Source organism: Morus notabilis, unplaced genomic scaffold, assembly GCF_000414095.1.
Source record: "Morus notabilis unplaced genomic scaffold, ASM41409v2 Scaffold625, whole genome shotgun sequence".
NCBI lineage: Eukaryota > Viridiplantae > Streptophyta > Magnoliopsida > Rosales > Moraceae > Morus > Morus notabilis.
The window spans coordinates 10,083-69,276 of NW_010357688.1; the positions used below are offsets into that span (position 1 = coordinate 10,083).

Genomic DNA, 59,194 nt, shown 5'->3' on the forward strand with positions numbered 1-59,194 from the left:
CTATCTTTTTAAGTTTTTTTTTTTTTTTTGAAAAAATAAATTTGCGCATGCTATAACATGTATTATTTTATAAGTATTGCAAGTGGACTATATGTACTTTTTAATTCATAAATTATCAAATTGGCAGTATATTTCTATTAGAGTTAAAATTTTAGATTAAACAAATTATGGCCTTTAACACACGTATCCCTCAAGGCTTAAAGCTTTTCGTAGTTTGGTACATATGTCCTTAAAATTATAGTTTTGACAATTTAATCCCTTAATTAGTCTCAGCATCTCTTCAAATATAACTCACATTGTTAGTTATAGTTAATTTCTTTTGGAAATCAATCCATGAGCTCTGAAATAATCATCCATGCAAGATAATGATCATTTCTCATTACAGTCGTCTCTCATACACAGTGGTAGATTTAAATACAGCTCAGTAAGGGCTACCATCTCTACTCAAAAAAATTTTTTTTAAAAATAATATTTTTAAAAAATTTTAAAATTTTACACTTAAACCCCTACGCTCCCACTTAAATATATTTTTGTATATTTTTTTATACGCTTTCCACTTAAATAAAAAGCTAGTTCACTGTTTCTACACATATGTAATGAGTAAATACTATTAGTAAGACATCAACACACGTGTGTCAATCAAAAATTATTGTGACAAAAAGTTAAACGACTAGGTCCTACTATATATATATATATTAATGGTAACAGGTTTAGGTCTAATTACAAACGTCACATGTATATTTTGATCTTTCTCTTAATCCAAGTACCCGATTAGAATATGCTTTAAATGCTATTTTAGTCCTCAACGATACCTAATTAGACGTGGGTCATCATTAACCACAAGTTGTTTTTCCATTTCTGTGGGTTATCTCTTACCACAATTACAAACAAATTATTTAAAAATATAAAATAGGTTGGACCAATTATATGGTCCCAAATCCCCCCCATACAGTACGACCTTCCTCGGATGGGCCAGGGACAGGTGTCACCTCCTTTTCCCCTGCTCTTTGTCCACTAGTATTGGAGTATAGTCTAATCACAGTAATAAAATAATAAAATACTAGTGTTTTTTTAACCAAATTTGGACCCTATTCGTATCAAATCAAAGTGACCATTGGTTCTTTTTATTTTTCTTTTTAATCACATTGTGGGTGAGCTTCAGATATAACACGTGGCGGGCCATAGTTTGTCATGGGAGTTCAACTTCCACGATAATAGTGTGTGCCAGAGTAGCACTGTATAATTATCTTTTTTCTTTTTTCTTTTTTTAACATAAAACACAAAGAAAAAAAAAAGACAAAACCAACGGACCAGATTGACTACAAGAGTAGCATTCTGTAGTTACTCAGGGGTTGTTCTTTTACATTTTTGAGTTAGAATAATTTGAGTGATGATCTTAAGTTGAGTTTGAGTTATAACTTGAGTTGAAGTTGTAATTTGAGTTTGTGTTTGGATGTACACATTTGAGTTATGATTTCAATTGAGAATCTTTAATTTGAGTTTGTGTTTTGGTGGATCAAAACTTAAATTTGTATTTAGATAATATTTTAATAAAAATTCAATGGTGATGAAAAATTTTAATAGGGTATATAGGTAGGGTTTTATTCGTCTTTTCATTATGAATGCATAGAAAAAAAATCATCTCAATCAGAATTAAAACGAAAAAGTTATGAAATTTTTAAGAATAGAAAAAATACTGTTCATTAACTTGAGTTCAAGTTTATGAACTCGAGTTGAAGGGAATACTTGAACTCGAGTTTAGCCTTAAACTCAAGTTCAAACTCAAATTTTACAAAAGAACGTGAATTTAAATAAAATTGTAACTCAAATTTAAACTTTTTCTGAGTTTCGTCACAAAAGAACAAGCCATCATTTATTCATCTGTGTCTCATGTGAAATGAACGTTCTCTTTTTAGAATTTTGAAAGCCTTTTGTTGGTTTGAATTATATTAATTTGAAATTTTTTATTTAAACGGTAAAATTTATAATGTGTGATTTAAAGTATAGTCTGAATTGACTTTTAAATTAACAATTAAAATGTGAATATGAATAGAAAATAAAATTTAAGTTTGTGTTTAGAAAAGTGTGCAGCGAAAAGAGTAAACGTATTTTTAGTGTTCAAAAATAGTTTAAAAAGTTAAAATAAAAGGGAAGTTAAATTTTAAGTTGAACAGTTTAAATTTAATTTAAACAGATAATAAAATTTAAACTAACACTAAATAAGGATTTAAATATGGTTCGCCACTCGCATTGAAAATTCAGTCTGTATTAGTGAACCAAACAAGGGAAAAGTACATAAAAACTAGTTAACCAAAATAATACAATACAAATTGTTAAATCAACTTGGAATTGTGTTATAGATTAAATAAAAAGTACCCTTCAAAAAACATACACATATATATATATATATGTGCACGTATGATGAAAATGAATAGAAATATAATATATCAGAAGTATCTTCTATTGATCAAATGTTTTTTTTTTTTTTTTTCATTTTTGGGTTGCCACTACAGAGAGTGATAAGCTGTTTAGGAGAAACCAACGATCACCGATGCGATTCCCCAGCAACCAAGAAAATAAAATTAAAAAAAAAAAACAGAGAGAGAGAGAGACTGGTGAAATTTGGATTAGACACGTGTTTGTTCGAACCTTATGTAGTCCCCACGTGGTTGCACGAGCCGAGGGAACTGGTCCCCACCTGAAAAAAGAGCAAATACTGTACACACGAGGTGTGGGGTCCACTTTTGCTCTTTCCATTATTTTCGGGTCCCACTTCCTCATGCTCATGAGAGACGCTCTTGCCTCCGGACACGCGTCCCGGTAAAGCCCACAAAGTAGATCTCGGGTTGGGCTGGGCCCCATGATTTGATCCACTTCACGGTAATCCCACTCGCCAGCTTCGGAGACCTGACCCAATAAGAAAGGAGTGTGAGGCTATGGCCCCACCTTGCCCGCGTGACAAGGCACCCGTTGGAGTATCAATGGTGATTTTGTTTGACTTTGGACAGCAAATATTAATAAAATCATATATTAGTAGTAATTAGTGAAAGAAGCTACATTATATATACTTAAGAAAACAGAAAATGAGAAAAAAAAAAAACTGTAGTATAGAGGTGTATTCAACTATGTTGTGATTATTAAGAAAATAATTTGCATGGTTGAAATTTTTTCAGTTGATCATAATATGTTTAGTCAACGATATTTTTTCTAATGATCTAAGAATTGAGATCTGTGTTGCATATATAATACATCTATGAATTTTTCAGAATTTATATAAATTTTTCACGATTAATAGTTTGACTACCATTTTTAAAATTCCACAATGCACTTTGTTAGATATGGTGACTACATCAATTTAGAAGTAAAGGAAAGAAATGTTGATTTCGTTTATTTCCACAATGCACTTGGTTGGATATGGTGACTACATTCATTTAGAAGTAAAGGAAAGAAATGTTGATTACGTTTTTTGGTACCTTAGGGTAATTTTTTAAATACGAAAAGATAAAATTACTCTTATTATTAAATATAAAAAAAGCTTTTTAAAAAATCTTAGACCTGTAATTAAAGACCTAAACTTTATTTTGCCCTAAACATAAAGCAAAAATCTTGATTTCAAGTTTAAGATTTTTTTTAAAAAAAAAAAACTTTTTTATATATTTAATAATAAGGGTAATTTTATATTTTCGTGTCCTAAAAAACTGTCATGAGATACTAAAAAAATATTTTCTAACAAATTAAGGTACCGGCATGAAATTATTAAAAACAGAAGATACTAAACTCATATTTTGATATAACACAGGGTATCAAAATAAAATTTTTCCTAAAAATTTTAATTCTATATCTAACCATTTCATTAACTTATCTTCTTAATAAACATAAATTTGTAAATGTTTATTTACAAATTACAAATTATTTAGGCATCGTTCACTTTGTGAATTCGAATTTTCTATTTAAGTTGAGATGTGTAATTTTTTAAAAGTTTTTAACTGTAACAGAAAAAATTATATTAATATTTTCTGAGAATTTTTAAGTGTAAAAATTTATAACTGAAAATTCTAATATGATTTTCTGAGAGTTAGATATAAAAAAGAACTTTAGTTGCATTTTTATTATTGGTGGTAATGCGCAACACCTTCAAGCATTTTTCTTTCACGTGTTCTGTGCGCTTTGGCGCGTGGAGGGAATCCCGATGAGTGGACAAGAAAGGCAGGGAGGAAACAAATGCGCCATCTCAGATAGGGCATGGCTACAGAGAGGATGGCATGGCCCACCATATTTATAAGCGAAAAACAGAAAAACCTTTTTTGTATGGATTTGGATATGGATTTGGATTTGGATTTGGATTGAGCAAGTTTTTGAGTGTCCTGAAGGCAATCCAAGGGTCGTGCTCACGTGGATTTGAGATCGGCTTGGCAGCTCAGTTGTTGGGTTTATTATTTGTTGTTATTGACTGCTGGCTTTGGACTTTCACCGCCCCAAAATCATGGCTTTCTTCGCCAATGGCTTCGCTGCAGGCGGGCGGGCTTTGACTGTTGGGACCAGGCTGAGCTGACCATTTCTTTTTCTTTTGGTATAACGTGGCAGTGTGGCACTATTGCGGCTTTGGAAGAGAGAATAATGTTCATTATCGTTTTCTTTGACTCCACCTGAATTAACTTGAAGCTGGATCAAAAGACAAAGGATAAAAATTAGTAAATAAAGGATAAAAATACACGTGCACACCAAATTCCCATTTTTGGCCTTTTGTAGGTGAAATTCACATTATTGTTTTAAATGAATATAGCAAAAGCTAAATTTCACATTATTATATATGAGTCTTCAGTAGGGAACATGTAATGATGTGTGTCTCGCCAAATTATGAGTTGTTTTTTTTTAAGAAGTTATTATATCTGAATAAAGAGATTATAAAAATACGTATATCGTAAAAATTTAAGGTTTTACTTTTTGTTACGGTAAAATCTAAGATATTACAAAACGATTACCATATATTACTTAAAAATTATTGTAAAAAGCTTTACTTAAATTATACCCCTTTATATATAACTAATTACATTAACCTAACGAATAAAATTAAATTTTTGCCTTAAAAATAATCAACTTTAAAATTTCTTGTTTTCACACCATAAATATGTGTGTGTATTTTATTGAATAGTGTACTCATATATGTATACAATATAGGACTAATTAAATTTAATTGGCCTCAACCACAATTAACTTTTATATATATACACATATATATATATATGAAAAATCTGCCTTAAAACAAGTTTAATTAGAAGTTGGTAGGATGAGATGAAACAAATATGAACTAAAATGTGAATTCTAAATATGTCGGCCAAATTTGGTTCAGGTATTTAAATCAATAATTTTTATATATATTCAAATTTTTTGTGAGAGAAAAAAAAATTTTAATTTAAATTTTTTAAGAAAAAAATACTAAAATAAAATTAGAATTATAAGTTTAAATACGTGTATCAAACGGGCCTTGTTCTCACTACTATTTTAGATTTTCACAACATAAAAGTGAAAAAAAAATTGTGCGGTCAATATATCAAAACATATTATTAATTCTTTTCTGTTTACATAAAACCAAAAAAATAAAATACCCTAGAAAAAGAAAAAGAAATAAAGCAAATAATAATATTAATAAGGAGAAATACAAAAGAAGAAGATAAATCTCGTGAAGCAACTAACGAATTAAAAACCACCTCCAAACAACGAGAAAGGATAAGGCGGTTGAACCGGAGGACGATTTGACTCCGCAAAATAACCTATTTGCCCACTACCACCATTCGCATTTCCATATCCGGAGATAATACTCGCCGCCGAATTCGCCACCGCTGCGCCGTTCCCGATTCCGGAGACCTGTACTGCCGAAAGCGGGCTAGGAACGGCCGTGAATCCTCCCTGGCCCCACCACCCAGCCACCGGCGGCCCCTCCGGCGATGGCGAAGACTGGTAAAAGCTCTCCATCTCGAAACCCGTCTCCGGCGAGGAGGACGAAACCACCCCCGTCGTTCCGACGTCGTCCTCCAGCTCCTCCGTCTTTACCGACGGCGACGAGAAGTTGGACGACGTCGTCGTTGAGGAAATCGCGAGGTGGCGCTTCTTCTCGTTGAGCTGATTGGTCCGTTCTTTGTTCTGGAGCATCATGCGGGGGAGGATATCGGGATCCTCAACGACCTTGTAGAGAAAGGCCATCATCTGCTGCGGACGGCGTTCCGTGGTCTCGAGTCGCTTCGTCATCCCTTGAAGCTCCTCCTCCAGCGCCTCCTGCTCTTCTCTTAGCTTCGCTATCTCCATTACAATCTCTTCATCCTCACGACTATAATCCTCCTGGTTCACCAAATTCATAAGACAAATACTGCTATTGGAATAATAATTATTCTTGCTATTGTTGCTGCTGCCGCCGCCACTGTTGTGTTTTCGCCTCAAAATATTCTTCAACAAATGCTTCTGACCGCGGAGAAACCACTCGTTCGCGAACTCCCACCGGTCGGGATCGACCTTTCGGAATTTCTGCTTGTTGTTACAAAGTACTTAGTTAAATATTAGAAAAAAAACTTATTTTTTAAGTGATTCGATTAAAGATTAAGATTAAGATTATAAACTTACATAAGTGTTGAGCTGGCGGACGAAGCTGGAGAAGTTGTTGTGCTTGAAATAAGCGGGCAAGATTCGCTGCGAGAAGTCAAGAGGGTCGACGACGATGAAGCTGTTGTTGGCTCTTCCCCAGGAGATCAGATTGTCCGTCGTTGGATCGTTGACCATCTGATAAGTCTTCATAACGAACGGTGCTATGATGTTGTTCGTTGCCTCCATCCCATATACTGTGATTTTTCTTTCTGTTTTTTTTTCTTCTTTTCTTTTTCCTCTCTCTTTCTGCTCACTGATTCTGAGACGGAGTGGAGAGGCAAAAGGAAGGCTAAAGTGTGGACAAAGTACAGGTTCAGTTATTTACAAAGGTTGAGGTACCATCGTAACATATAAAGGGTCGCGCGTACAGAAGCAGGAGCTAACGTGGCGGAAATCTGTAGCGTTCTAATATTTCGCTGGCTTCACGGGGTGGGACCCGCTTTTGGCTCCTCTTTTTTCATCTTTTAGCACACGTCATCGCCCGAAGAGTTAGAATGTTAGATATTTTCGTTTGACGAGAGCGTAGCCCACGCGCAGGTTAGGTGCGTGGGGTGTTTTTGCTGCTATTACAATTTGGTGACGTGGTCCCCTTGCTTCGGACAAAGGGCTTAGCTACGCGACAGAATGATCTATCCTATTCTTATTGCTTGCTATTGGCTGGTGAGTTCCATTATGGATAACGATTAAACGGAAATAGCATAAATTTGATACATTCTCGTATCCAATACGTAGAACTCAAACCTCTTGTCAAATTTTATAACTTATTTAGTTAGTGGATTCGTACCCTGATTTAAATTATGGTTCGTGATTTATTATAATTTTTTTTTTTATAAAAAATACATATAAATTAAGAATGATTCTGAATCATAATTCTGAATCCATGAGCTAAACGTCCACTTAGTGTCTCATTTATATTTAGTATAAAAGTTAAAATTATGATGATTTTAATTTTAAAACTAAAATTATGATTTATAGTTTAAATTTTGAGTTCAACCCATAGTTTTAGAATTAGAATTAAAATTAGAGGTTTAAACCGTTTCTCGTTTGGTTGGAGGATTCGTTCTCTGATTCGAATCATGATTCATGATTTACTACAGTATTTTCTCTCACAAAAAATACACGTAAATCAAAAATAGTTCTAATCCATGAACCAAACGGGCTAGTGGATGTGGTTTTTATTTTTTAGGGTGGTTCTCGTTTAAAATATCACATCAAGATTCAAACTTTGAACAAAAACTATATAAACCAAATACTAATTTTCAAGAATCATTTTTTACTTTTTACAAACAAACAAAGGTTTGAAACTAGAATCATGATTCCGGTTCTATAACTCTCATACCAAACGCAACCTTAATATCTAACCAACTATATTACGCCATGTCGTATAAATTTTTCAACTAAATTCTTTTGTAATTATTATGAGATGATGTAGTGTGATTTGATTGGTTATACACAAATTAAGACACTAAAAATTAGACAAAGAATCTAGATTTTGTAGATATATAATTTTAAACCGTTAGATCATGGTAGAATTAATCAAATTAATAAATGATATGACAATTTAAATTAAAATTCATCGGTTTAGAATTATGCTATTTACAATTTTAAAGTAATGAACATTATTGATCCTCAAATTTTTAAGTATATTGGTTTTCTTTTTTTTTTTTTTGTAATTAAAGGTGTGTGTGTGTGTGTTTTTTTTTTTTTTTTTGGTTATTTTTCAAAGGGGAAAAAAGAAAAGCTAAACCCTAAAACAAAGAAAATAGAAGTCTATTGCAAAATCTTTAAACACGAGAGAAGATGGTCGTCGGTCGCAAGCCCTGCCACCTGTAGCCTAACAACCCCGTTGCTATCAAGAGTCGTTGCTCAAACGCCAAGTTTCCCTCCATCATCATGAGTCGTAAGCCATGCTTTCTCCCAATTCGGAAGTTAATTGAAATCCTTCCATTAAAAACAGATCAAGTCGTCATCTCATAAATAATTAGGATGCCATTATTAAAGATTCTCTTTTTATGTTACGTACCTTATGAGAGAATTTTACAAAAACCTTGATCTCAATCTTCTTATAGGGTTAAATTAAAACATTGTTTTTACACCTTGACCAGTAAGATAACCTACTAATACTTTATTCAATATGTTCAAGGCTTAATCAATCCATACGTGATGTGTTTAGTTGGTGAATTTGTACCATGATTCGTAGTTCGTTACAGTATTTTCTCTCATAAAAAACACACATAAATTGAGAATGATTCAGAATCAGGATTCTGAATGTATAAATCAAACGTTACCACTTTTCTCAAACTGACCCTGGCTTTAGGACTAAAAACAGCAACATGGCAGGAAAAAATAATGAGAAAAATTTGATTTCTCACCATTGTAATGATTATTATCACAGTTAATATGGACAATTCAATCTTTGGATTAAAGAAGTCGTTGCAATTCCCTTCTAATGATAAACACCGGTTAAAATCTGGATGAAATTATTGTTGTAATTAATTACTAATGCACGTGGCTTTTTACTATAGCGCAAATATGAAACTAAAGCTTAATTACTATTGCAAAAAATTTCAAACATTTAACTGAAACATTTTTTTTTTTTTTTGCTAATCTACTGAAACACCTTTTAAAGGTGTCATGCCATGAAAAAATCCAGAGGGAAAACACGCAAAAAAAAAAAATGAATATATAATTACGTGTATATCGTCTTTAGTACGTACAATAAGGCCCCGTTCACTTCGTTTATTTGAGTTTAGAATTTAAATTTTTTTACAGTAAAAAGCTCTCACAAACAATCACATAACTTTTTTACTACAGTAAAAAGTTCTCATATAAAGTCACATCTTAACTTGAATTCTAAACTCGAATCAGTGAAGTGAACGGGCCTAAATTTGTTGTGGGTTTTTTACAAGGGAAAAAAAAAAAACACTCAAAGAGAAGCTGAAACGACTTGTCGTTTAAGTTGAAAAGCACGCGCTTAGAAAGGAGATTGAGAGAGAGAAAAAGATTTTAATGAAAAAAAAAAAAAAAAGAGGGGGGCCAAACAGTGGCTTAGATTCGGTCGCTCGGAATTCGATCTGCTTTTGGCTTTTAGGCTGCGCACAAAGGCATGGAGCCACATGTGTCGCCCATCCGTGTTGCCACGTGTAAGGACCACTTTTCTTTTAATCTATTTCAGGCTCTGTTTGGACGTAGTGTTTGGGCCCTGGGGAGCATATTTATCCGTCCAAAATCTTTGCCTGTCTCCATCTCAGACTCTCCCATCCCACCTTTGTCGTTTTACTCTTTTAGCCCTTCCTTAATTTTTTTTTTACAGTTCTTTTTATTATTTTATCATTTTTTTTAGTTTAGCATATAACTTAAGGGTTCAAAATTATACGATACCTAAGGTTTGGAAATCTTGAATTGTGTATTTGTGGACTCATATTAACCATGTTATGTTAATTGTAGTATTTATGGGCGCGTTTGGAACACGTTTTAAAATAATTTTATTTTTTATATGAAAATGAAAACGTTTTCAATCTTAGATAGAAATTATTTTTAAAAATGTGTTTGGTAGTTTTATCAAGAGATTATTTTCACTGTAAAAAATTTCTTAATGTCTCTATTTCTCTATATCTACTCGAGAGAGGAGAAAATGAAAAACGACTAAAAGTCGTTTTTCATTTCTCTCTCATTTTACACTAAATCAAAAAAATCGTTTTTATTTCTATTTTTTGTCTTTATTGCGCCAAACGCCGTTTTGAAAACATTTTTATTTTTTCTTTCTCAAAAAATATAAAAAATAAAAACGTGATCAATTCTAAACAAGACCTATATTTCTACATAATATGAAAGATAAAAAAAAAAGTTTGGGTAGAAAAAGGAGTATTTGACGTTATTAGGGTTTGGTAGAAGTATTTTGTGGTCACTTCACATGATAGTAGACAACGATAATTGCTTGGTTGTTTTCTTTATGATCATTCTTCAGACAAGCAAGTTCAATGTTTTAAAATTAAATAAAATGAAATGAAATAAGAAAGTAGGATATTATATACTTCTTTTTCTTGTTCTTTGTTTATTTATTATTTATTTAAATAATTGGTCCTTTGATTATTTTAGTACAAAGAAGAAAATGCTGAATGAGGATATATAAGTGGATATAACGAATGTGAATTCCATAAGTTTCTTGTTTTTTTTTTTTTTTTAAAAGTACACACGGATTTGCTATTTTTGTATTTATATACAAAGGACTTCTAATTAAATGAGGATAGGTGCTCCTAGCTACCCAACCAATGTGAATTCCATAACTTCCCCTCCAAAAAAATAATACACAGACCAACAATTCTTGTGTCTTTTTCCCCATTTAGAAAGAAATTACTTGCCCAAATGAGAAATGGGGTCACAAATTTTGATTAAATGTTCACATGAAGTTTAAATATATACTTACGACTTGACCCACATGATACCAAAACATTTCTAAATGAGCAAAGCCATAGTGGCTCATAATTCTAAACATTTTCACAAGGCACTACATGCGTCAAAATTGTTTAATCGGCCTTTTTTATGGGCTAATGCACTAAATTAAGAATACTTTCCCATCATACATTTGATTCCCTTTTAATATAACATAAAATTAAATCTGAAACATAGAGAGAAGGTTCTTTTATTCATATATAGAAGGCCATTCCAATAATGTTTGAGACATATATATAATAATTTATTCGACTAATGACTACTAATTTGCAGATTTTTTTTTTGTTTTTTTGCCCCCTTTCATTTCCGTTTCTTTTGTTTGCAGTAATACCACTCTCTAATTTCTGACGTAATATTTATTTCCCAACCTACTTTGGTATATGGCTGTGGCTGAGGGGGGTTTTATTTATCTTTTATGCACAAATCATTTGTCCCTATTTCAAGAAGTCTTTTTCATGCACCCTAGACCCGGGACAATATATCTAACGTTATTTAATGAAAGCTCAAAACTCAAAACAATCTAATAAAGGAAATGCAATATATAATTATTTCTCTCATATATAAAATGATGGAGGTTAATCTTTTCTTAGCATATCATAATCATATTTAAGCTGACATAAGCTTTGAGACCATCCTTGGTTGGTTGGAGTAATTAGAAAAAGCAAAAGAGGTATTTTCTTAAGGTCTAAATTTGATAAACAACTTCAAAACCACACATCCCAAAATACATAAATTAATAAACTAGTTCTACTACACCAACAATCTTCACTAAAATCAACTTAATTTCCCCATCCCACGTGCGTGATTAGTCGTGAAAACGATATCGGAGAGTAATCCTGTTGCTAGTTATATTTGATCTATAAGGCTATAACCGTCTTGTAAATTAATTACATGCTTAAATATTGGATTAGTCTAATAAGGAGACGTTTGGTTCATGCATTAGAATTATCTGATTAGAACTATTTTCGATTTACGTGCATTTTTTGTGAAAGAAAACACTATAACGAACCATGAACCATGATTCAAATCATGGTTTGAATCCTCCAACTAAACATCTCTAAGTGTCACGTTTCAAAATTTCCTGCTTTACGGGTAATATTTATGGCATACTTAGTGGGTGGATCAACACAATTTTGTTATGTATATATAGTGTACATTTATAGTGTATACTGTACAAGTACCAACCAAATCTTGAAAGCAGATTACGGAAAGTTCAAAGATGGTGCCGGAATGGAATGAATATTTTGAAAAAGAGATAATTCAGACTTAAAATAAGACCATATCTATTACTGTTTTAGAAAACAAAAGCTATAAACGGGTGTCTTATTAGGTTAAAGTATTTAGTGAATTATAAGACACTAGTGTTAGCCTAAACCGCCATATGGGGAAATTAAAAACTTCTAGGTATTTTCCGCCTCGTGTAGTTGCAATGATTTCCCTTACAGCAGCATATGAAATATACATATATACGCATATACATACACATACATACACATATATATATATATATATATATATGACACGTTTTATAAATTCTCCCTAAATTTTTAACATTTGTGACAACATGTCCTAAACTTTAATTTGTATATATATGATCTTTTTTTTCCTCATCCTTCCAAATTGAAACTTCGAAATTGAAACATTATTTTTCCTTTTATATATTAGGTTTCTATGACATTAGGTTCGTGTATGCATCATATGACATAATTAGATGTTACAACAATTTTAGATTTAGGGGGGAAAATTAATTGCTATTCCATTGACTTGCCGACAGGATCAACGCCAGGTAAGTTAAAAGGAATTCCTTCAAGAGTGGATGCCCAAAGATTATTTATATGTAATTCTTTTTACATGATTTGAAATAAAGTTTTGTATGCATAAATTTATATTAAAGATTAAAAGATCACGGTGTTTATAATTCAAGGGTAGTACATTCACGCGCTCTACTTCGATCGATCTACATGATGGTGGAGTCCGTATTAGTGTTTTTTTCTCTTTTTTTAATCGTTGGTGGAATAAAGGCAGTCATTCTGCTAGTGTTGGTGTTTGTTTCCTCCCACAAACAGTTAGATCTGTTAGCTTTGGTTGTTTTTATTGATTTTAGTTGTGTTTCCACACCAAGCTTTAACCTCCTGTGGGTTTTGTGTTATTTTTTTATCTTTTATATGCCTTTCGTCAGATCTCCCGCTTCGACGAGCTTGATCTGGAAGAATATTGGCTTCGAGAGATTGGTTTTTTACAGAGAGTTTGCTATAACTTATTCAGGAGAACCAACCGTGGAGGGAGAATTAAAGGAGCTGAGAGAATTGTTTCAAATTGTGTCCATCATCGGACTTTGAATCCATGTATTAAGACGCTAACGGATCTATTGATTTTGATTTATTGTATCGAGTTTTTTGTATTAAGTTTTTTGTTGGTTAATGAAATAGTGTTTTGCATTCAAAAAAAAAAAAAATAGGGGTAATATAACGCCAATTACCCCTTGCTCACTTGGGTTTCAAAAAACAAAAGGCGTCCACTTTCTATAAATGCTTCCTTCAAATTCGTTTTGACATTTGGCAATTAGTCTTTGCGTCAATGCACTTGATAATGAACTTAAAAAGGTTCCGACTAGGCTGTCATTCTTCTTTTGTGGGAACGAGGCTATCATTTCTTGCTCCTCAACAATATAATCATTCTAATTATAAAAATGAAAATAAAAATAAAAATTATAATTATAATTTGACATTTGCAAAGAGATGGTGTATTTGTTGATGAAATTATTTTTTTTTCCATACAGTGCTGATGTGTCCAAGTTATTGCTTTGTATTGTCCTCAAGTCATTGTATTTGTTGTTCACTTCTGGGATGCCATAATCTGAGTGATAGAGTTCGGACCAAGTGTCAAGGTCATTAGCCACTCACAAATAAAGACACACAAAACAAGTTTTCTTGTTACATTTTTTTTTTTAATTAAGACAACGACTTAAATATTTAGGTGGTAACCCTTTTTTTTTTTTTTTGCTATATATACAAGGTGGTAACCGATACTTGATAATATTTATTACATCATATTTACGTTTTTCTTCACCATTGAAAAAAATATATATTCATATTGCAATTTTATGTGAAAACGATGTTGGGGGAGTTCAAATATGAATGTCCAAAAGTCAAAGTGCATACTCATCATGCGCAGACAACAAAAATTGGTTATCCAGAGCGAAAAAACAAAAAAAACAAAAAAACAAAAACAAAAATTAATCCAAATGCCATTCTTACAAACCCACTTATTTTTTCTTTCGTTCATTTCTCATTGACTTTTTGATTTGGTGGTGTCATGTATTATTCTACCAACCAATGAGCTCAAAAAGCACAAAAGAGACCAGCTCATGTTCCTCATCTGATCAATTAACAATGAAATAACTCCAAGTGGACGATGGTTCTCAGTTTGTATTATCTTTTTGTACGACAGTTTGCGTCAAGAACTTGTCAATTTAGACACATACTGTATTAGCTTTTGATTTAGCTAGGTAGCTATATTTTTGTGGCTTGACTTTTGCAAATAATGGATCGCTTATTAGACATCTTCTCTAGTACGTTAATATATCAGTAGATTAAGGTCTCGTTTATTTCACCGATTCGAGTTTTTAATTCTAAGTTTTTACAGTAAAAAACTCTCTAAAAAATATCACATTTAACCTTTTCTGCTATAGTGAAAAGCTCTCAGAAAATATCATATCTCAACTCGAATCTGCGAAGTGAACGAGACCTGTATTTTTTCTGTTAAATTTATATAAAATCATATAAATTTAACTTATCAGTACGTTAAACGTACCATAAAATCTCCCCTCTTATTAAGGCTTTGTTTTAGTAGAAATTGAATCTAAAACTTAAATAACAAAGACAATAAAATTTTACCACCGACTTATCTTTTATTATTATTTTTTCAAATTAAGGCAGAAAGATTCAAACTCTAAACATCAATGTTATATATCTTTATGTTTATGTTGTGCTTGCAATTATGTCCCTTATTCTTGTTTTAGTCGTAGAACGAGAGATAAATTTTTTTAATGAAATTTCAATATTATTGGAGGTTTTTTTTTTTTTTTTTTTCTTTTCTTTTTCAGATTTAAGCGTGAAAAGACGTGAACTTATGCCCTAAAAAATTGAAGGTAGATATAGAGCTAACGCTAGTCGGATCTTATCTCTATCAGTTTCTCTTTCTTAGACCGAAAATAAATCTCACAAACTCTAAGATGCTAATGAATTTAAACCACTTGATTAGATAGTTTTAGTGTTCTTATGAATTATTAATAGGGACAAAAAGTTTAATCGACTGTGTTTGACTTTTGAGACACAAAATTTATCATTTCATCTGAATTAACACTTCACTGAAGACATGTGAGTTATGTTAGATAGAGTCATTTTTTTAATCATTTTTTATATTTACTGCTTAACACGTAAATTTTATTATATTTAATCTTTTATTTAAATAATAATATATTATATTAATAAAATTTACGTGTTAAATAATTAATAAAAAAGATAATAAAAAAAATAAGGCTAAAATTTATCGTGTTAGGTAACATATACATGCGGTTCATCCACGAAGCAAAAAGAGGTCGAAATGATGGAAGTTATGAAAAACGCTAATGTCGACAAATGTTAGGCTGCAGAGTTTGTGCCATCTGTTCCCTAAGGCCAAGCCAATGTCTCCATCAAGTGAAAATTCAACAGAAATGGAAGTAAAAGCACTAGTTTAATTGGGGTTTTAAGATTGCCTTTGGGTAATGGCTGAACAATCAAGAGCCGCCAAAATGCTTGGTATCATGATTAGCCACAGTGAAGGAAGGTTCACACTTGTCAACAAACTTGATGATAATAGGTCAATTTTAGATTTTTCTGTTGTGACACTATAATTTGATCATAATTCTTCATTATAATTAGGAGAATCCTATGACAAGAAATTGTATCTTTTATCCAATTTTATTAATTTTTTATTATTATTTTGAGCAGATTATTACTTTTAAAAAAAAAAGATTGAGCAGAATATAGTATAATAAGATTGAATTATGCACATATTTAAAAAAAAGAAATTATTATACCTATCATATTATGCTAATTAAAATTTATATTAAATTATGTATAAGGATCATTTCATCTCAATCAAAATTAAAATATCAAGTAGTTATTGAGAACCGAGAATCAGCACCCATGATCAGGGAATGCCTTTCTGGCAGCATCTGGTAGATTACTGATGGTAATCTTGTAAGTTATCTTTTTGACTGGTGGGGATAATTTTGGTAATACAGATGTTCTTGTCTTTTGATCTATCCACTTGAGGGGGAACAATAAAAGGGTCATTGTTTGGGGAACACAGATGAAAGGGTGGCTGTCTGTTTCAAAGGGTTAATAAATTGTACAAGTGTTACATATTAAGTTCAAAACATGGTAGCAGAAAAAAAAAATTTTGAATTTTTGTAAAAAATACTGTGGCAAAAAATTTAAGTTGTGATTCAAAATGGACGAAGCTTAGAGTCCATTTAGTTCGTTGATTCGAGTTTTTAATTTGAGAATGTAATTATTTCTGAGAGCTTTTTACTGTAATAAAATTTGAATTCTAAACTTGGTGAAATGAACGAGAAAAAATTGCACTATAAAAGGGCTTTACAAACAATGCCAATTTGAAATTGTATAAGTTGATACTTTTCATGGTCCCTACAATAGATAGAGATCATAACTCCAAACGACATGATCTAGCAACAACCCGAAGCGCAAAAACAAGGTCCAATCACCAACTCAAACAAGATGATTGAGAAATATTGTTTGGTTTCAGATATTGATGAAAAAATTATCTTAGCAACTCAAGCATGGCTTTGCTTTTTTCTTCTTTTTTTTTCTTTTTTTTCTTTTTCCTTTTTCTTTCTTATGCAGATTTTACAAAAGAGTCTTCATAAGTTACAAAGAAAGAAACAAAACCAGCAAAAACTAACCCCATTACAAAGTGGAACATGTAACCGGTTGAAGTTACCCATAAATCAAACAAAACCCCAACCAATAGAAAATATCAATGATCATATCAACTTAAAACTCGCATTGTGTCGATCATCACCCTAGAGATTATATCAATCACCAGAAGACACCAAAACATTGTGCTCATTCAGATGCTTCTGAAATTGAGCCAACTGGTTCTGCAGTTGAAGAATTTCTGTGGCCTTCTGTGAAAGTATGGCGTTTAGTTTTGTGATGTAATTATATAGCTGATTTCCTGGCTGATCAGCTTCAACCAGCAGATTCATTTCCTGCACAAGTGCAGCCATAATTGGTTTAATACGTGCAAGAAAAACAAAATGGAAAAGAAAAAAGAAAATATTACCGACCTCCCTAACAATGTCTATCGTCTTCTCTACTTGTCTTCTGTGAGCAGTCACAAGATCTTCCTCTTCCTGGCATCAATCACAAAAGACTTACAACCTTTTATAAATTGATAATTGATACGAAAACCAATAATCGATGTCAAGAACGTGATTACCTTTAAGAGGGCAACAAGATCATCATCAGAATTAGAGTTGTTGGCCTCAAAGTCTTGCTGATTCCTGTGCTTCATCTGAGTACCAATCTTCCTCTTGTCTTCCAGAAGTGATTTTTGGTATGTATCTACCTTCTTGCTATTCATTTGTGATGGTTTTTCTTCTTCATAGTACTGCTCAGTATAATCAAAATCATCTTCACATAAACCATTTGGACCACCTCTCTGACCTTTATAATAATCTGAATAGACAGATGCAGCCAAACTTCCTTCTATCCTCCTGCTAGGAACACGATCCACAATAAATGGTGGGGAGAGATCTTTTTCAATCTGCTTGGACCGACTGAACTTGTTCTTTTCATTAGTAACACATGTCATGTTATCCTCAAAGGTTGATTCAATTGGTAAAACAGAAGGCAAAGGAAGTGCAGTAGATTCTCTAAGGTTTGAAGACGAAGACAACTGATCCCTTCTAGAGTTGTTCCCTTTAGATAAACTCTTTACCCTGGCACGGCAATGAGTAAGATTGAGAAATTACAAAAAATATTTCCATTCCACGAATTGTACAGTTCTACTATGTACAGACCACATACCTGTCAGCGTATCTTAGCGTGTTGAGGGTGTGTTCACATGATCCTGAGCTGGGCGCAATGCATGAAATCATAACGGTACGTGAGTCACCGACAAATGAGTCTCTAAGCACTTCAGTCAACTTGCTTCCTCTAAAAGGAATGTGACCCTGGTAATTATCAAGGGCTCTAATGCATTCTTTTAGAGCTAGTAAGCTTTTGTTGATCTCAGCACCTTCCATTCTGCATGAAAATGTTCATATTATCATTGTTTTAATAACACAGTAGTACTAGACAACATCAAAATAAATAAATACAGGATGAGAAAAAGCTAGTGACGCCTTGGTCCAATTCCCGCGCAGAAGATCTCCAAGAACTCCCTGGCTCCTTTATTCTGTCAATGCAAATGACTTGCTTTGCTCTATGTGGCAGATATAAGGTTTCTTAAATTTCCTCAAAAGAAATCTCTACCTTGTTTGTTTATCATTATCAGTAGTATCTGCACCACGCTCACTTCCAGCAAGATCTATGAAAGATAGCTTGCCTACAAGTCGGGCAGGCTTTGATTCACTTCCGTCGGCTGATCTCTTGACACATAGCTGAAGTATAGCATGTGATCTAGAAGATTCCTCATTTGCACCAGTTGTACCGGTGCTTCTTGTAGTATTCCCTTTTTCAATAAGCTCCTTTATTGTCTCCACATTAAAGACCCTGTATTCTTGCAAGCCCACAATGCACACCTGCTGTTTACCATCCTCCCTCATGCAAAGCTTTCTGCAAAAGGATAATTTATTTTTTAAAAATAAAAATAAAGCCTGCATATCCAACTCCCCCCCCCCCCCCCCAAAGGTTGAGACAACGTACCTTCGATCATTTAGGAGATCAAACAGTTTCCCCCCATATATCTCGAAGAAACTGACAAATAATTGAAAGCCTTGATTCCGGTATGTTTGGTGCATTGACCTTAAAATATCTTGAGATGCTTTGAGGGGCAGTGGTTGCATAGTATAAGTCTTACCACTGCCTGAAAAAGCAAAGAAGATCAGCCCAAAGCTTATGCATGAAAATTTACAATGAAAGAAGAAGATTCAGCAAAGAGAAACAAATTGAATATGCAACGATTAAAAATTCCAGAGTGTGCTATCTATCTATATACCTTTGTGTGCTATTAGTCGGTTTAATATGAGAATCAGCAGAAGTAGAGCAAGTATTTGGTCATTTGGTGGCGGCGTACAGGGGAAGGGAAAAAAAAAAGAGAGACGGCTATGGGCTGTAAAATAATTCAAGGATACAAAAGAGAAGTGTGTTATGATAAAAGCAATGAGGCCTCTTAGGAAATAGGCAATAACTTGTATGACTATGCATCATTCTCGGACATTAAAATTTCTTGTGGTCTATTACCATGGGGTGAGATGTGGGCGGGTGGGCGTTCTAAAGTGATTGACACAAGATACCATGATATGTCATACAGACTATTCACCATTAGTCCCTGAACTTTGAACAGACTGTATAGCTGAAAGATGCGTGATTCCAGAAAAAATGATATAGGCATAATAGCATATTTTTGAGATATATGAGTTTAAGCACTTGCCTGTTTGGCCATATGCAAAGCATGTTGCTTTCGTTTTCTGAAAAATCAGAGGAACTACGGGCTCCACACTCTCAGAGTACACCTACCAAAGAAAACAAAAAATTTAAGCAAAATAAAAAAAATCACGAAACCATAAAACCAGCATGTTGGTCCTTGTGAGGTGGGTTTAAGTCTTTCCATATACTCACTTCATCATTTGAAACATCTTCATCCAGCACGGCATCAAAAACAAATTCATGTTTCTCAACATATTCTGTTAAGTCGACCTGCAGAAGATAGTGAATTAGAATTTTTTTTTTCTTCCCATTTTTCTTAATCTTTAAAAAAAATACAAAGAAATTAAATTCTATGAACTACAGTAGTCATTTATGACATGTTAAACTTGGAACTTCCTCGCTTTTCAGTTCCAGTAGTTTTCTTAAGACAACTTTAACTCAGCTGAATAAGTTTGGTTCATTCAGGCAAACATTTTCACTTTGTAGGAAAATAATAAAAGATGAAAGCATGAATTGTCTTGACAATAATTCCAGATTTTGAAACGAAAAATTCCCATCTAGACGTAGTTTCAATAATGATCATAGTTGCAGAAGATGACCCACCAACTGCTTACCTTGAGTTTTGTTTCATGAACAGTGAGATAATTGGAATTTGGTTCTATTGTTATTATGTCTTGCTCCTTTTTTGCAATTTCCCTTCTATTTAGTGGTCTCTTGCGCACCTGTAATCAAAGTTATCACTAAATATTTGTGCCAAAAGAAAGTGTAGCAACTGGAAGCTTCAATATCTACTGCTTACAAAACAGTCATTCTTAATTGCTTTATTTGGCAATGGAATTTGTACAAGGAGTCAAAATCCAATGCTTACACACAAGGCAGAGTAAGAGAAACTTCTTTAACACTGTATCACAGAGACATACCACAACTTTGATTTTTGCGACATTGTTGGCTCTTTCTTTGTCAACTGAGAAACTTTTAAGAGGATTATTCTCCTGAAAACCTCGCGCTTTGCTTGTAAGCTTGTTGATGGACAGAAATGGTCCGGCATCATCAAGACTTTTACCAAGAACTGGTTGGTGACGTTTGTTCCCATTATATAGGCTGGCTATGGGCATCTGGCAGTAGCGTTCAAAGCACACATATCAATAGTTAGTGTCATGTTTTCTTAAGAAAAATATGTTTTATTGAGTAAGACTGATAAACCCGAAGAATAGATCTTGTAAATCAAATCAAATAACACCTTTTTTTTCCTTTCATACTAACTGCTTTAATCAAACATTCCAAATGAAAAATACACATAAATAAAGAAAAAACAAAAGTTAATTTCTCCCTTTGGTTCATGTTCAGAAAACGATAAAAGCTCCAATAGTCAAATAATTAAAAATCACTGGCGAGAAAGTAATATCACTTTCATTTTGGTTTACAATTATAAAGGCTATAATTTTACAAAGTTCAACCTATGTAAAAGGATACTCTAGACGCTAGGTTCAAAAAACGTTCCAAAAAACACATATATAAAAGATGTACCAAAACCATATTCAAAAATAATCTTTTGCCCCATGCTCTAAACAGATTATTGCAAAACCGAGAAAATTGATTAAATTTTTGTCGATCAATTTTTAATCAAAACCAAAAAAAGAAAAAAAAACGAAAGGCCTAAGGCTAACCTCAGGCAATAGCTCAGTGTCAAAGGAATGCAGATCGAGCAAGCCGGGGCTAAGCTCACTCGGCGACAGTTGATCCTCTCCGTACATCCTCATGCTCGAAGATCTCGAGCAAAGCGACGGCGTCAGCGACTCCGACGGCGACCGCTCTCTGCCGCTCCTCGGCGGCGCGTTCCTGCCCGTTCTTGCCCCATAGAGCGTGAAATCCTGCTCGCGAAACACAAATCACTTTCACGAGCTTCCAAAAACAAGTTGAAATCGCAAGTGGAATTAGGGATTGAGAATTCTCATACCTGCGAGAGATTACTGGCGGATTGGAACCACTTGGAGGAGGCGTCTAAGAAGTTGTCAGAGTACTGGCGCTGGTGATTAGATCTCGGCACCTGTCTCCCCACCGCATTCATCTTCCTCGATTTCCCTCTCCGATTGGCCTGTCTCCGTCTTCCGATACCAGCCTCTGTAACCTCTGTAACTCTAGCAACTCCGACCGTCGAAAAAAGAGCTCCGATACAAGTATATAAATATATACACAAATATATATATATAGATATAGAGAGATAGAAAGTTCGAATTTGAGAGAGAAGAAGCTGTCAATGGAGGTAGTGTTAATCGAAGTGATGGTGATAGAGGTAGTTAGCCGATTCTTCTTTAAAGATTTTCCATTGCGAGCTTTTTTTTTAAATTATTTTCTCGGCGGTTTTCTCATTAAACAAACAGAGTGAGGATTATATGAGGGAAAGGAAAGGAGAGAGAGAGATATTTTTTTGTTGCGTCTGAAAGTTTTGAAAAGAAAAAGGTGTCGAATTGTGAGAAGAGTAGCTTTGCCTTGAGCATGCGAACGCGGGAGGAGAAATACGAACGGAACGGGTACGAAAAAAGGGAGAAAAAGGTGACAGAGAGGAGTGGGCGCGTGTACGCACCGCCTTTTTAAGGAGTACGACGAGGAGTGGCTTGGGTCCCACTTGCCTCCTCATGAAATGAACGAAGATGTGAAACAATGAACGTGGAATCGATGATGTTGGCGTGGCCTCCGTGATTGGATTTTTTATTTTCTTTTTATTTTTTTTTTCCAATTCAAGTTGGAGAAAAATTATTAGTTTTTGGATTAAATTAATGATAAGTAAGGTACGTAGCCCGTTCATGATTCGAGTTTGTAATTCGAGTTGATATGTGATTTTGTATGAGAGCTTTTTATTGTAGCAAAAAAGTTAGATGTGACTGTTTCTAAGAGCTTTTTACTGTAACAAAACTCGAATCGACGAAATGAACGGGGTGTCTGTTATGATTTTTTTTTTTTTTGCTGAATATGTCATGTTATGATTTAAAAATACAAATTATGATTTAAAAATACAAATTGCCTTCCTCAAAAAAGAAAAAAAAAGAAAAGTGAGTACTTTTTTTGTATATTTGTTTATTTGAATAGTTAATTAAAATTAGCGTGTAGTATATGCATAAGTTGCTTTCAACGTATTTAGGTTTTAGATTCAAGTTTCAACGAACAGTAATTTTATTTATTTATTCGAATAATAACCATGTTTTCATTTAAATATCGAGTATGATATTATTTGTATTTTTATTCAAGTTTTGCATCACAATTTATATTATAAAAATACAAAATAAAATATAAAATTATTGGATTTTAGAGCCTGAATCATTTAAGAAATTAAACTTTATATGCAAGGAAAGTAGGCTGCAATGGACCAAAATTTTCAATTATGCAATATTTTTTTTTAATTTTTTTTCCCAAATCCTCTATCTAATTTCTTCATTTCTTCCAATCCTCATCTCCCTAGTCTCTTCTTCCATTTACTACTTAAAAAATTTCAACCATTGATCTATTAACTTATACTCTTATAACAGCAATTATTAATAGAGTTAATAGCGATGTAGGTCCATCGACTTTTAGGTGAGTGACCTTTTGAGATTAGACGCAGAGCCTAATTGTATATATACACATTTTTTCTTTTTATATTTTATTATTATAAAATTCTCGCACTTAAGATCCCAATTAAATTGTAATCTGAGCCCGTTTAGTTCATAGATTAGAACTATGAGATTGGAATTATTTTTGATTTACGTGTATTTTTTATGAGAGAAAATACTGTAGCGAACCATGAATCATGATTTGAATCAGAGAACGAATCTTCCAACCAAACAATAAAGTGACTAGGTTTATTGAAAAAATAAATATATTTCTACAGTAGAAAACTGTTATTATTCAGTATGAATCGGTATTGTTATACTAAACTGTAAAGTTTTATTTAACAGCCGCATTTATAAGTGCGCCGCATTAAAATTTTACAATATTTGACACATATAATTGTCCCTAATTGTATATCATACCATCGGAAAATGACCGAACAGAAGGAAACTTATAATAATTATAATAAATAATTAAAAAAAAAGAATAGACAAATTATACGGTAGAAATTTTGAACACAGAATATTTAGCAGTAATTTCAGTGCCATGTAAAGTTAAACTCTTCTTTTTGACTCGATGATGCAGTTTGAAAGCTGAAATACTGCCCCACGGTCGGGGTTTCAGCGAGTGTAGTCACGCGCGCATGACTTATGCCTTGTCATGCAAGATTCTGAAGCTTTTTTTGCTCTTCTTTGGTTTGATGAGCCGTTTCACGTCGTTTATGGCCTTCACGTCGTTTGTAAAGTGGTCCACTCCAGTGGATCGGCGGTCTACGTATCAATGTGGTCGCCTTCACGTTGTTTGTAAAGTGGTCCACTCCAGTGGATCGCCGGTCTACGGTATCAATGTGGTCTTGGACCACATTGGTTGGGTGAAGACTAAGCCTCGTAATGTCGTTTACAAAAGTCAGCCCAATGGTTGGTCCGTATTATAACATCATAAAACGCTGGATTCTTTTGGACAATATTCCATCTTGGAAAGTTTCCAAGATTTTGATGCAGTGGATAAGTATTCATTTATAAGAGGGAGAGTTGAGATTTGAATTGGGATTTTGTGGGCTGCGCGCTTGGTTTTAATAATACTAATAGACATTCTGTTTGAAATTTTAGACCATAAATTTGTTTAACATTTTTATTTAAGTGGTTGTTCGTTTGTCTATTTGTTTGATTAATTCCTATGATTTTCCGTGTCTAATTATATGGATGTTATATATGTGTGGTTTGTTAGGGCGTCACCTCAGTATCCCTATTTGATTAATTTGATCCATGACTTAGGGTATGTTTGGTAGGAGGGAGAGATGGAAAGGGAGGGTGAATCCTTTGTTTGATAGAAAGAATAAGAGGAATGAGATGATATATAGAGCGAGAGAGTCTCCTTTCGGGTCTATCATTTTGGATCTTTCTATTAATTGAAGAATCAAATTAATCTACTCAAATTTAAATAAAAATACTTTTCTACCCTTCAAAATAAATTATTAAAAAATAGTAAAATAGACAGTAAATAATTAAACAAATAATTATCATAAATCCTTTCAACTCTCCCTCCATCCAACTAAACAACATAAAAGATTACTATAATCCTCTCCATCATTCTTACTCCTCATCCTTCCAACTCTCTCCATTATTTATACTCTACATCCCTTTAACCAAACATAACCTTAGTAATGGAGTACGATGAGACACAATCTATCATTTGAATTGTGTAAAAAAAATTATAATAAAAATTACCATTCCTCAAATTTTACAAGTCAAGTCAACTCTTCACATCATCAAGACGGAAGCTAAGAGCTCAAATCTACTATTTTTTATGTCATTAATAGATTTTAATAATTATTGATAAATTCAGCACTCTCAAAGGCCCTCATACCTTAAATGATGAATACATATTAGAGTTCAAAATTTTAGTTAATAATTTACAGAGGAAGGTAAAAAAAAAAAAAAAAAAGGGTTTACAGAGGAAGGTTAAACTATGGTTTAATGAGCCATGTCTCTTCTCTCATGTGAGTAAGATCATAACTGTCTTCGATACACTTGTAAAGAAATCCATATCATTATTTCCATCATCTAATGGTACATCACAAAATTTTAAAACGTATTGTAATTCTACTACAAATTTTCCCTTTAACTTTTGCCCTCAATACAAATTGGCGCACGCTGTAAAAGCCCAAATTTGATTAGTTTATTCCCCTATAAAAACTTGATCAATACCTAGCCCTTTCCATATTTCACTAATATAATTAGCTAGAGCAAAGAATGATGCTTACCGATATGTAAATTTTATGCGAATAGATTCCTAAATAAGCAATTGAACAGTTTTTAGTGTAAAATAACACAGCACTTAATAGAGATAACTTCCTTCAAGTTGTAACATTAAGTGAATTATTTCTTATCTAATTGTCACACGCGGTTGCATATAAAAGCCGCATTGCATTAAATAATGTTGTTATATAGTTTGACACTAATCATTATTGTTTCTGAGTAAATAGCTTGATGCTACTTAATCAATTACATAACACCAAGATGACCTTAATCACAGAAAAAAACTAATGCAACAAGCAAACACACCTTGTTTCAGTATGATCTCATTGTGACACTACCTAAGAATGTCCTAGTAATACAATTAAAAATTAACATTGTCTATATGGTAAACGATTCATCATTACGATTTTATTCTCTTTTAAAAGTGAGTAAATTAATTCTGATATTTCACAATAGTCGTACCTTAAATAAAGGCAATCATATATTGAACTTGGAATGACGGCATAAATGTTACTATTAGCAAATATGCATTTGGTCAATTAAAGTGTTATGCTAACTAATTCAGATATTGCTTTACTCGTATCATTAAAATCAACACGCCGATATATTCTTTTCTTTCTAGCTATAATCATTTTTTTTGTTCTCCATTAAACATGGTTATAACTATGCTTTGCAAGAAAATATGTCATCTAATCCAACTTGTAAATTCTCTTAACATCAAATCTAAAATCCCGGATAACTAAGAGGTTGTTTGGTTGGGAGATTCGTTTCCTGATTCGAATCATAGTTTGTGGTTCGCTACAGTATTTTCTCTCACAAAAAATACACGTAAATCGAAAATGATTCTAATCACATGGTTCTAATCTATAAACCAAACGTCTCCTAAGACCCACTCTGGTAGGGTATGTTTATAAGAATATAATTAAAAAAAAAAGATTATCAACTACGTTTTGTTTCACTAATAAAAGAAATATATCTAACTAATCTTTAAAGGTGGTAGTAGCCTTGTAAGCATAATCAAACGGTAAGTTTACATCTAATTTCACCTTTAAAGTGTAAAGTTCATATTCTCCATCCACTACATTGGTCATCAAACATCTGCCCTTCATTCAAATTTGGACTTTATGAAGGAAACTAGTCCTTAATATTTAAGTATTTGTGTTTTTTCAAAAAGCTCAGGGAAAGTTGAGATGGCCGAGTTGGTCTAAGGCGCCAGATTAAGGTTCTGGTCCGAAAGGGCGTGGGTTCAAATCCCACTCTCAACAATCTAGATTTGTTTTGTTTCCCTTTTTATTTTATTTTTTAAATTCTCTTTCGTTGAAAAATAATAATAATAATTCGCGCTTTTTCTCTCTCTCTCTCTCTCTCCATTTTCCCAGTTCTAGAAGATCAAAAACCGCAAATCAAAAATCGAAGCAGAGAAGAAGGAAGCAAAAACCTCCATTGAAATCAATGGCACAAGCCGCGAGGCTCAATCTCCGAATGCAGAAGGAGCTCAAGCTTCTCCTCGCCGATCCCCCTCACGGCGCCTCCTTCCCCAGCCTTTCCCCCGACTCCGCCGAGCTCTCCTTGTCCTCCATCGACGCCCGTAAGTAAACTCCCTGTTTGGTTCCCGAGAAAGTCAGTTGCGGCCACCAGATACTTTCGAATGTTTTGTATGTTTTTGTTTTTTTTTTTTGGTCAAAAAAGTTTTGTTTTTGTGCAGAGATTAAAGGTCCCGAAGGAACTGTGTACGCCGAAGGGGTTTTCAACGTCAAGATCCAGATTCCTGAGAGGTATCCGTTTCAGCCTCCGATTGTGACTTTCGCGACGCCGATTTACCATCCGAATATCGACAATGGTGGCCGGATTTGCCTCGACATTCTCAATCTTCCCCCGAAGGTGTGCTAGTAATTGCTTATTGAAAATTGTAGATTCTCGATTTAAAAGTTGGGCTCATTTCTCAATTTGGTACTGGAAAATTATTTGGTTTGTGATGATATATTGCCTTTTTGGCTTGAATTTGGGGCAATTTGTGTTTCTGAATGCTGCATTCGAAGATTTTGTTTCGAGAATGATTAGAAACAATTTTGATTTCATTTTGGTTACAAGACCTAGTGCTAGAAAGTAGAAACAATTTGGGGGAATTGTATTTTGTTTCAAGAATGATTAGAAAAAAATTTGGGCTCTTGATTTTCGTTTTGCATGTTATATTTCCTTTTGTATTGATGATTTTATACTTGTGGCCTATTATATATTTTGGTAACTACTTGAAAAGCTGAAATCTGATCAAATTGATGCCCATTAGCTGATTTTTAACTCCCATTGTGTGTTGTCATTCTAATCCGAGCAGGGGGCATGGCAACCATCATTAAACATTTCAACTGTGCTTACCAGCATCGGGTTGTTACTGAGTGAACCCAATCCGGATGATGGCCTAATGTGTGAAGCCGTAAGTGGTGATATGCTCACAAATGATCTGAGAATTTGTTCTCGTTGATTATTGCTTTTCATTGATTTGGGTACTCATAAATGTGCAGAGTAGGGAATATAAGTATAATAGACAAGCTTTTGACCAGAAGGCTCGATCTATGACTGAGAAATATGCCCATCCTGGAGCGAGTGGGAATGTTGGCGCAAGTAGGTGTATTCAGACCGACTCAAATCCAAGCATGGTAACAGAATAAGTTGAGGAGATTTAACTTCAAATTTTGAGCTTTTTGAAATTTTAACTGTCTTTGCTTTTTTCTACTGCAGGTGGAAGTTAAAACAGTTGAAAATGAGTCAAAACCTGAAGCTAACGAGTACGTCCTAAATTGTAAGAAGATATGCGGGACTGGGAGCAAGTTGACACTGCAGTCTTCAGGCCCGTCTGAGAAAAGGGTTGAAAGTGAGGAAGGGAATGAAGCTTCTAACAACAACCTTTCAGTCAAAGACTCGAAGAAGCAGATGAAAGTTGAAGAAACAAAAAAGGAGCTAAAACATACAATCCAGGAGTCCAACTGGGTTCAGGAGAAGTTGAATGGGAACAGGAGAAAGTTATCATTGGTGTCTTTTGCTCAATCCCAGAAGAGAAACGACAATGAAAATGAGAAGTTGGTCCCAAAAAATATTTCATCATGTACGAAACTTTCTGTGGCTTCTTCGGGACACTGTCACAGGGAAGAGGTTAATCAATGCCAAGATAGCATATCAAAAGATGAAAACACAAATGTTGAATTAAAGAAGCTGCATGGGCTTTCCCAGAAACAACTAGGATCTTCAGAAATAGTGGATTTTAGTGGGGGGAAAATGCATGTGATCCCTCAACTATTGCCCTCAGATATCCATGTTATCAAATCAGATGAGGCTGCTTCAGTAACGCCAACTGTAAACTACTCCAAACCACAACCCCAAAAGGATTGCGTGGAAAGAATTGAAGAAGACTCTTCTGCGACGAGTCATGAAAAGTTCTCTTTGGTTGAGAAGAAACTTTCACTGGGTTCTAAAGGACCATCAGGGACACATAACAAAGAGAGTGTAGAGCCACCTGTTTACAAGAGACCAAGGTCTTCCAGTTTTTCTGCGCTGGGAACAGTATTGCGTGGGAACGACAAGGACAATGAAAGTGGACTTGGGAACCTTGAGATGCATGGGAGAAATCAGAAGCAGTCACCGAGTCCTCTTACGCAGTTGCAAGAGAGAACCAAAAATCAGATTCAGCAACCTGCACACTCTGAGAGCCTATTTAGTTTGTCCAAGTCCATCCCTAAGCAACAGGACAGAGGGTTAAGTAAGAAGCAGTGTTTTGATCAAGTTAAAAAGGACAAGACTTTTGGACTGGCTAAGCAAAAGGAAGCAGAAGAATTGCTAACATCTTATGCTGTAGTCGTCTTGGATAGTGAAGATAGTGACGAGGAAAAGAGAGCACCTTCAAGGTCTAAACCGCTGCTAGCACGAAAGCGTCTAGGCAAGTGGAAAGTTTGAGCGTGAAGATGGTTCTAATATTCAAGTGAGATGTCATTTTTCCTTCTACATGTGAATGTTATGCACCAGATTAGGATGAGAAAAGCTGTAATATTTCTTTTTGTCTTCAAAATATTGCATCTGAAAAGGTGGAACTTGCATTTGGTTCTCACTCATGTAATTGTAGCTTGAGAATCAAATGCAACCTCTTATTATTGGAATGTATCTGAGAATCAAATGCAACCTCTTATTATTGGAATGTATCTGCAAGTTTTGGTGTTCTTGGTTTCCAGTGGACTAGAATCTCTCCTGTTATTTATGGACTTCCGCTGAAAAAATATATATGTATATATATATATATATATATATATAGTTTTTTCCTTTAGATATGCATGCATCTCTGATATACAGAGATGAGATTCACAGGGTTAGTGTTTTACGGAAACCTTTTATAAAATTGGGCAACCAAACAAAAGTTTTGCTCAAGACATAGGTTTATAAGTTTGAATTAACTCAAAATAAGATTTGAAGAAGAATATATAAGATATATATAGTTGGAAATATATGTAGTACATAGTTTCATTTAGGATTCCTAGTACGATTTGAATTCGGTTTCATTTAGGATTCCTAGTACGATTTGAATTCGGTAGTCTATTATATTTATAAGGCAAAAGGTCTGTAGTTTCAGAGTTTCATTTATAACAATATTCTCGCTTAGAAACTGATAAAAGGAGAGCCAAGAAAATAGTTTCACGGATCGATTTACGCACAGAAGGAGAAAAAAGGGCTCAAGTTGGTTTGTTTCTTAATTTTCTCAGGAAGACTTTTTCTTCACTGTAAGTGATCTTTTCTTTCTTTCTTTCTTTTCGTTTTCTGTTTTTGTTTGCTATGTCACAGTAAATACTAGATGAACTAGCAGTTATTCGATTCCATAAAAAGAAAAGAGGTATTACATAGAAAAAGAAAAAAGACCATCTAGAAGTAGTAAGAACAGTAGAAGTTTGAGTAGCAAAAAAAAAAAAAAAAAAAAGTAGAAGTTTGGATAGAAATAAAAAAAAGAAAAACAAAATATTCAAAGTTTTTTTTTTTTTTTTCATTGACAACTATACTTTATGGCATTAGGAATTTCCTAACGTCGTACTCTTGTTTTAAAATGGGAATTTGTACAGGAATTATAAAAAAAAATATTAAACACAAATTCTTTGCACGTTCTCTATTTGTAAAATATTAACTAGCATTTTCCTTATTTCCTCCATATTAAGAAAATGTTTAAAAAGTACTCTGAGATATTTTTTTAAACTTAAAACTCTTAAGATATTTAGTTTTATGAAGTTTTTAATATCAACAGTTAAATCATAGTTTTTTTTCTTCTTTTTTTAAAATTTTTTTAAGCTACGGAACTAAACACCAAAGAGTCTTACGGTTTAGATTAATCAGTCATAAGCTACGCAAAGCCTTTTTCACTGTATATATTCAAATAAATTTAAAAGGCTTGTAATTGAATGTAAAAGGAAAAGAAGCCATTTTGAAACAAAACCAAATAGTTAACTAATGGATATGGCTTCTCTGCTTTTCTTTTTCTCATATAAGAGTAACACTATAATTCATGCAACAAAATTATGGAACTCTAGACATTGTGAAACTCCACTATTCAATTAGGAGCTTAGAAGAAAAAAAAACTAAAGAATTGAAAGGAAAAATCTGTGTCCTAGTTTAATATGTAGTAAAACAAATCATTTACTCTAATTAACTTAACTCTCTCTTTTTTTTTTTTTTTTTCTCAGAAAGGCGAAGGTACTCACTTTTCTCCACCGGCTATGGAGATTCACCATCCAGTTTTCGACGATTGCTTGAAACATATAAAGGTAAGCAAGTCCGCCTTATCTAATGCAGGGTTCGTTTTATCATTCTATGAAACAAAATATATTTTTAACTTATGTTTCTATCATAGGACATCTGAAACTTATTTATTGACACCCTTTTCACTCGTTAATTATCCCCTCGTGTTTTGATTGTAATCCCCTTGTATTTTGTTCGTATTATAAGAGCCTCGTAAATGACAATTAAGCTCAGTAAAACAAGAAATCCTACAACTAACTATAACATAACCAATCGGCAAGAAACTACTTATATGACATACATCTAATCTTTTTTTTTTTTTTTTCGTGATATCATATGGCATATGATATGATATAACTCTTAAAAGTTAAAAGTACTGTGTTTGTATAATTCATTCAGATTATTCAAGCAAAAAAAAAAAAAAGAAGAAGAGTAGGATTTGAACTCTAAGGGCTCGTTCATTTCATCGATTCGAGTTTTCAGTTTTAGGTTTCTACAGTAAAAATCTATCAGAAAATATCACATCTAACTTTTTCTGCTACAGTGAAAAGCTCTCTAAAAATGTCACATCTCAGCTCGAATTGAAAACTTAAATCCGCAAAGTGAATGAGGCCTAAGACTTCTAAATGAAGTTAAATGTGAAATTACTGCAAAACTATACATCCAACCACATTTAGTAAACTATTTTTCCTTCTCGACCTAACTCTTTTATTTTCAGGTGGGACCCCGAAGAGCTTCAATTTTCCATGCTGTGCCCGTAATTTGGCATCGTCCACCGCCCGGATGTATAAAAATCAACACTGACGGTGCTGCTCGTGGTAGGACCGGCAAAGCGAGTTGTGGTGGGGTGTTTCGTGACTGCACCGGCTCCATCCTTGGAGCTTTCAGCGAATCCTGTGGTCATCTAACAGCAATTGAGGCTGAGCTACAAGGTGTCATTCGAGCAGTCGACATCGCTTGGAGAGGAGGACTGCGAAGAATTTGGCTAGAATGCGACTCAACGCAAGTCGTCAATCTCGTCAACAAACTTTCATTGGACGTGCCTTCTTCCGTAAGAGACATGTGGATCATTACATTGGGGTTCCTGAAACAAATGGAGTTTTGCACAGTCACGCACATATATAGGGAGGGCAACGCGGTGGCCGATAGACTTGCAAACCACGCATTCGAGTCTGCTTACGCTTTTCAGTTCTGGGGTTGGAATGAACCTCCAGAGTTTGTACTCCAAGAGGCGAAGATAGATGCTTCTGGCCTTACCCGCTATAGGGTTAGATAGTGTATTTTTGTTTGGTTGGTTTAGTAGGAGAATTTCATATGTATGTAACTAGGTTTTCGATTTAGTCCAACCTAGTTACTTTTTATTTTTCGATGGTTCGTTTAACCGAACAATTTGTAATTTGTTTTTTTATGTCATTAATAATATGTTGAGGGAGGGTAAATGATGAGGGTGCTACGGAGGTGCCAACTTAGTTGGGATGTCCTGGTGCACCTCCTGATCCCTCTCTCAATAATCTTTGTTTTGGATTTTAGATTCTGATGATCATGGTTGTCTTTGTGCTCTAGAAGTTTGAATATTACCGAAATCCCACGCATTATGTAGACAAGGAACCATTTAAAAACTACTCATTCACACACACACACACACACACACACATAAAAGCAAAACGTAAAACGGGCCCGTTCTTTTCGCTGATTTGAGTTTAGAATTCAAGTTTTTCTATAGTAAAAAGCTCTCAGAAACAGTCACATCTAACTTTTTTACTACAGTAAAAAGCTCTCACACAATATCACATCTCAACTCGAATTAAAAACTCGAATTAGCGAGCCGAACGGGGTGCGTTTGGTTGGTAGATTCGTGCCATTGTTCAGATGATGGTTCGTTACAGTATTTTTTCTTATAAAAAAACACACGTAAATCGATAATGATTTTAAATTATGATTCTGAATCTATAAACTAAATGTCTTTAAAGTAGTTCTAATAATTTGTTGGATCAATTAAGAAATGCACATTAAAAATGTGAAGACATTTGAGAGGAGAGCTCTTAATACGCTGTTGAAACAAAGCAGAAGAATCCTAATTTTATAACACGCGATTATATATATGATGAAGTGGCTTAAAAGGATTACATGTCCCAAAATGATATATAAATTCAGTGATTTTGTTTGTTTGTTTTTTTTTTTTTCTCAAATGAACCGACATCTTGAAATTGTCTTACAGTAGATCCAGCTTCTTGCATGCCATTTTTTGTAACTTGGGAGTCGTAATGGCTAATGGTTACTTTTTTTTTGTTTCTCTTTGTTGAAATACAATTTTTTTATATTCCAAAGTATATTTAATGTCTTTTATGTATAGCATGTTGCTACATACTTCATTACCTTGTGGGACAATGCTATTGAACAAGTTTGTTGTTACTTTCTATTTGTTGATTTTTTGAAATAACAGAAAATTCTTTCATTTATTTGCATTGAATTATTTATCAATGTGCAAAATCCTTTCAGTAATGGATATTAAGTCTCAATTCTGTTGCAGACAGTGTAATTCAATTTGGATCAAATTGGGTTTCTGGTAATCAGTGCTAATTATTATATATATATATATATATTTTGCTTTTGATAAATCAAAGCTAACATTTTTCTCATAAATAAGGTTAGTAATTTGTTATTGGATGTGTTTGCAATGTTAAACCTCTTGATATTATTTATATCTTTGTCTTTTCCATGCAAGTTGTTTTAAACTTTTTTTTTTTTTTTTTTTTTTTTTGGTTTTAAAGCGTTTTTGGAAAATTTTTATTTTTTTTTTTTTTTTTTTTTTTTTTGGATTTAAAGCGATTTTGGACAATGGCGTCACACACATTCAGCAATTTGGGAGGAAACAAAAATCAAAGGGTTTTGCATTATGAAATTTGTGTTAGCTTAGTTTAACATGTTGACCAACTGATATTAGTGTATAAATGTTGATTTTCTTAAATTTCCAAAACATTAAAATTAGAGTCCTCTGCTCCATTTGGCATCCTCATCAGATCATTGTTATTTGCCCCATATACCTTCAATAAAACAGCATTTTTCGCTTCAGTTTGAATAAATCGATAATTTGAATTCACAAGCAGAACTAAATAATGATTAGCTTTCAACAAATAAATAAATGAAAAGATTCCTTTTAAAACAAAGAGCTTTTTTTGGTGTTTTTTTTTTTTTGAAACACTGGTGTTTCATGTTTATCAACTGTCAGATCTGTATTAAATTTAACCTAAAGTTAAATCAGATTGAAAAAATATACAGATTCGACGGTTGATAAACAGAGAACACCGATTTTTTTTTAAAAAGAGAACATAAGATAAATTCTCTTAAAACAAAAGCAAAAAGGATAATCATTTTAAGCATACCACATAACGGTAACGCTAAAGGAAAAAGATGTCGTTCCCCAAAATCAAAATTATTTTTCTTGTTACTTTACTGTCTCTGTCTCTCCCTTTAATTATCATTGAAAAGGAATTGGCACTTTACTTCAGCAGGGAAAAGGCTTTATTAAAGTCCATTGCTTGCATTACCTTGCACAAATAGGTCTTCGAAAGAGGAGAAATGATGTAGCAGAATTTAGTTATAATAATCATGTTATACTTGCATTATCGTTTGTCTTAATTTATCATTTTAGTTTAGTTTTTATTATTTGTTTAATCTGTTGTATATCTTATGAGACGTTTGGTTCATAGATTAGAATTATGTGATTAGAATCATTTTTGATTTACGTGTATTTTTTATGAGAGAAAACACTGTAGCGAACTATGAATCATGATTCAAATCATGGTTTGAATCCTCCAACCAAACATTCCCTTAGTGAATATTTAGTTAATGTTTTGTGGGTATGTTATAAATAGCCACATCAACTATTGCAATAGATAGACTTTTAAATATTGAGATTATTGAAATCAAAATAATATGTTCTCATTAATTTTAAGAGTTTTTCCTTATACATAAATTTAGATCGATCTTTCCCATTTTGCCACACTATGAAAAGGTTTAAATAATAGTTTAAAAAAAAATGTATTTTTCGTTTTTATAATAAGGTCAGATTAGTCATCGAAGAATATTTATACACCTTGGTCGTATTATATATAGTTATGTTGTGGTGGAAAGCCATTGGTTCAGCACTTAATTAACAAATAACGAGAGATTCCTTCTAATTTTTCCTTTCTTAATCAAACTAGCATGGGCTTCCCAGATTATGTCCCCACAAAAAGACATATAAAAGAACATAGAATTAAAATTTTATTTTTGTCAATTATTTTATGTATGTAGATATTTGTTCTTTATACAAAATTCCCTTTCAGTGAGGCTTCTTTTTTCCGCCATTCGTCGGCAAAATGATTAATTAAATGCTCCCTAATTATAAATGTTGCAATCAACTTTAGTGTTTGTTTTCTCATCTAAGAAAATCTTTTATTACTTCTTTTGACAGAGGATAAGCTACTCATGATTTGTGGATAAATATGAAAGGACTTTTGTCCATTCATAAGCTGACTTGGAAGTGATTGAAGAACTCTTCCTTTCTGAGTATGCGCATTAATTTTATAGAGTCTTTACATTAGATTAATTTTTCAACTTAAAAAATATATAATAAGAATAATTTTATATGGCGCCTTATATATTTTTAATATGGACATGTATATATTTAAACGTTAAAATAATAATTTAATGTGTTAAATTTAATTGTACGTTTAGTGTTTTAGATGGTGTTGTAACACCGTCTGGGACACGATTTAATTAATTAAGATCCAGATTAATTATGTTCAGTTTTTAGAGCAGAATAAAGTGTAGAAATAAAAAGAACACGAAATATGGTATCACAGTTTGGTGTGCAAACATATATTTACGTGACCACGCCCAGACAGTAAACAGTTCACTGTGTTCTAGAAATTACAGACACTGATGGACTTATTCACACAGGGCTCTTTTCAGACAATAATGTCGCTGTGACGAATCTTTATAGTGATGTTGTTTAGCGTGCATAACATGTCTTTTATTCACCAGATGAACTCCCTTTAATTGGCAGAGCTTCCTCTCGAAAGCAACAAGCCTCTCTCCCAAAAGGCGTAATGATTAACACTCAAAGGCTCTCAAAAGTACATACATCTCTTTGAATATTTCTCTGTACAAACTCTCAAACTCACATACTTATTCTCTGAATATTTTCTTTATTAAATCTGTACCAAGTGAGTTAAACGCAAGTCCTTAAAATAAGGTTTCCAAAGTTACTCAAGAATCTCTCCCCCAAAGATCTTTTTTTTTTCTCCATGATTCTCTCTTAGATTATTTCTGCAAAATCTTCTCTTCAAAATATTTGTGCAATCTCACCAGTAAAATCTCATTGATTCTCTCAAAAGAATATCACACATAATCTCCTTTCAAAGTAACTATACAAGAAAATATCTCTAGAAAATCTTTCACGATTTTTTTCTCAAAATAAAATCTTCACAATTTTATCTGCTTCATTGTCTCACAGATGTTTGGTTCATGTATTCAGAATCATTCTCGTTTTAAGTGTATTTTTTGTGAGAGAAAAACACTGTAGAGAATCATGAATCATGATTTAAAATCATAAACGAATACATGAAACAAACGTACACGCTCCTGATAAGATAAGCCTCCCTTTAATTCAAAACACCAAATCTCATTCAAACTTTTAAACCAAATCCAATGCTTTAGTCTAATTACCCACACCTTCACGTTTGTAGTATTTTAATGTTCAAATCCCAAAACTCATCTCACGCAAATCACTAACTAAGTGCAGCCAAATCATCTCCAATAAATTCAAATCTGCAACTCTTGAACTTAAATTTAAATCTTCTTCACATTATATTTGGATTACTTCACAAAAATAATCAAATCCGAATTAATCTTGACTTGCAAGCTATATCTCCATTTAAATTTGAAACTAAATCCATATCACTTTATCTGCATATAAGTAATTTTCCGTTCAAATTCAAATCACCCTTTTTAATCCTTATCTCCACATATCACAACTCAACAAAATCTATAACTGAAACTTTAAATCTGATTCTGAATCTTTTTCTGCAATCCAAAATCATCTTGAACCTGTTTTTTAAATTTTTATAAGATTGTCAATAAATTACCTATTAATAAAAATACCTAACATAACGATTAAAAATAATTATTCTTATCAGTGGAGTAAAATAACAACCTCTAGTGTAAAGATTTCCAATTTTATATACTAAAGGGAAAGGTCCTTCTCTATTTGGCGTCAAATTTAGTTAAAATTACACTAAAATAAAAAGTTTAGTATAAGTTGAGAGGAAACATTTATCATACAAATCTAATGTCGAAAAATAAAATCTTAAGAATAATGTATTTTTTGAATCCTAATAAAATGTTTTGTTTTTCATTTTTTTTTATTTTGAATGTATATGTTCCCATCTTGGATCGGAGTTGAAGCTCCCTTGTGGAAAAAGAAAAGTAAAAAAAAGAGGATGTCTCAGAAAAGAGAATTGAGATTGACATATTCCAACAACCATTCCTGATTTCCTTCAATAATAGTTTGTATGATAAATAAAAATGTAAGCAAACTCTTGATTGGATTTTTCATTGGCCTTTCAAAATGATAAATCACCAACCTCTTGTATTTATCTTTATAAACAAATTTAAAAAAGGAAGAAAAATCTTGTTATAATCAGAAGCTAAAATCAAAAGTTTATATTAATAATATTTTAACTTCCCATCCAAGTGTCCAACTACTCAAATCAACAAAAAAATAATAATAAATAAATATAAACGAAAGAAGAAACAAAAGGTTCAAAACTGCAAAATAATATATATATATATATATATATCACACAAATAAAATCCACCGCCTCTTTGATTACCATAGAAAAACTAGAGAATTAAACCATAAAAGAGATATCATTTTCACTTGGACAAATTTCTGGTAAATCCAGTTAAAATGGTAGTTATATTTTCTATTCCAACTGACTAAAACAGTTCTGTTTTGTCCTCCTTATCTTCTTTTGTCTTAGCTAGAAGCAAAAACCCCATTTAATTTGACTTAAATGATATTTCAAGCGCAATAAAAGCCAAAAAAGGAAATAAATAAAGCAAAAAAAAAAAAGAAAAAGAAAAAAATAGCCGTGGCCAAAGCAAATTGATGGTTATGGGCATCTGCGGTCCAGCTCAGCAGATTCCATCTAACTTCACCCACCTTGACTTAAAGACCCACTACCATCACCATCCCACTCAAAAAAGTAGTTCCGTCGTGCGGCCCAGATCTCGCCAAGCTCAACAATCCATCGTGGACTCATCAGAGAGGATTAACAAAAATTGTTTTCCGAAAATGCCCTCCCCAACGTTTAAATCCGGGGTCCGCTTTCCAGACTCTTGAGTCAACCTCGTCTCCGAAAGGGGAGAAAGGACTAGGACATTATCGTCAGAAAATAATATATTATTTGGCTCCTTCAGCTTCAGTTCTGTGTCTAGTGGTTGAGTTTGGAAAGTATCTTCTTCTTCTTCGACTTCTTCGTCTTTGAAGCTCTTCTGCGTCTCTGGCACTGAGAGCTTCGTTAATGGCGGCGGTTGGATTTTGAGTCGTTTGAGTTTTACAGTTGGTGAGTTTGGGAAAAAGGAGCGATCGGAGATGTTGGATGGACTCTTGGGCCGAGGCTTTGCCTCTAAATGGTTTGCGCTTTGATCTCTCTTCTCTCTCTCTATCTATGTATATATCGACATATATAGCGACCAGAGATGTTTATATTTGTGTGTATTTGTGCATTTTTGTTGATTTCTGGTGCGTTTTGGTTTTGGCAGCAAGTCATTGATTAAATTGACGAAGACTCGGATCGATGTGATAAGGAGGAAGAGGAACGCGACGCAGAAATTTCTGAGAAAAGATGTCGCTGATCTACTTGCCAATGGCCTTGATATCAACGCCTATGGAAGGGTATATTTACTCGTTTTTGTTTTGTTTTGCTTTCGATTCACTCATCTTACCGATCCTTTGAGCTGAATGCCTTTTGGTGAAAATTTGATTTTCTATCTTATGCTTGGTTACCGAGAAAATTTGAGGAAAAAAAATTATAAGAATGATAAAAATGCACGACTTATGTGGAATTAAAAGCTTTTCATTTCTTTGGAATGAAAAAAAAAAGGAAAAAAAAAGAGAGAGAAAATATGTTCGTAAGTTCATGAATTGATTATATAGCTTTCATGGCTAAAACCAGAGTACTTCTTGTGGTCAAACAGGCGGAGGGACTTTTAGTCGAGATGATCTATTCTTCTTGTTATGATTTCGTTGAGGGATGCTGTGATGTGGTATTAAAGCATCTTTCGATCATGCAAAAACAGAGGTATGAAACTATATTTAATGCTCTCTGATTTTGTTCATTGCATTTGACATTAAGAATAAGATATATTATATATAAAGCGTTTGAAATCTCCATTATAACATATTCCCCAAGGCAGTTTTTCTATAGTATTTGCCATTGTCTGTTTGAGGTCATCTATGAAACTCTAGTTAGGCTATTTATGTTTGTATGATTTTGTGGTAGCTTGTGTAAGAAATGATTAGGAATTAGGATAGCAGAGTCTTTTTGGACAAGGGTTTGATCTATTTCGCATCGTAGTAGTTTTTGGGATTCTTCTAATGGGTACCAGTCAAGAAGATATGCTTCTTGAACTGTACAGTTCAAGTAAAAAGATCTACAATTTGAGTACCACTATCTCGTGCTTTTGGTAGTCTTGTTTGTCTAAATTGCACCTCAAGAAGAACGCATGTCTATATGCTATGATGGAATGGTTATGGCCATGAGGAGTACCAGAGATGTACATATGATTTTGCCTTGAATGGTAATACTGGCGTTACAAATCAGTATCATGTGTTATATTTAAGGGGATTGAACTAATTTTGATGTTTCCTTTGTTATGTTGTTTTTTGTTTCTAGTGAATGCCCTGAGGAGTGCAAGGCAGCTGTGGCAACCCTGATGTTTGCTGCAGCAAGATATTCCGATTTACCAGAATTGCGTGACCTTAGGCAAATGTTTTATGAGAGATATAGAGACGCTCCTCAAGTTTTTGAGAGTAAAGAGGTAATCTCGTAATGATCCACCCTTGATAACACTTTATTGATCCATCTATCGTAAAACTTACTGACCAAATTTCTTGTCAACAGTTTAAGGAAAACTTAGCATCAAAGCCTTCCACATTGGAGAACAAGGTTCGCTTAATGAAAGATATAGCATTAGAATTCTCAATAGAGTGGGATTCCAATGCCTTTGAACAAAGGATGAATATACCGCCACTATCTCCACAGGTATGCTCCAATATATTCTTGCTTTATTATTTGCAGTTTATTGACAACTACGATAACATCTTAAATATTTAAAACAGTTCTCTGCCATTAAAATCACAACTATTTTTTTTTTTTGAGATTTGCAGGACCCTCCCAAAGCTCATGGATCTTACCATCTCAGTGCTGATAAAACCAATTCATATAATGGAAAAGACAAGGTTCCCAGAGGAGATAATCATGGTATTTTGTTTAAGGAAAGGGTTGACCTTAATGATGGCTGTGGCAGACTGGGACTTGAAAAGAACGGTTCTGTCTCAAAAATGGATGCAGTTGACTTCCTGACAAGGCATGCTCTCTCTCAAAATGGAAGCAATTCACTTTATGGTCGGGAAGAAACTGCCTTGAAAAAGGATAGAAAGGATGGTTCAGTCTCAAAAATGGATGCAGTTGACTTTCAGACCAGGCACGTATTCTCTCCAAATGGAAATAATTCACTCTATGGTCAGGAAGAAGCTACATTGCGAAAGGATAGAAAGGATAGCCATGACAATATGCTTCAAGGTAGGCGAGAATTTGCTCCTGATAGACATGTCGCATTGAATGTGAAGGAGGATGCTACCCCAAGAAAAGTTGGATTAGGCAGTTCATCCCAGAGAAATATATTAGAATCTGCAGATGTTAGATCCAAGTTGCATTATGGTAGGGCTAATAACATTCCTGTAATAGATAGCCAAGATGCTATACTTCATGCAAAGCCAGATATGGCAGCCTCCCATGGAAAGAGCAGCGGTAAAGAAAAATTTGCTGATAATAATTTTGGTGGTCAACACATTACCGCAAATTCTTCAAGCAAAGATGAAGTTTTACCCAAGTCAAAGCCCTATTCTGCTAATGCAATCCCTCCTCCTTATGTAAAACGTAATTCCAAAGAAAAAGTCAGGAAGCAGGTGACCCATTTGGGATCTTCAGATGATGGTTTTGACGGTAATGGTGTCATTAAGGATTTCGAATTAACTCTTGACAAAGCTAATACTGGTCACATCTCCAAGGGACTGCACCAATCTGATCATTCTCGTCATGAAAAGCATCTTGCTGGATTTGATCATTCTCGTCATGACAATCATCTCGCTAGATCTGATCATTCTCGTCATGAAAAAAATCTTTCTGAACCTGAAAGACTGGAGAATCATTATCATGAGAAAGATCATATTCATCAGGATGATGTTATTAGCAATCCCATACCGAAACCAAGATCAATGAGGAGGAAACACTCAAAATCACGTTCATTCCAGAATGATGCTGGCGACTTCGAAGAAGCAGGGGTTTTACCAAGAAAATCAAGAAGCAAGAGAAGGGATGATTCAAGGCAAGGCCTGCAAATCTTGTTTGATGAGGAACACCATCGGAAAGATGCAGAGGAGAGGATAATTGACAAACTGCTGATCCATTACAGTAAAAAGCCATCTGTTTATGAACCAGGAAAACCAAGGAGAAAGTCCAAAAGTCGACACGCACATCATGAAATTAATGATGAATCCCCTCGGAATGGAAGCAGGGATGGATCTGACAAGGAGTCGCAAATGACCCCTCCCCCTACACGCTCCGTTTCCCTCCCTCACGAACACACAGGTCCATCGGCAGCAACCAAAGTTTTTACTCGTGCAGCTTCCTTTCAGCCGGAGCAATCAGAGGGGGCTCGGCACGTGCATCCCAAGTTGCCAGATTACGATGATTTTGTTGCTCGGCTTGCAGCTCTAAGAGGAAGGTAAATAAGTGGTTGAGCAACCAGAATCTACACTCAACATTGGCATGATTGGAACCATTGCCATCTTCTTGCATTTGTTTCCTCGAGTTGGTTTTTTGATGTCTTCGACAACAATTAGCAAGAAATGCACTTAAATTCCTCCCTGGACAATGGCATCTATAGCATTTACGCTACTACATTTTTAATACAATTTTAGATCTATTCATTGTAAAAGTTATAACGGTGTGTGTAGCTTCAGTTCATAAAGTTACTGCAAGTGTGGACTCAAGTTTGACGTTGAGATTGCTTATATACTTGTACCATAAATCTTTAACCTAAAAAATGGTGTTGCGAGTCCCACATTGTTCCATGATGACTTGTTTTAATTGCTTTAAGGGTATGTTCGTATTGTATTGTTTAATAATAATATAAAGTTTGGTGATATTTACATATTGTATAATTTAATGTGAGATTTAAAATTAATACAATACAAGGTGTGATATCTAAAACGGAAGAAAACTTATGTACTATATTCTATTATACAATTTAACTTAATTTACCATATTAAAAACATATAAAATGTTTCACAAATATCAAGGCTTAGGGTTGGGTTTTGAGACCGACGTTGGGGTCGAGTTTTAAGACTAGAGTGATGTTGTGTTTATATTTTTTAAAATTATATTTTGACTCCTAAATTTTAAAAATTATATTTTGACTCCTAAATTTTAAAAAAATTATGTTTTGACCCTTCAATTTTTTAAAAATTATATTTTGACCACTCAATTTTTCAAAATTATATGTTTACCCCTTAAATTTTGAAAATTACAATTTGACCCCATTTTTATTTTTTTGTGTGCAAAAGACCTCTACGTAGCAACTTTACTTTCTCCCTTACTTCTTCTAAATGTTAGGTTCATGTTGAGATTAAAGTAGAATTAGGTTATGGTTAGATCTAAATTTTATCTTATTATAAACTAATACGTAAATAGATTACAATAATAAAAATAATATAATATTTAATAATACCACCGATTAAATATCGTATTATATAAAAATTATATAATACAATATGATACACCAAACAAAATGTTTTTTAACTTTTTACAATGGCGTATTTTTCCGCTAGCATACCGTGTCTTACAGTTATGGTGGATTTTAGTATTATTGCCAATTTTAGAATTTAAAAAAAGCAGTATACTGAAGCTACCAAATGACCAAAATGCCCTCAACTGTCAGAAACCCCCCCTCTGCCAGCTCACAACACAAAAAAGCCTTCACATTCCCCAGGCCTTTTTTCCTCTTTCAAGATGTGCTCACTGCTTCCCCATCTCCTTTCCTTGTCATAGGTGCAGCCTGCAGGTACCGTTTCCCGCCAAAAAAACCTTCTTTCCCACACATATATTACCGGACTCCTTCACCACCTCACACTCTACTAACTAGAGAGAGAGAGAGAGAGACAGAGAGAGAGACAGAGAGATGAAGGGCACGTCCAAGGTGATAATGGGAGCAACACTAGTAATGGTGGTGGGCCTTGCCATGGTATTAGGCCTAATCTTGGTGCTGCTAGCTGAGCTCTACTGTTCTCTCTTACTCCGCCGCCGTCAGCTCAAAATCAGCACCACCAACGCCGCCACCGCCTCCGCCGCTGCTGACAGCACCGCGGAGGCAGAGACCGCGGCCTCATCCTCATCACGCCTCCAAGACCAGTCACCAGAACCAACTCCGTCTCCTCTAAGTAGTTTCCATGCACAGGGTGTTCTTCAAGCTCCGAGAAGCCTCCTCTTCCCTGCAATTTCCTTCAAAGAAGACTGCCTCCAAACAAAGAAGAAACTTTCTCAACTCCGTGATCATCATCAAGTTATTGACATCCCAAAACAAGAACATAACCACGTGGGGATGGTTTCCAATTCCACTCCTTCCCCATCGATCTCGTTCGTGCCGTCGCCGCAACGGGCAGAAGAGGAGAAAACGGAAGGTGGGAATGTGACTAGTACTAGTTGCAATGAGAAAACTTGTGGTGACGGTGGTAAAGAGCATTTTGTGTACATTTCAAATCCCATTTATGAAAACATAGAAAGCGGACTCAGTGGATCAAACACCCCATTTGAAACTCCCGACACTTCTCCTTCAAGGTTAGAAATGGGGGGTTCTGATTCTTCTTCTTCTTCTTCAGGAGAAGATGAGATTGCCAAGCCAAGTTCATTAACACCGCCATTAACGCCAATGAAGAAGCTCCCGGCGGAGGGTTGCTCAGTTTCTCTTAGAGACGCCAGATCTCTAGGCACTTCAGGCAGTGACTCCAATAGTAACAATGGCCACTCGTCATCTTCCTCAGGTTCTCCTTGTACTTCTCCTTCTTGGTGACTTAGGGGTTTTTCTTTTTCTTTTTCTTTTTTTTTTTTGGTTGGTTTTCTGATTTTATTGTTGATTTTGGGATGTGGGTATTTTGTGAATATAGTAATGGAGAGTGGTTAAGAATCTGAGAAAAGATGGTAACTTTTTCACTGCATGCGTTGGTCATGGCTCGTCCATCCAAGCCACGCCTAAGACAACCTAAGTTACTCAGCCCGTCCTCTGTCTTGGCTACTCCTTTTTTCCTCTCAATTCTGCCATTCTTCTTTTGTTTTCATTTGCTTGTGTAGTTCTTGATGGAATGATATAGCAGAGTTAGCAGTAGAATAAAAAAACTCTCTTTTTTTTTTAGGTTAAATCTATATTAAATTTGATTAAAAGTTAAATTAAATTAGTAAAAAATTAAACTAAATTAAAAAAGTACCAGTCTTCTTAAAAAAAGTACCAGTCTTCTTAAAAAAAGAAAAACTAGATAAAGTTCATTTTTTTTATTTATTTATTTTGGATTGTGAGAATGCATGTGAGCTGTGAACGGTGGAAGAAGTAAAGGACTAAGAAAGAACCAAAAAGGTGATAAGAAGAAGGAAAAAAAAAAACAGAGAGAAATAGAAAAATCACTCTGTTTTTTAGGAACCTCGAATGCTAATTTCAATGTGTTGAAGCCAAAAAAAAAAAAAAAGGGTGAAATTAATACTGTCAGTTGCGAGGTGTTTGTCCACTTTGATAAGGACGAGTCTCCTTGTCGTTGGTTTTCATGAACTCCATTAGGCAGGAAGCTTCAGTTTCTGCACTGACTGAATTTATTAGTTTATGGGTTTTAACCAGTATTACGAAATTGTCATACTTCTCCCCAATTATTTATACATACATATATATATATATATATGTATATATATGTGGCCACCACCCAAAGTTAAAAAAAAAAAAAAAAGGAAAACTCATTTATTTTGTCTCATGAAAATGTGACCACATAAGTCACCCGAGGAAGAGCATCCTATGTTAATAGTGAGTGCCCAGTGCCATAAAGCTGGATAAAAAGGAATTTTTTTTTTTTTTTTTCCTAACTGATGTACCATTTGAAACTTTTGTTTGTCATTTCGGGATTCTCAAGATTGGCCCTTGACTTTATAGATAGTGATTTTCGCTTGGTACTATACTATGAATATGATCTCTAGACATGATTAGATAGAAAGGGCAGTGTGAAATAATTCTTATGACCGAGGAAAGATCTAAAAGGAAAAAAAAAAAAAAAAAAAAAAAAAAAACCCTTAAAAATGGAATTTCATGGCCAACAATTAGAAACAAACACTGAACCTGTTTGATCCAAGTTTACAAGCCATTTGTCATCCTTTTATTGGTGAGAAAAATTGATAGAAAACTTAATTTTCAGCTAACCATACTTGTATTCTGCTTAATAAGATTAACTTTGTAATTGTCCAAAGAAAAGATTTAACTTTGATAGAAGGCCCTTTTCTTTCTACGTAAGCTGAAAAAATGTATATTTTGCGCATAGACAAATAAACACGAAAGTAGCATGTCATGAGATTTTGCTGATGGAAACGACAGAAGATTCCGCAATCGTCCTGATAGAATACATTTATGATTCGGAGAGTCCAAGATGTGTATGGCAACTTGCCACCAACGAGACAAAAACCCCAGTACCACAAAAAAAAAAAAAAAAAAACACCATTACTTTGTCGGACAAAGTGAGTTTTTTTGTATAATTTTTATGTTTTGATTTGGACTATAATGTCTCAGCTTCCTTAATTGGCGGCTGATTATTTAGACCTAAATAGTGCACGTAAAGGAAACAAGATTTGCTATATGTTTTTAAATGACACTAATTATTTTGAGTTTTATAATAATTTCTTGAGTGTTAGAGAGTTATTACTATGTCCATGAAAAAAAAAAAAAAAAATCAACTAAATGGGCAGGTTTTGGAAGCTAGCCAAAATGCTAATAGAAACTCCTTATATTTGATGAGCCATGGTATTCCATCACATTTACGTTAGTGTTAGTCCTTGAAATGATTGGGAAAAACCCGTGGGCACAAGCAAAGGACAAGAAAGAAGAAAGTAAGTGAAAATCATTTGTATCATAATACGGGGAGTTTCTTCGGTAGGATTAAGAAAATAAAATTATTATTAGTTTTTTAATTTTTAATCGTTAGATCTGTATTAAAAATTATCTATTATGTATATTTTTTTAGTTTAATTTAATTTTTATTAAATTTAACGATTAGAAAATGAATTCTACTAATACGACGGTTTACTAAGAAAACTCCCTCATAATAAAGGGCTTCTTTGGTAATATTTTTCCTTTTTATAAAGTAACAGAAAAAATAATTAAAAAAAAAATGAAATTTTATACTAGACAAGGCCAAAGTTTTCTTGGTTTTACGAAATGGCCATATGCCATGTAAAGGTACTAACTTTCATCATTTTTTGTGAGTAAATTTAACGGGAAGACTTTTAAGTGTGAGTATTGGCCATAACCTCATGTCCTTGACTTATGGTTTTTTGCTAATCAGTCCTTGACTTATGGTTGAAATATGTAACTCTCTGAATCTTGAGCAGAGTTATTTTATTTTATTTATTATTATTATTATTTTGTTCTGAGATTCTTTAGTAGAGTTATTTATTGCTCATGCTTCATAGCATCACATGGTTTTGGTCAAATTCTTTACTGATACTGACAACGGATAGTATGTATTTGGACCAAATATACTCTTGTCTTTGATCAAGATTTTTATTTATTTTTTTATTTTTTTTGTGTTAAAACGGATGATGAAAATGATATCTAGAAAAAATAAATAGATAAATAAATAAATACAATCCAATAGCAAGAGAGCAACCTCACACAGTGCAACAAAACAGTCTTCTCCCGCTTTCTCGTGACCCTCTGTCCAATTTCATCCCAGTTGGACGTGAAGGAATAGACTTAGCCAATCTCTTTGCTATATAACGAAAAAAAGAAAAAAAAAAAAAAAAAAGGAAAAGAAAAAGAATTTTTCAATTGCATTGCATTACACAAATGGATGGAGAACTCAAAAATACGGGACAACCTATTACTTTTTATTATTTTTTCTGAAACAAAGGGACAACCTATTATATTAACTGCGGGTTGATTTTCACCATATTTGAATCCCAACTACAAAAACTTTACAGAACATCCTTAATAATATTAATTGTATATTTACCATTAAAAAATATAATATGATATATTTTTTTATTTTTACTCTAATGCATAATGTCAATTGAAATACTAAATCTATTTTTTCTCATAATTATTAAACTTTAAAAGTTATAAAAGTAAACTTTTATATTTAAAATAATTAAAGAATGTAAAAGTTACATTGATTACATGAAAAAATAAATATTTCAACTAATAATAATTAAATATCAAATTTCTCATATGCTATATTTGATGAGAAATTTACAACAAAATATAGCAGATGAGAAATTTAACATGGCAAATAGTATTGTATTAGAGAGTATTTTTACACTCAAATATTAAATTTATAATTGACACATCAATTATAACATTATATTAAAAATGATATACAATCTATTAGTCCACTCAGCCAAAAAGAAAAAAAAAACAAAAAAACAAAAACTATTAGTCCGATTTCCGGCAACTGAGTGGCGGTTAGATACATTTAGACCGCGGTTAAAAATCGACAAATTTTTTTTTAATGTATGTCCCGACAACAAAAACTTTTGATGGTGTAGATTGATTTAACTATCATCGTATGGCCGGAAAACGAACGAACTGCATAATACATCCCAAATTAACGGTTTGTGTTGTAGTTGTGTCTCAAACATTATGAGCCCTTAACCCAATTGGGCACTCTTATTTTCCATCCTTAAAAATAAGAGAAAAATCTCAAATGTAAATTCGCGCAAGAGAATCTTTTTGTCTAAGATTGATTAATGATTGCTGGGTTTGGTTCTATATGCAGGTATCAAAAGGCTTCTTACTGGTTTGGCATATCAGACACTGATTGACAGGAAAGTTTTTGCTATAATCACACGAGAATGATTGCCCTTTTCATGCAAAGTCGGTTCAGAAAATAGGGCAATAAAACTTACCTATTTCATAAAAAAGTTCGTTCACATTCTGAGCAGTTTTTGCAGACGTTTCTAGGAAGAACAATCCATTTTCTTTAGCATATTGCTCACCTTCCTAAAGAAAAAAAAAGGGAAAAATAGTAAATGGGGATAGTATCTTGCTTTATTGACAGTATCAAATAGAGAATTCAATGCAAAAAAAAAAAAAAAAAAAAAAAAAAAAAGAAGGAAATATTTGATTGTTAATACCTCAGCGCCTACTTTTCTCTTTTCTTCCAAGTCGGCCTTGTTAGCTGCCAAGAACATGACTAAATTTGGATTTCCTGACATTGCACGACATGAAATCAAATAATTGGACGTGGAATACATTCTGAAATTCTTAGAAGTTGAAAGAGGAAAACGTTTGACGATGTCCAACTTAAATAATAGCTACTCTGGTTAACAAATATTGTCATGACTCGAGAATTTTAATAAAATTTTAGCATTGAAAAATCTTGTCAAACTAAACAACTTTTTCTATGTATTAATTAAGGAAATAGGAAAAAGAAAAATGGTGCACAGGCCTTGAGTTTTTAGTTTTAGGTTTCTACACTAAAAAGCTCTCAAAAAATGTTACATCTAACTTTTTCTGCTACAGTGAAAAGCTCTCATAAAATGTCACATCTCAGTTCGAATTGAAAACTCGAATCTGCGAAGTGAACGAGACTAAAAATTTAGAGCCACAATTAATCCAAAGTGTTTAGTTTCATGAGGATTAATTAGGAGATTACCTTGCCTCTGCAATTCTTGGATCCACTTTTTGGCCCGCACAAATGAGTCCTGAAGTTAAAACAAAAACAGATAAGCAGTCAGATCATTGATTCCCAATTTAGAGTTACAACACTTCAAATAATTTTTACGAGGAAATCTTGAGATTCTTATGTAAATAAGTTAGCAATGGCCAATGAGATATTCCAAGTATGTCATAACTATCTCCACTTATATTTCAACCATAAAAAACAAGGCATGCTTGCTCCAAATTCTAAAACTAGCATAATATTTGTTGATGGAAAACAAAGGCTTTGTGCAAAAAGCTAAGACAAAATCAACGACGTCCATGGATAGTTACCGTGCTTGTGACATCATAAACGACAACTGCTGCGGCTGCGCCGCGATAATACATCGGAGCCAAACTGTGGTATCTTTCCTGCCCTGCTGTGTCCCATATATCAAATTTTATGGTGGCTTCATTCAGCGACACCACCCGAGTGAAGAATGCTGCTCCGATTGTTGATTCCTAGTAAAAACTATGTACTTTAGTATTATAATTTTGGGTGAGAAACTCCAACGAGAGTATTAAGGTCTCGTTTATTTCATCGATTCGAGTTTTGCTGTAATAAAAAGCTCTCAGAAACAATCACATATAACTTTTTATTATAGTAAAAAACTCTCACATAAAGTCACATTTTAACTCGAATTAAAAACTCGAATTAACGAACTAAACGGGCCCTAAACATGATAAACAAAGAAAGATCATGGCACAAAAGTTAACCTGGTAATCGTAGAATTGACCTTTGGCAAATCTCAGTACCAAACTTGTTTTTCCAGTTCCCATGTCTCCAAGAAGAACCTGGCAGAGGTTTTTAACAATGTCAACTATTCATGTCTATAGCTTTCTTTTGCTTACTCAACAACCAATATTATATGAATATCCGTAAAAGAGGTCGATTCAAATACAGGTATTAGAAATTATAATATAAAGCTATTGAGGACCCACGTATTCTAGCCGAAGCTTTTAAGAGAATAGGTAAATTAATGTAGTATCGAAACAAAAGGTCTTAAGTTCGGATGATCGGATCCCTTATTATTTCACCCTCCAAAATTGTCATCAGAATTTCAATTAAATATTTACGTGTTAAGCCTTGTAATTAGTGTTTACCTACAAGGACCATTGGGATTTTAGTTAAATATTCACGTCTTTGTCCCTTTCAATTAATAATTACCTAAAATTTTCATTGCCCAACAACACAAAAAGAACTGATCAAAGATAAGGAATCTATTAATTTTTTCAGGTTTCTTGGTATTAAATTGGGATAAAAATCCAATTTCCCAATATTTTATATGAGAATCAAAGAACCAACTAAGCTCAAATATGATGGAAAAACTCTTTCCATGAATATGACACAATCAACAGCTCAGTACAATACATGATAATAACCAAAAAAAAAAAAAAAAATCTAATGAAATAATTATTTTTCATTGCCTGGTATTACATAAATTTATGATTGTATTATCTATCAACATTGTAAAAAATACAAATAACCCGATTTTCTACTTAGCAGAGAATCAAGGAAAACCAGCAAGACATACCCACCAGTTTGGCTTGTATATTCTTGTTTCCTGTCCTGATCGCCATGTAAATATGGATTCTTGTTCAGAATTTTAGGAGGCTAAGATATGAAGCCAAAGACCAAAGATAAATGTAATGTTGAAACATTGTAAGAAATAAATCTATTCATTACCATTTACCATATGAAGGCAAAGGGGACGAATGAAGATTGCTATTTCCAGGGCTCTTTTCGCCGTTTGCAAGGAGACTTGAGCCAGTTTAGAGAAATGAAAAAGGGATTGGCAATAGTGATATCGGAATGGACTGGTAGTTTAGACGGTTGAATGTTGACTGGTAAGTTAGTTGCTCTTCAGCTGTGCTTGTTTCTATCCGTTTCCTCTTCTCAATTACAGAAATATAACACTAGATTGTCGAATTACAAACATACCACTTTTGCAAAAAAAAAAAAAAAAATAATAATAATAATAAAATAAAAAAATAAAAGTAAATTTTTTACAGCACAGCTTGGATAAGACTAGATACTAGACACTAGACAACATTAATGCATACATATGATATTTATGTAAGTTGAGCTATCACACTTGTTTGTCTTCTTTTTACGGCAAGAAATCATTAAAATAACAATTTTGTATTGAAATATTGTTGATCATATGTATCTAATAACTTTTTGAGGACTTATTCTTACTAAAGAAAAAGTACAGGAATAAAACATTTTATTAGGCACGTCCTTCGTACTAGTAAATTAAGTAGTGTTACTGACTTAAATTGCATAGGGTATGTTCTTTTTTTAAACTTGAGTTTAGTATGTGCGAGAAAATACTGTAGTAAAAAAGTTAAATTTAAATTTTTATAAGAGAAAATACTATAGTAAAAAGTTTGAGTTGTGATTTGAATTAGATAAAAGAACATGCCTACAGTGATTCCACTTCGATTACATATCTAATGTGCTGAGTTCAAGATAGCCTTGATTCTTTTGTACCTATAATGAGAATTCCTTTTACCTTTTTGCAAGTATAATTTCATAAGACTTCTATAACACCTTGAGTTTCAGTGGCTATCTCCGCTTTGGGGCCTCGTTTCTGTTTAGTGCTAACTGTTTATGCAAAATATGGTGTTATTTTTGCTTTCTAGACGGTTTTTTTTAGTCTATAATAAAATAGGTGATTTCCACAATGTTTAATTTTGTTGTGAGTAAACCCAATAGAATTGGTTTCTCTCAGTGATGTGGGTGGCCGTTGTGATACGAATCTTCAGGTCTCGATTAATGATCGGTAATTACCATCGGTCATAATGGAGAAAGAACCATATTGGTACTTTATTAGTGGTGCGCCTTTTTGGGTTCCTCTTAACTCGCCACACATTTTATCCTTTTGTATGATTCATTAGAATTTACTGGAGGAAGAATCTCAAACACAATTTACGTAATTTAGGGTTGTCGGTCGGAGTTAAGTGTTATTGTGTAAAGAGCTCATTCTCATTAGTGGGGGTAAAAAGACCCGATAACCCGATAAACTCAATTAATCCACCTAACTCAACCCATAATAACTTGAATCTGACTAACCGATTAAGAGATCAATCCAACCCACCGAATCCGACTATTAATTGGGTTGGATGTTTGGGTTTTATTTTTTATTTTTTTTAATCCAACTTAACTCGAACCCACCCAAATTGTTTATAATATAAAAATAAATATTTTCTTACCCCATAATATGTTGTATGTCTGATATTATACATCAATTACTTGGCAAATTATTATATTTTATGTTGTATGAGTTTTTTATTATTGTTTATTTGTTGGTTTACAACTTAGATATTTAAACTTGTTTTGCATTATGTTTTTATCTTTTATATTGGTCTAAAATTTATGAGACAATTTTGGAACTTATGAGACTAATATTATGATGAAAGTTAACCTTCTTTTCATATGTTTCTTATTTTGGGTTAAATAGCTAGCTTTATATATTAATTATTTCTTTATTATGATCAATGCGATCAACCCATCTAAATTTTAATTGGATGTGTTAATTTTAAATTTAGGTTAATTGAGTCGGTTAAATTTGAAATCAACTTGGTATGGGTTGAAAAATCTCAAAAACTCGATATTCACCCCTACTCATTAGAATTATCTTGTGTATTTTCTTGATTTGAAATATAATTACCATTTCAAAAAAAGAAAATAAAGACCTAAATGGGTTTCTTTCTTTTGAAAATAATAATTATAAGCTTAAGATCTCTTCATCTATTGGTACTGAAATTACGGGTTTAATCCTGTATTGTTTAAAAAAAAATGACAAATATAAAAAGATATAAAACTTATAATGTTTATGATCATTCTTGCTGTCTTCCACTTCAACTTTTGGTGGCTAAATTAATGCTAATCATTCCGGTGTGAAGATCTTGGTTATCTCAAATGATAATGACTTTTTAGACTATAATAATTAGAGGGCAGTCTAACTTTTTAAAGGCTTGTGATACGATCTTGAAACACACATGCATAACACTTCCTTGCAATTGGTAGCTCGAGCGTCCATTAAGTCGTCCAAGTTTCTTAAATTAATTTAAATGTTACAACTTGTTTGAAATCAAAACTATATTATTTACAATTAATAAACTATATGTATGGTGATTTTAACTAAGTAATTAATCTAAATATATTAGAAAGAGAAATACAATCACATAATGTTGATATAAAAACAGCTACAAAATAAATTTTTATTGGATAGATATGCTGCCTAAACATAATAACGTGATACACGTTTAAAACCCAAATAAGAAATACAATCATATAACGTTAACTATTGTTTCCAACAAGAAATAAATAAACAAGTTTATAAATAATAAAAAAACCAAAGAAAATAATGACCCGTCTAATTTACACGTTTTAATAAGTAATTTTGATTTTGAATTCAAATTTTATAAGAGAGCCCATTCACGAGAAATTTTTTTATTTAAATTTGGGTAATTTGAACAAATAGTCCCCAAACTCTTTAGTAGGTGACAGCTTAGTTCTTAACTTTTTTTTTTAACAAAACGACCCCAACCTCTTTAAAAGGTGACGGTTTGGTCATTTCCATCAAATTTTTAATAAAACATGACCCCTTTTTCAATAAAATGACTTAAATGCCCCCAAAAAATTATGTCTTTCTCCTCAACATCATGATCATCTCCATCTCCGTCTCTGACAATCTGATGATAAACCCCTATCCACTACTCGGCGGAGATGGTGATCTCGGCAGTGCCCCACTCATTGCAGCGTGCCTTCTCCACGCTTCCTCGCCCGAAATGTTCAACCGCGAATCATCACCATAATCCCTCTCCCTCTCTTGTTTCTCCCTCCTCTCCCTCTCTTCCTCTGCCGCCTACTTTCGAGCTCCTTCCTCATCTCGACCTCCATCAATTTCCTCTTCTTCTCCCTCCTATAATCCTTGTAATCATTCAACCTCATCGGATCATACTTTTCAAGGACCGTGGATGTAACGCCCACCAAAGCAGGCTAAGCGACAGGCTCTGATGCCATCGCAGGCAGCAGAGCAACCGCGGGCGACGCCACAGCTTTCAGGTACGCCGAATTCCTTGGTTTCTGCTTGTTCTGCGTCTTTAGTATCGTCTGCGGCGGGGCGAAAATCTAAACGGGTTTCATGCTGGTCGACCAAACAGTGGAGTTGCTCGGCTTTTCTTCATCGGCCGAGAGAGAGAGAGAGTGAGCGTGAGAGATGAGAGAGAGAGAGAGAGAGAGAGAGAGAGAGAAGGAGAGAGAGCGTGAGAAATGAGAGAGAAAGGGAGCTTGCCTTGATATTTTATCAAAATATCCTCTTTAAAAAGATCACACGTGCATGTGATTAATTCTGTTAAAAATTTAACGGAATTTGATAAAAATGATTAAATTATTATTTTTTAAAGAAATTGAGGGTTATTTTGTCAATAAAAAAAATTAGAGACCAAATTATAACATTTTAAAAAAATTAGAAATTATTTGTGCAAATTATCATTTAAATTTTTTATAATTGTCTGAGAATAAAAATCATGATTCAAATGTATGAATAAAACGGGTCTTAAAATTAGACCCTTTGCATTATGTGGCATCACCCATGAGTTCAAATTGCAACTTCTATAAATATTTACGGAGAGAATAGGCATGCTCTTCTATACATATATAGTCCAGCTCCAGCTTATAGAAACAGAGAGAGAAATTGTCAAATTTTCAGATTAGAAATATGGACTCAGCTGACGACGAAAATCTGAGAGGCCAAGCCGAGATATGGAAGTACATGTTCCGCTTCGTGGATTCCATGGCCTTGAGATGCGTTGTGGAGCTCCGAATACCCGACATCATAAACTCCCACGGAGGCCCAATCACTCTGGCCCAAATAGTTTCCTCAATTCCCGAGGCTTCCTCCCCAGATATTTCCTGCCTCGCGCGTATCATGAGATTCCTGGTCCGCCGAAACATCTTCACCGCACATCACCCATCGAACGGCTCAGAAGACATCACTCTCTACGGCCTGACCCACTTGTCGAGATGGCTGCTGACGTGCGAGCAAACTCTGGCTCCGATGCTTCTGTGGCAGACCGATCCGACGTTGATGACTCCGATGCACTACTTTAGCGGATGCGTCAAAGGTGGTGGAGTTCCCTTCGAGAAGGCCCATGGACGCGGGATGTTTGCTTTCATGTCTGAGAATGAAGAGTTCGGTAAGGCGTGTAATGATGCAATGGAATGCACGGCCAGGATCATTTTGAAGGAAATCCTGAGCGATAGTCAGTGTGGTGATCATGTGTTCGGTTGTTTGGGGTCGTTGATCGACGTGGGTGGTGGGACCGGTGGAGCCCTGTCTGAGATCGTGAAATCTTATCCGCACATCAAGGGGATCAATTTTGATCTGCCGCATGTTGTCTCCAAGGCTCCGGTATATGCAGGGGTGAGCCATGTCGCGGGGGACATGTTTGAGAGCATCCCCAGTGCTGATGCTGTTTTCATGAAGGCAAGCTTATCAATTAGCCCTCTTTAACTGCTCTCTCTTTCTGTCTAAAATTACCTGCACTCCATCAATAAATTATTTTGAATCTCAAATTACAGTTTCCTCCATCCACACCACACACTGTTAGGTGATGAATATTTTTTTTAGGAACAGTAATAATTACACTGGTATTTAGTATGAGGATTCGTGTCATAATTTAAATTATAGTTCGTGATTCGCTATAATATTTTCTCTCATAAAACACACACATAAATTAAGAATAATTTTAAATCATAATTCTAAATCTGTAAACCAAACGTCTACTTATATAACTATGTACATGTTCAATAAAAACTTATATGAGATAAATTTTCTTCAAAAAATATATATTTTGCCACTATTACACATGCAATGATTACATATTTGTAAAACACACAATATGCGTGGTGTGCAACGGCTTAAGTAATTGTCCTAAAGTGTTTTAGCGTGTAGAATAAGGGAGTGTGGCATTACATTTATGTATAAAAGTTAGTTGGTAAAATAAAATATTTATCTATTAAGACCTTTTTTGGTACGCTAACATACTGGTAGGTTCAGTTTTTTATTCGTCAGATCTACATAAAATTAAGTAAAAGTCAAAAAACATGCATATCTAACAGTTAAAAAAACTTAACCTACTAATACGTCAAACGTACTAGACCAATGTCATACATATTTAAATTGATTGTCATACATAAGAAATTTATTCTTATGCCTTCTACAAGTACATGTTAAAGTGTTGCTAGGATCAGTCCTTGTAAATTAAAGACCATAGCCAAACCTCATATGTGTACTTGAGCGATCCTAAATATGAAGTAGTATATTTATTTTGTGTAATAATGAATTTGTAAAGTTATAACAACAAATAATTTAGTTTTTGTAGATCAATATTACAACTTTTTAAAGGCGTTACATAAAACAAATATTATGTTACAGTCCAATTAATACATAAAAGATAAATATCATGTTACTCGTTCTATACATACATGATAATATAAGATAATTTATATATTTTGTATATGTGCAAAATTATATACGTGTCTTTTGGGCTGATTACTAGTTGTACTATACATATACACGCACTTTGGGCTAGTCAACATATTAATTTCTTTATATGGCAGTGGATAATGCATGATTGGATGGACGAAGATTGTGTGAAGATTTTGAAAAATTGTCGAAAAGCAGTACCAGAGAAAAGTGGCAAAGTTATTATAGTGGATGTAGTTTTGGATCTAAAAGGCAATGGATTATTTGATGACATGGGCTTGATATTGGATCTCCTGATGGCTGCACATTCTTTGGGTGGAAAAGAAAGAACTGAGAAGGAGTGGAAGAAAATATTAAAAGAAGGAGGTTTTTCTTGCTACAAAATAATCAGAATTTCTACCTTTTTATCCATCATCGAGGCCTATCCAGAGTGATTATCATCATCTCATTGAAAACTCGTTCATATATATGTATATATCTATCAATGAATAATAATAAGTTGGTCTTTGGTCTTGTTATATGATCTTATCTTGGTCTGTATAACTAATTCACTGGTATTGTGCATTTAGCAAATAAATAAATAAATAAATGCACTGGTATTGTGCTGGTGAAGTACTTTAGAATATGCATGCTTCGAAAGCAGTTATTGGACGGTGAAATACACTATTTTTCCCCAGATTAAATTAAAATTTTCTTTATCAATTTTTCTGTGATAAGTATCTAGCTAAAGGAATAGAAAGCGAGAAAAAAAAAAAAAAGGAAATCGCAATTTTACAGATCCATCATTCAACATGGTTGGTAAAGAAATTGAGACTATTGTGAAACAAATAAGTAATCTCAATAGACAATGGCTATAAATATTAAGTTAAATGGTAAAAATCAGATAAAAACTATCTAGCTCAAGCTTTAATGTTAATAACTTCCTTGATTTTATCGATAGGTAGATATATTTCTGACTGTTAAATTTAATTAAAATTGATCAATAAAAAAAATAATAAAAAAATTTTAATATAGATCTAATAGTTAAAAACATAATTTTTTCAGTAGTTTTTTTTTTCAGTGTCTACCATATAAATCTCTTTATGATACGTTTAATAAGAGAATTCATACTATAATTTAAATTATAATTCATGATTCGTTATAATATTTTTTTTTATAAAAAATACACGTAAATTAAAAATAATTATAATTCAAGAACTAAACAGCTCTTAATGATACCGGTACTGACTTTTAAGTCCTCGCACAAACTGTAGGTCACGATAAGCTTCTAGGCGTTTGGGAAAATAAAGGGAACAGTATTGATGAAGACAATCATGATCATGATCGTTTCGGATAATGTCAAAATGCATGTCATGGCTGCTCTCAAATCACATTGCGCCACTCGTGAGACATGGGCAGAAGCCAACAAAAGTCTCTCTTGACACCATTGTCCAATAATTCAACCCTCCTTTGGAGGTCGAATCATTGTAGAGTCTTTTTTCAATTAACTGATAAGAAATGGGAAACTGAGAAAATGATGATAAAGGACGACATTTTTCCCACAATGCAAAAATCAGAGAATCTGCTACGTGTACAATCAGCCACATATATATGCCACCCCATCTTCCACGACATGAAAGCTCAAGCAGAACAAAACCCACCTCAGAAACGACCTTATTTCTTCCCAATAGAAATCTCTTTTGGTAGGGTGTTACAAGATCTGTGCTTAGTTTGGTATTTTTTTTTTTCTTAAAATCAACTTCTATTATTTTTTAAGAATTTACAGTTAAAATTAGAAGAAATTTAAAGACAACTTTAGCTTTTAAATTGTGCGAAAATCAAGATAGTACAATTAATAAAACTTTCATAATACTCATAATATCCCTAATGAAATTTAAAATTTACAATCCTCTCAATCTAAAATTCATACTCCTAATATAATATAATATAATATAATATAATAGTTATATTATAATAATAATATCATAATTATACTAATAACTCTAATATTATTATTTTATTATATAATATGATATTATAATAATATTATAATTATTTTAATAATATGACATTATAATTATAATAT

At 33.4% G+C, this 59,194-nt stretch overlaps 7 protein-coding genes and 1 non-coding gene across 8 annotated transcripts; 5 read left to right on the top strand and 3 right to left on the bottom strand.

Moving 5' to 3' along the window:
• Positions 1-5,543: 5,543 nt before the first annotated feature.
• On the bottom strand, positions 5,544-6,942 carry LOC21403684 (heat stress transcription factor C-1). The gene is made up of 2 exons (XM_010090519.2): positions 6,616-6,942; positions 5,544-6,519 (listed from the first exon to the last, which is right to left on the bottom strand). The coding sequence occupies exons 1-2, from the start codon at positions 6,820-6,822 to the stop codon at positions 5,698-5,700; spliced, it is 1,029 nt and encodes a 342-aa protein (XP_010088821.1). The 5' UTR covers positions 6,823-6,942; the 3' UTR covers positions 5,544-5,697.
• Positions 6,943-16,891: 9,949 nt separating this feature from the next.
• LOC21403685 (kinesin-like protein KIN-13B) lies at positions 16,892-21,877 on the bottom strand. Its single transcript, XM_024173983.1, has 12 exons — positions 21,709-21,877; positions 21,419-21,622; positions 20,672-20,866; positions 20,366-20,473; positions 19,944-20,021; positions 19,756-19,837; positions 19,029-19,188; positions 18,636-18,938; positions 18,189-18,407; positions 17,599-18,100; positions 17,447-17,512; positions 16,892-17,368 (listed from the first exon to the last, which is right to left on the bottom strand). The coding sequence occupies exons 1-12, from the start codon at positions 21,817-21,819 to the stop codon at positions 17,192-17,194; spliced, it is 2,205 nt and encodes a 734-aa protein (XP_024029751.1). The 5' UTR covers positions 21,820-21,877; the 3' UTR covers positions 16,892-17,191.
• A 4,901-nt stretch (positions 21,878-26,778) lies between these two features.
• On the top strand, positions 26,779-26,859 carry TRNAL-AAG. The gene has a single exon. It is a non-coding gene; the product is annotated as a tRNA-Leu (tRNA).
• Positions 26,860-26,952: 93 nt separating this feature from the next.
• On the top strand, positions 26,953-29,756 carry LOC21403686. Its single transcript, XM_010090521.2, has 5 exons — positions 26,953-27,182; positions 27,300-27,475; positions 27,927-28,025; positions 28,114-28,248; positions 28,331-29,756. The coding sequence occupies exons 1-5, from the start codon at positions 27,047-27,049 to the stop codon at positions 29,537-29,539; spliced, it is 1,755 nt and encodes a 584-aa protein (XP_010088823.1). The 5' UTR covers positions 26,953-27,046; the 3' UTR covers positions 29,540-29,756.
• Positions 29,757-38,823: 9,067 nt separating this feature from the next.
• Positions 38,824-42,752, top strand: LOC21403687. The gene is made up of 6 exons (XM_024174004.1): positions 38,824-39,040; positions 39,170-39,302; positions 39,605-39,708; positions 40,303-40,447; positions 40,531-40,671; positions 40,797-42,752. Exons 1-6 carry the CDS (start codon positions 39,000-39,002, stop codon positions 42,417-42,419), a joined length of 2,187 nt encoding a protein of 728 aa, XP_024029772.1. The 5' UTR covers positions 38,824-38,999; the 3' UTR covers positions 42,420-42,752.
• A 1,075-nt stretch (positions 42,753-43,827) lies between these two features.
• On the top strand, positions 43,828-44,759 carry LOC21403688. Its single transcript, XM_010090523.2, has one exon. The coding sequence runs from the start codon at positions 43,871-43,873 to the stop codon at positions 44,756-44,758; it is 888 nt and encodes a 295-aa protein (XP_010088825.1). The 5' UTR covers positions 43,828-43,870; the 3' UTR covers position 44,759.
• Positions 44,760-47,601: 2,842 nt separating this feature from the next.
• Positions 47,602-51,196, bottom strand: LOC21403689 (ras-related protein Rab5). Its single transcript, XM_010090524.2, has 7 exons — positions 51,170-51,196; positions 50,348-50,425; positions 49,925-50,092; positions 49,587-49,635; positions 49,066-49,139; positions 48,838-48,931; positions 47,602-47,702 (listed from the first exon to the last, which is right to left on the bottom strand). Exons 2-7 carry the CDS (start codon positions 50,408-50,410, stop codon positions 47,602-47,604), a joined length of 549 nt encoding a protein of 182 aa, XP_010088826.1. The 5' UTR covers positions 50,411-50,425; positions 51,170-51,196.
• Positions 51,197-55,246: 4,050 nt separating this feature from the next.
• On the top strand, positions 55,247-57,696 carry LOC21403690 (xanthohumol 4'-O-methyltransferase). Its single transcript, XM_024174011.1, has 2 exons — positions 55,247-56,127; positions 57,264-57,696. Exons 1-2 carry the CDS (start codon positions 55,360-55,362, stop codon positions 57,561-57,563), a joined length of 1,068 nt encoding a protein of 355 aa, XP_024029779.1. The 5' UTR covers positions 55,247-55,359; the 3' UTR covers positions 57,564-57,696.
• Positions 57,697-59,194: the final 1,498 nt, after the last annotated feature.

Excerpts from the sequence above, each read along its gene's own strand:
- LOC21403684 (XM_010090519.2), bottom strand. The coding sequence starts at position 6,822 with ATGGAGGCAACGAACAACATCATAGCACCGTTCGTTATGAAGACTTAT. Across the intron at positions 6,520-6,615 it reads TCCGCCAGCTCAACACTTAT|AAATTCCGAAAGGTCGATCC; the intron begins GTAAGTTTATAA and ends AACAACAAGCAG.
- LOC21403685 (XM_024173983.1), bottom strand. The coding sequence starts at position 21,819 with ATGAATGCGGTGGGGAGACAGGTGCCGAGATCTAATCACCAGCGCCAG. Across the intron at positions 19,189-19,755 it reads CTTTGCATATGGCCAAACAG|GCAGTGGTAAGACTTATACT; the intron begins GCAAGTGCTTAA and ends TTGCTTTTTCAG. Across the intron at positions 17,513-17,598 it reads ATCTTGTTGCCCTCTTAAAG|GAAGAGGAAGATCTTGTGAC; the intron begins GTAATCACGTTC and ends GATTGATGCCAG.
- LOC21403686 (XM_010090521.2), top strand. The coding sequence starts at position 27,047 with ATGGCACAAGCCGCGAGGCTCAATCTCCGAATGCAGAAGGAGCTCAAG. Across the intron at positions 27,183-27,299 it reads CTTGTCCTCCATCGACGCCC|AGATTAAAGGTCCCGAAGGA; the intron begins GTAAGTAAACTC and ends GTTTTTGTGCAG. Across the intron at positions 27,476-27,926 it reads TTCTCAATCTTCCCCCGAAG|GGGGCATGGCAACCATCATT; the intron begins GTGTGCTAGTAA and ends TAATCCGAGCAG.
- LOC21403687 (XM_024174004.1), top strand. The coding sequence starts at position 39,000 with ATGTTGGATGGACTCTTGGGCCGAGGCTTTGCCTCTAAATG. Across the intron at positions 39,303-39,604 it reads ATATCAACGCCTATGGAAGG|GCGGAGGGACTTTTAGTCGA; the intron begins GTATATTTACTC and ends GTGGTCAAACAG. Across the intron at positions 40,448-40,530 it reads AAGTTTTTGAGAGTAAAGAG|TTTAAGGAAAACTTAGCATC; the intron begins GTAATCTCGTAA and ends TCTTGTCAACAG.
- LOC21403688 (XM_010090523.2), top strand. The coding sequence starts at position 43,871 with ATGAAGGGCACGTCCAAGGTGATAATGGGAGCAACACTAGTAATGGTG.
- LOC21403689 (XM_010090524.2), bottom strand. The coding sequence starts at position 50,410 with ATGGGAACTGGAAAAACAAGTTTGGTACTGAGATTTGCCAAAGGTCAA. Across the intron at positions 50,093-50,347 it reads GTCAATTCTACGATTACCAG|GAATCAACAATCGGAGCAGC; the intron begins GTTAACTTTTGT and ends AGTTTTTACTAG. Across the intron at positions 48,932-49,065 it reads AGAGAAAAGTAGGCGCTGAG|GAAGGTGAGCAATATGCTAA; the intron begins GTATTAACAATC and ends TTTTTTCTTTAG.
- LOC21403690 (XM_024174011.1), top strand. The coding sequence starts at position 55,360 with ATGGACTCAGCTGACGACGAAAATCTGAGAGGCCAAGCCGAGATATGG. Across the intron at positions 56,128-57,263 it reads CTGATGCTGTTTTCATGAAG|TGGATAATGCATGATTGGAT; the intron begins GCAAGCTTATCA and ends TTTATATGGCAG.